Below are 72089 nucleotides of genomic sequence, written 5' to 3'. Positions count from 1 at the left end.
GAATATTTTCTCACCTTTGAGAGACTGTGCACACTCCATCAAATTCCTGAAGCTCACAGGATAACCACATTGGTTGCAAAATTGACTGGAAGAGCTCTGGACATATTCAACAAGATGCCTATTGATGAGGTTTCTGATTATAATAAATTCAAGGATTTGGTTTTAAAACAATTTCAAGTTACACCTGAAACTTACAGAGTAAAATTTAGAGCCCTTGAGAGAGGACCTGGACTAAGTAATGTGGCTTATGTAAACCAGATGACAGATCTGTTTGATAAATGGCTCAAAGGACGAGATGTAACTAGCTTTGGAGAAATGCGGGATTTGATGATACAGCAGCAATTCCTGAATAAGGCGAAGGATGATATAAAACAGTGTTTATGGGATAAGAAAATGGACTCAGCAGGAAGTCCTGCTTCTTATGTTGATCAGTACGAGCAGTCCCAGACCGCCAGAGAGGCAGGGCAAACCAAACAAAACAGTTGGAGGGAGGAGAGAGGAACAACCCTGGTCACAGTTTGAGTGGATACCAGAAGGGATACCCTCAGACCACATCCTACTACCGGGGGCAGCCCAAGGTCCCAACTACACCCCAAGGAACACTCCAGACACCTTATCATCCCACCACACTGTTCACCAGCAACCCACCTCACCCCAGTGACCAGTCAGCTGGATGATGTTTTAAATGTAACGAGATGGGGCATGTAAAGGCCAGCTGGCCCAAGAACCCCAACAGATTACAGTTCAGTACACCGGGGTCCCACCAAAGCTCCTCAGGCCCAGATGCGTCCCAGATACCCTCAGAGCGGAGGGAAACTGTGAGTGTGGGTGGGAAGAAGGTCACAGCATGGAGGGACACCAGAGCACAAGTGTTGGCTATCCATGCTTCCTTAGTGGACCCCAATTTATTTGACTCAGAGGTCCAAGTGACGATTCAACCCTTCAAGTCAAACTCTTTTGACTTGCCTACTGCCAAGTTGCCGGTCCAGTACAAGGGCTGGTCAGGAACATGGACTTTTGCAGTCTATGATGATTATTCCATTCCCATGCTGTTGGGGGAAGACTTGGCAAGTCACGTGAAGCTAGCCAAGAGGGTAGGAATGGTCACCCGCAGCCAGGCTAAACAAGCTGTTACACCTAGCTCTGTTCCAGAAACTTCTACCAGGACCCAGTCAGAGGTGATGGAACCAGATCCCATGCCAACCTCTGCAACAGCAGGAGTGGATCCAGTCATAGAGATCCAGACAGAGCCAGTCCCAGAACTGGAACCGGCAGAAAAACCAGCACCATAACCACTGCCATCACTGAATCCAGTGCTTGCAACCGCAAACACCAGAGGGCCCCACCGAACCTGCACTGGCAGCAGTAGATAACCCTACTCAAGAGGCTCAGCCGGAGCCTGAACCCCAACATAGTGCACCAGCGCAGAGTGGTTCACAGTTAACAGAAACAGCCCCATCACCTGCATCGCTTCCAGAGGGACCAAGCCCAGGTCCACAGTCCAGTGAGGAACTGATGTCTCCACCATCAAGGGAACAGTTCCAGGCCGAACAGGAAGCAGATGAAAGCCTCCAGAAAGCTTGGACAGTGGCATGGAGCAACCCTCCGCCTCTCAGCTCTTCTAATCAATCCAGGTTTGTTGTAGAAATAGGACTTTTATACAAGGAAACTCTTTCTGGAGGCCACCAGGAAGACTGGCATCCTTAGAGACAGTTGGTAGTTCCAACTAAGTACCGGGTAAAGCTCTGAAGCTTAGCCCACAATCATCCTGGTGGCCATGCTGTGGTGAACAGAACCAAAGACCATTTGGGCAAGTTGTTCCACTGGGAGGAAATGGGCAAGGATGTTTCTACCTATGTCCGGTCTTGTGAGGTGTGCCAAAAAGAGTGGGAAAACCCCAAGACCAAGCCCCTCTCCAGCCATGCCCCATCTTTGAGGTTCCATTTCAGCCAGTAGCTGTGGATATTCTGGGTCCTCTTCTGTAAAAGATACCCAGAGGAAAGCAGTACATACTGACTTTCATGGATTTTGCCACCCAATGACCGGAAGCAGTAGCTCTAAGCAACACCAGGGCTAAAAGTGTGTGCCAGGCACTAGCAGACATTTTTGCCAGGGTAGGTTGGCCCTCTTCCACCATCCCAGAGTTAACAGGATAAGAAGAAGTGATGAGATTTCATAGATTCATGGAGTCCAAGGCCAGAAGGGACTGACCCTCTGTATAACACAGGCCAGAGAACTTCCCCAAAATATTCCCTAGAGCATATCTTTCAAAAAAACCCATCCAATCTTGATTGAAAAATTGTCAGTGATGAAGAATTCATCTTGCCCCTTAGTAAATTGTTCCAGTGGTTAATTATTCTCACTGTTAAAAATTAACACCTCATTTCTAGTCTGAATTTGTCTGGTTTCAATTTCCAGCCATTGAATCATGTTGTACCATTCTCAGCTAGATTGAAAAGTATTTGTTCCCCAGGTAGTTACTTAGAGACTGTAATCAAGTCTTAATCTTCTCTTTGTTAAGCTAAATAAATTGAGCTCCATGAGTCCATCACAATAAAGCAGGCTGTCTAATCTAATCATTCTAGTGGCTCTTCTCTGAATCCACTCCAATTTATCAATATCCTTCTTGAATTGTGGGCACCAGAACTGGACACATATTCCATTAATGGTTGCACCAGTGCCAAATACTGAGGCAAAATAACCTCTCTACTCCTACTTGAGATTCCCCTATTTATGCATCTTGTGATTGCATTAGCTCTTTTGGCCACAATGTCACACTGGAAGTTCATGTTCAGCTAATTATCCACCAAACCCCCCAAATCTTTTTCAGAGTCACTGCTTCCCAGGATAGAGTCTCCCATTCTATAAGCATAGCCTACATATTTTTGTTTCAAAGATTGTCTTGTTGAGTCTATCCTCTTTATTGAGACCTCAAGTAACAATATTTTAAAACTAACAAATGCTATATTCGTGCTCTCCTTTATGAGTCCAAGCACATTGGCCTAAGGGAAAAGTAAAACAATATTAAGCAATTAAGCTTTTGACAGTTTAAACTTGTTCCATTCATACCAAACTATTCAAATAATAGGGACCCCACTCTTAGGAGTGCTTTTGATGATTAACATTGTTCCTTGGTATAACTGCTCATCCTCAACCCTAATCAATGAGAATTGCTTGTGAGACCGTATTAAGGTATTCAGAACTTACGTAGAACACTGGTAGTATCTTCTTTTGATTGATGAACTGTTGATGGTTATTGATGTGTGAGACAGGGTCAGGCCAAATGGCTACAGGAGAGTGATCCTATTGGGATCCAGGAAGTGGGCGGGTGAAGCCTGCCCACTGCTAAAGGATCCCCTCCCAGTCTAAGAGGGGGGATCCACAGGACCTGGAAACCAGAAGAGTACGGGGGACAACTAATGAAATAACAGGGACAGGAGTGAGGTCAAAGGGTCAAACGAAGGGAACCAGATGGGGACACCGAGCAGAGAACCCCAGACAGTGCCCACTGCTCCTCAAAGGCATCAAGGGAGTCAGTTGACGCCACCTAGAGGAACTCTGCTTGGATACGTGAATGGACGGAGGATCGGAAATAGGTCCCACAGTCACAGGAGACTCCATCGGCCAACCTCCTCACCCTGGTTTTATAGATGGCCACTTTAGCCAGGGCTAGGAGGAGGTTGACCAGGAGGTCCCGTGACTTTGTGGGGCCATGGATAGGGAGTGCATAAATAAGACGGTGAGGGAAAAAGTGTAATCAAAAGCGTAACAAAATATTGGTGAGGAGCCAGAATAGGGGCTGCAGCCTGGCACACTCCAAGTATGTGTGCACCAGGGTCTCCCTCACCCCACAAAAGGGACGGGTGTCTGGGATAGGGATGAACTGCGCCAAGTACACGCCCATGCTCACAGCCCCATGAAGGAGCTGCTAACTGATATCCCCGGTGGGCCTCAGGACCAAGGTGGAGTATAGGCTGGCCCACCGGGACTCCTCAGCCTCCAGAGGTGGCAGGAGGACCTGCCATTTTGTATTGGGGAGGGACGTGAGGGTGAGGACATGAAGGGTGTGGAGCACGAGCGTGTATAGATGTTTCCTTGGTGTGGTCTGGAAGGAGACTGGCTGCAGCTCATGCAGCCGCTTCACGGTGAAGGGGTGGGGGTGAGGGTTGGTTGGGTCCATGGGGGAGGGGCCCAATGAAAAGGTCTGGCGGGCCTGGGGTGGAGGGTGGGTGGGGCGTGCCCCTGTGCAGGACCCGGTCGAGGTAAACCTGAGCAGTGGGCGGCAAAGCGGCCCTCACCTCCTGAAGTACGCGCCGGGGAGTACGAGGTCTGGAGAGCCCCATGCGCTGAGCGAGCGTCAGGGGATCCAGCCAGTCTCCCTGGTTGTAGTCCAGGAGGTCTCCAACTCTTATGACTTCTGCCAGGACCAACCTCTGGTGCACTGACGGGGACTCTGCCACCTGCATGCGAAGCTGGGAGTTCTGTAGCAGGGGTTCCGCGAGGAGATCTGCCCCTTTGGTGTCCGCCACGGACCTGGTTGTTGAAAGCAGTTTCCAGGTCTGGAGGAAGTCCTGGTAGAAGACTGGCAGCCCGGAGAGATCTCGCGGAAGACCTCTCGGATGGAGATAAAGGAGCTGCCAGTCGTATCGGAGCCCTCAGAAGCGGTGCAGGAAGGTGTGTGCCAGTATGTCCCACGCTGGACTACCTGCACCATAAAGGAGCCTCTGCAGGGCCTGAAGGCAGAAGACATGGACCTGAGTGTGCAGACATTTCAGGCCCTGCTGTCCCTCCTCCAGGGATAGATGGAGAACCCCTGCAGGGACCCAGTGCAGTCCTGACCAAAAAAACTCCAGAATCAATGTCTGGAGGTTGGCCAGGAAACCTGGGGCTGGGACCAGGGTGTTGAGCTGGTACCAGAGCATGGACAGGACTAGTTAATTAAGCATCAGCGCTCTCCCTCGAAGGGAGAGGCACCGGAGTAGTCCTGTCCATTTCCAGAGCTGCTCTATCACACACCCTCTAAATTTTGCCAGTTCTCCGGCAGAGAGGGATGTGTGGCAGAAAGGTAAATGCCGAGATAGAGCAGCGGACCCGTGCTCCACCGGATGGCCTGAAGCGCGTGTGGGAGGGAGCTCGCTTGCCAGCTGTCCCCGACCACCAGGCCAGAGCTCTTGACCCACTTGACTTTGGCCGAAGAGGCTGCCAAGTAGATGCCCGGCAAGCCTCCACCCGTGCCAAGTCGCCCGGGTCCTGGACCACAAGGAGCATGTCGTTGGCGTACACAGAAAGGACCAGCTGCAGCTCCAGCTCCCACAGCACCAACCCCGTCAACCTCCTGCAGAGGAGACAGAGGAAGGGCTCAATCGCCAGAGTGTACAGCTGGCCCGAGATGGGGGACCCCTGCCGTACTCCTCACCCAAAGCTGACCGGTTCGGTCAGGGTCCAGTTGAGCCTTACCAGACACTCTGCGGAGGTGTACAGCACCTGGATAAAACCCACAAACTGGGGTCCAAAGACAAAAGCTCGCAGAGTGCCCAGGAGATACCTGTGGTCCACCCTCTCGAACGCCTTTTCCTTATCCAAGGACAGGAGGGCGAACGACAGACTGTCCCTACACCTGAGTTCCAACCAGAAACAGGTTGTCAAAGATGCTGTGGACAGGGACGGTGTAGGTCTGATCTGGGTGGACCATGTCTGCCAGCACGGACCCTAGCCGCAGCGAGATGGCTTTTGCTATGACCTTGTAGTCCATGCTGAGGAGCGAGACGGGACATCAATTTCTTAAATTGCGGTGGTCCCTCTTCTTCGGGAATAAGGTGAGCACGCCTCGCCTGCACCAAAGAGGGAGGACCCCGCTCTGCAAAGACTCAGTCCAGACGGTGACTAGGTCTGGGCTGAGGACGTCCCAGAACACACGGTAGAACTCCACGGTCATCCCGTCCATGCCCGGAGATTTATTGGTGGGCATGCGGCAGAGGGCTTCCGAGAACTTGGCCAGAGTGAGAAGCAGCTCTAGTCGGTCTCGGTCACCCGTGCTGACCATCAGGAGTTTGTCCCAGAGCACTCTGCAAGCATTAGGATTGGTTGGATCCGGGGAGAAAAGGCTTGCGTAGAAGGCTTTCGCACTCCCGCACATCGCCGCTGGATCTGTGAGGGGGGTGCCCTCCTCTGTTAGAAGGCAGGTGACGTGCTTCTTGGCCCCCCTCTTTTTCTCCAGGGCGTCGAAGAAGCAGGAGCCATGATCCATTTCCTGAAGGAGGCGGATGCGGGATTGAACAAAGGCACCCCAGGCCCGATGGTCCTCGCGGGCCCAGAGCTCCTCCTGCTTCTCCTGGCACGCTCCTCAGAAGGATGGATCCTCAGGGCTGGTGGCCAAACACCTCTCCAGCTCTAAGACCTCCCATTCCAACTGCTCTATCACCACATCCCTCTGTTGGCTGGCGCCCCGGGTGTAATCACGGCAGAAGAGCCGGGCGCGCACCTTCCCCAGGTCCCAGCACCACCACGCCGAGGGAAAGGCATGCCGCTGCCCTCGCCAGGCCAGCCAGAACTCCTGGAAGGACGTCACGAAGCCCACATCCTCCAACAGGCTGTTGTTAAAATGCCAATAGGCCGGCCCTGGCCTCTCTGCGCAGAGGGAGGCCGTCACGGTGGCAAAATGATGGTCAGAAAATGGGGCCAGCCAGATGCTGGAGGAGTGGGCTTGTGAAAGATGGAAGCGTGATAAATAAATTCGGTCCAACCGGGAGTGGCGCAACTGATGGGCCTCCACCCGGACAAAGGTGAACGTGGAAATGTCATCTGGGTGGTGGTCGCGCCAGACGTCCACCAGGGAGTAGTTTTGGACTATCTCCCAGAGGACGTCCGCTGCGGCTGGACACTGCTCGGTCCCTGAGCGGTCTCGCTCCTCATGAGTGGTGTTAAAGTCCCCACCCAGGACCAGGCACTCATGAGGATCCAAGGTGCGGAGGAAGGCGGACGCCTGTTGATAGAATTGCAGCTGCTCCGGGCCCGATGTCGGGGCATAGACATTAACAAGGTTCACCACGAGCCCCTCCATTTGGATCCAGAGGTGCAGCAGGCGGCCCGGCACAGCCTCGGCGACCCCCAGCACTTCAGGCCGTAGGTCGGGGGAGAACAGGGTCGCCACTCCAGCCATACGAACTGTGAGATGGCTAAAGTAGACCCTGTCCCCCCAATCCAGCTGCCAGCTGTCTTCGGCGGTCAGATCCGTATGGGTCTCCTGCAGGAAAACTACAGAGTACCCCCCTCCCGAAGGAAGGAGAGCACCTGGGACCTGCGGAGACCCATCCTATAGCCCCGGGTGTTCAATGTTGCGATGGTGAGAGGTGCCATGAGAAGGGCTGGGGGGGATCCTCGCTGGCAGGGATGCTTGCGGCTCCCGACGGGCCGCGCAACAGTCCGTGACCTACCCCGTAGGTGAGTAATGAGTCACAGAAGATGCGGACCCGCCGGTAGGCCGCAGTGCCTTGCTTCCCGGTCCTTTTACCCTCCCCCATGAGGGCCCTCATGGCCTGGAGGTTTTGATGAAAGTCCCCCCATCGCTGGAGAGCAAGCTGTACCTTGTTGCGGGAGCCATGGACATCTTCTAAAAACTCCCGCAACTCCTCTTGCAGCGCATGGGGTGGTGGGGTTATGGTCTCCTGGTTGTTCTGTTTCTATTTAGAAAAGCTGGATGTGCACAAGTCCATGGGGCCGGACGAGTTGCATCCGAGAGTGCTGAAGGAATTGGCGGCTGTGATTGCAGAGCCATTGGCCGTTATCTTTGAAAACTCGTGGCGAACGGGGGAAGTCCCGGATGACTGGAAAAAGGCTAATGTAGTGCCAATCTTTAAAAAAGGGAAGAAGGAGGATCCTGGGAACTACAGGCCAGTCAGCCTCACCTCAGTCCCTGGAAAAATCATGGAGCAGGTCCTCAAAGAATCAATCCTGAAGCACTTGCATGAGAGGAAAGTGATCAGGAACAGCCAGCATGGATTCACCAAGGGAAGGTCATGCCTGACTAATCTAATTGCCTTTTATGATGAGATTACTGGTTCTGTGGATGAAGGGAAAGCAGTGGATGTATTGTTTCTTGACTTTAGCAAAGCTTTTGACACGGTCTCCCACAGTATTCTTGTCAGCAAGTAAAGGAAGTATGGGCTGGATGAATGCACTATAAGGTGGGTAGAAAGCTGGCTAGATTGTCGGGCTCAACGGGTAGTGATCAATGGCTCCATGTCTAGTTGGCAGCTGGTATCAAGTGGAGTGCTCCAAGGGTCGGTCCTGGGGCCGGTTTTGTTCAATATCTTCATAAATGATCTGGAGGATGGTGTGGATTGCACTCTCAGCAAATTTGCAGATGATACTAAACTGGGAGGAGTGGTAGATACGCTGGAGGGGAGGGATAGGATACAGAAGGACCTAGACAAATTGGAGGATTGGGCCAAAAGAAATCTGATGAGGTTCAATAAGGATAAGTGCAGGGTCCTGCACTTAGGATGGAAGAATCCAATGCACAGCTACAGACTAGGGACCGAATGGCTAGGCAGCAGTTCTGCGGAAAAGGACCTAGGGGTTACGGTGGACGAGAAGCTGGATATGAGTCAGCAGTGTGCCCTTGTTGCCAAGAAGGCCAATGGCATTTTGGGATGTATAAGTAGGGGCATAGCGAGCAGATCGAGGGACGTGATCGTTCCCCTCTATTCGACATTGGTGAGGCCTCATCTGGAGTACTGTGTCCAGTTTTGGGCCCCACACTACAAGAAGGATGTGGATAAATTGGAGAGAGTCCAGCGAAGGGCAACAAAAATGATTAGGGGTCTAGAACACATGACTTATGAGGAGAGGCTGAGGGAGCTGGGATTGTTTAGCCTGCAGAAGAGAAGAATGAGGGGGGATTTGATAGCTGCTTTCAACTACCTGAAAGGGGGTTCCAAAAAGGATGGCTCTAGACTGTTCTCAATGGTAGCAGATGACAGAACGAGGAGTAATGGTCTCAAGTTGCAGTGGGGGAGGTTTAGATTGGATATTAGGAAAAACTTTTTCACTAAGAGGGTGGTGAAACACTGGAATGCGTTACCTAGGGAGGTGGTAGAATCTCCTTCCTTAGAGGTTTTTAAGGTCAGGCTTGACAAAGCCCTGGCTGGGATGATTTAACTGGGAATTGGTCCTGCTTCGAGCAGGGGGTTGGACTAGATGACCTTCAGGGGTCCCTTCCAACCCTGAGATTCTATGATTCCCCAACGGGGCCCTTGGTACAGACCCGTGGCCCACTGAGACGGGCAGACAGGGTGCGGACCCCCGATGGGGTGCCTGATGGGCTGGCACCACTAGGCCTGCCTCGAACCCTGGGGCAATAGGGGGCGGCGGAGGGAGGATAGCAGCCCCTAGCGGGTCAGGACAGGGAAACACAAAGGCCGCTCCCTGGGGGTCATCAATTGGAAAAGGGAAGGAGACAGTCCCAGGGGTGGCAATAATATCACGGGAGGTGAACGGGATAGGGACAGGGTCAGGGGCAGAGGCGAGGTTCTGGGCTTCAAAAGCAAAGGAGCTGGATGGTAGCGCCTCCTGATCAGGCTCAAGGGTTGAGGGGGTGGGGAGGGGAGGGGGCTCTCAGCGATGCCGGGCGCAGGCTTTATGGTGGGTTTGGCAGCCACGGGATCAGGAGGTGGACTATCGTCTGTCAGGCCCCTGCCCGGGAAGGAAGTCGATTGCTCCACACCAATGAGGGGTGCCCCTGGTGACTCGGGTCCCGGCTGCGTGGCACTGGCCTTCACCTCAACAGGCTCGGTGGCCATCAGCGGGGTGCCTTCTGGGCCGGGTTGTGGAGGAGTTCAGGGGCTCCTCAGAGGTGGGAGTGGAAGCACCGGTTAGGAGAAGGGAGCATGGGAAAAGGGGGGCTGGAGTGAGGTCGCCCAGATCGAGGCCTGCTGGCATAGGGTCATCCTCCCCCTGAGTGGCCGGGGTCAGACCCAGGGCCTCGATCTCCTTGTATATGGAGGGGAGTTCGCTGTCTGCCACCCCAGGGTTCTCCCCGCTGGCACCCGACGCGACAGTCGCCTCGGGGCTCATAGAGGCTTCAGATGGTACCAGGGCAGAAGAGGCTCCCTCGGGGGTCTCAGAGGGGAGGGACTCCTTTGGAGGGGAGATACTGCCTTCCAGTGCTGCCACATCTTCCCCAGCTGGCACCGGTGGATGGAATACACCTGTGGGCAAAGCAGAAGGCTCAGCATCGGTGCCCCCCTTCCTGGTCTTCCGGGGGGCCTCCGCATCGGATGGGAGGAGAGGAGCTCGAGCCTTCCACTTGCGCTGCTTCCCCTGGACTAGGGCCCAGCCCTCCATGGCATCATCCGGGGGCTGGCTAGCAGGGGTCATGTCAGGGGGCAGAGGCAACGGCTCAGGGACTCGGGGGGGTAACGGTGGGGCAGCATGAGGGAGGGAGGATTCCCCTTGGGGCCGGCCCTCTCCCATGCCTGGCAGTGTCCCTGCTGCACTCTCCTCCACAGGCCCTGCCAGATTGCAAGCAGCGGGGGCGGGGCTCTCCTGCTCGTCTGGGCATAGTGGAAGAGGTGCCCCTTGGGCCCGAGCGGAAGCAGTGGTGGACTGGGAAGGAAGAGGGGTGGCTTCGGGGGCCGGGCAGCTAGGGGCGCAGGCGATGATGGGGCCGGTGCCCTGCCAGGGCTCGGGGATCCCGGATGCCCCTCCTTGCTGGGCCAAGGGGCAGTCCCTCCGGACGTGCCCCATCGCCCGGCAGAGGTAGCACTGGGCCTCCCCCATAGAGTAATGCACCCGGTAATGGGCCCCGTGGTACGGAACCATGAAGGACCGCTCGAGCGCCTCTCCATCATGCGCCGCCGCCGGCGGTAGAAGCTGCACTTGCCGGAGGAATGAGAGGACGTGACCAAGGGTGGGGCCTTTGCAGCCCAACGGGAGAGGGATGACCATGGAGATGGGTTTCCCCAGGGTGGAGAGGGCGGGTAACAAGGCGGCATTGGGAAGAAAGGGAGGGATGGAGGTCAGGACCAGGTGGACACCCAGGTCCTCTAGCGGTTCCAGGGGGACGAACACGCCCTCCACCGCCAGGCTCTTCTCCACCGCCTCCTGGGCGGTGGCCTCCAATGCTAAGAAGACGACCTTGCCATACATTTTGGAGGCCACCAGAATGGCCATGGGCCCCCCTCCGCAACGCCCGCACGTAGGTCTCCACGTGGGGCGAGGCGGGCACCAGGAGGCAACGGACGCCGTGCTTCCTGGTCATGGTGGGAAAGGGGCCCCGGCCGCTATAGATGGTAGCGGAGGCGGTGGGCGGGAGAGATGACTTAGCGGCAGGCGGGGGGAGGGGGGCTGCCACCACCTGGGCGTACGCCCTGGGGGCCGGGGGAGGGGCACCTGCAGAGCTTATGGAGGGAACAGCGGGAAGGGTCGCCGCGGCTGGTGCTGGGGCTGCGGCAGGGGGGGCAGCCCCTGCCATGGACGGCCTGGTCTTTTTAGTGGGGCCCTTCCCCTTTTTCTTCCCCTGACCTTTCCTGCCAGCTTGGGGGTCTCCCCCCGAATCTGAGGGGGGGAGGGATGTGGCAGCAGCGGATGTCACCCTGTTGCCCGCCATTGCTGGTGCCCCAGTGGGGGCAATGGCAGGTGGTTTGGTGGCGGCAGCATAGGTAGAGGGTTGGGGGGGTGATGGAGGGACAGGCGGGGGAGGGGTAGCTGGGGCTTATGGAGGGGCCCCACCCGTCTTGTCCCCTGCCATCGTGAGCAGGGAGGGAAGGGAAGACACCAGAAGGAGGAGGGGAAAGGGGAAGCAGGTTGACCACTCCTTCCCGCTAGGCTGCAGGCAGGGGAGGAGGGCGCCAAAAGGGGTGGGCTGGTCAGGAGGACAAAACAGGGGTTAGGGGTCAGTCACCGACACGGGGTGGAATTCCGGCTCCTCTAGCTGCACTAGGGGAGGGGGGGATACAACAGCATTGGGGGTGCAGTGAAGAGGGTTGAAACTAAAAAGGGGAGTCACACAAGCGTGTGGGAGGGGGCATGGGCGCACGGAGCAAGGGGCTGAGCGGGCTGGAGTTAGGGCAGGGAAACCAAGGGGCTAGCTTCAAAGGCTGTAGAGGGAAAACGGGCAGGGCAGGCAAACAAACTGAAGCTAGTAAGGGGGGCTGGGGCAAAAGGGGGGCAAAAGCTGCAAGGGGCAAATGGGGCAGGTGGCAAGGGGAAAAGCTGTGAGGTGGGCAGTCTGGATGGGGTGGAGTGGAGGGGCACGTGCGCCCACGTGCGCTTGCACAAAGTCAATTTGGCTGGCTGCTGCTTCTGGCCCAAATGGTGGAATCAGGGTGTGGCAAGCCAAGCAAGCAGCTGAGTCCAGAGGCAGGAGCTGAGGCAGATGGTAAACAGCCAGTGGGGGGTGTGTGAGGAGGGGGCAGCGATGGTGGTGGTTGTGGGGGACACAGATGGATCGGGGGGCAGCTCTCCCCCACACCCCCTGTGTCCCTGCAAACACAGTCAAGACCCCCACCACAAGAGCACAGTTTGAAAGTTACTCAGTCTTAAGACTCCCTCCACGGTGGTCTGCAAAGTCTCTCGGTGCTCCCGCACTGGTAGATTGTCCTCTTCTTCTGCTCCTCAGGGCTTTAGCAGCTCCAGGCAGCAGACTCTGCAGCAGCAGCTCCAGGAACTCCAGGTGGTGGTTTAGGCAGGCAGAAAGGACCCCTCTCAGGTGGTGGTGGTCGTGTTGTTGGTGGTGTCCACAGCAGCAAAGGCTGGGGTCCCTCACCCCCCCCTCAGGGAAGAGGCTAGCAGGCTCCCCACCGCAAGAAGCTGCAGTAGCAGCACCCAAAGGTGGGGGGTCCAGCAGCCGGCCAGTAACTAGGTAGCAGCAGAGAAGGGGGGGTGTCTGACCCAGCCAGGGAAGCAGCTGGAGGAAGAACGGCAGCAGGAAGAGCCCAGGGCCTAGGAGCAGCAGCCCTCTCCCTCCTTCTCCCTCCAGGCCAGAGGGCTACAGGAGAGTGATTTTATTTTTTTTTTTTTTTGAAGCAAAAAAGAATTTTATTTGTGTAACACTTACAAAGAATCACCAAACAGGATAAAGCAAAACTATGCAACAAAACAAAAGCAAACAGAAGGTATGACACAGCAGCCTTAAGGAAGGAGAAGTGTTCAGGCTAGCCTGGGCCCAGAGCGGGGGGGCTTCCTCGACACTCGTGGTCTTCCACCCCCTCGAGTTACCTACTGCCACGCCCAGTGTCACCGATTATTCCTCTCCTGAGAGTGCCTGACAAGATAGGCACGGCTGCGGGGTGGGCAGTTTGGGGTGGGGGGGATTACACCCACGTGTTATAGGACCCCTCCTAGGTGACAATGATGATGGTATCCACAGTGGCAACGGCTGGGGCTGGGGTCTCTTGCTCTTCCCTTCAATCAAAGGGTCAGACAGAGGGAACCGGACGGGGTCACTGAGCAGAGAACCCCGGACAGAGCCCACCGCTCCTCGAAGGTGTTAAGGGAGTCGGTGGACGCCGCCCAGAGGAACTCTGCCCGGATACATGAATATACTGAGGATGGGAAAACGGCCCTACAATCGCAGGACACTTCATTAGCCAACCTCCACTCTCTGGTTTTATAAATGGCTGTTTTAGCTAGGGCTAGGAGGAGGTTAACCAGGAGATCGCGTGATTTTGTGGGGCCACAGATGGGGAGTGTGTAGATAAAAAGGTGAGAGGAAAAGTGGAGCCAAAAGCGTAATAAAATATTCATGAGGAACCGGAAAAGGGGTTGCAATCTGGCACACTCTAAATATACTTCCGTCAGGGTTTCCCTCACGTTGCAAAAAGGGCAATTATCTGGGATGGGGGTGAACCGTGTCAAAAACACGCCCATGCTCACAGCTCCGTGAAGGAGCCGCAAACTAATGTCCCCGACGGGCTTCGGGACCAAGGTGGAATACAGGCTGGCCCACCGAGGTTGCTCATCCTCCAAAGGTGGAAGGAGGTCCTGCCACTTTGTATCAGGGCGGGACACCAGGGTGTGGGCGTGAAGGGTGTGAAGCGTGAATGTATATAAATATTTCCTTGGCACGATTTGGAAGCTGACCGGCTGCAGTTCATGCAGCCGGCTTGCAGTGAAAGGGTAAGGGGTCTGTTGGGATCTATGGGGTAGGGGACCAATTGAAAGGTCCGGCGGGCCTGGGGTAGAGGGTGGGTGGGGTGCGCCCTCGTGCAGGGCTCGGTTGAGATAAGCCCGAGCAGCGGGCATCAAGGCGGCCTTCACCTCCTGAAGTACGCGCCGGGGCGTACGAGGTCTGGAGAGCCCCATGCGCCTGGCGAGCGTCAGGGGATCCAGCCAGTCTCCCCGGTCGTAGTCCAGGAGGTCTCCGACTCTCGTGACTTCCGCCAGGACCAAACTCTGGCGCACCGAGTGGGACTCCGCCACCTGCACACGGAGCTGGGGGTTGTGTAGCAGGGGCTCCGTGAGGAGATCTGCTCCCACGGTGACCGCCACGGACCTGGTCATTGAGAACAGTTTCCAGGTCCGGAGGAGGTCCTGGTACAAGACCGGCAGCCCGGAGAGGTCTCGTGGAAAACCTCTAGGACAAAGATAAAAGAGCTGTCGGTCGTATCGGAGCCCTTGGAAGCGGCGCAGGAAGGCATGCGCCAATATGCTCCATGTCGAACTATCTGCACTATAAAGGAGCCTCTGCAGGGCCTGGAGGCGTAAGACACGGACCTGAGTGTGCAGACACTTCAGGCCCTGCCCTCCTTCCTTCAGGGGTAGATGAAGAACCCCAACAGGGGCCAGTGCATTCCTGACCAAAAGAACTCTAGAATCGATGTCCAGAGGTTGCTCAGGAAACCCGGGGCCGGGACCAGGGTGTTGAGCCGGTACCAGAGCATGGACAGGACTAGTTGGTTAAGCACCAGTGCTCTCCCTCGGAGGGAGAGACATCGGAGTAGCCTCGTCCATTTCCGGAGCCGCTCTATCACCCCGCCCTCTAAATTTTGCCAGTTCTCTGGTGGGGAAGGGTGCGTGACAGAAAGGTAAACGCCTAGGTAGAGCAGTGGACCTGCACTCCACCGGATGGTCTGAAGCGCGGGTGGGAGGGAGCTCACCTGCCACCAGTCCCCCACTGCCAAGCCAGAGCTCTTGACCCAGTTGACTCGGGTGGAGGAGGCTGCCGAGTAGATGGCCTGGCAAGCCTCCACCCACGCCAAGTCGCCCGGGTCCTGGACCACAAGGAGCACGTCATCGGCATATGCCGACAGGACCAGCCGCAGCTCCGGCTCCTGCAGCACCAACCCTGTCATCCTCCTGCGGAGGAGACAGAGGAAAGGCTCGATCGCCAGAGCGTACAGCTGGCCTGAGAGGGGGCACCCCTGCCGCACTCTTCGCCCGAAGCTGACCGGCTCGGTCAGGGTCCAGTTGAGCCTAACCAAACACTCCGCGGAGGTGTACAGCACCTGGAGAAAGCTCACAAACTGAGGTCCGAATCCAAACGCCTGCAGAGTGCTCAGGAGGTACTCATGGTCTACTCTATCGAACTCCTTCTCCTGATCGAGAGACAGGAGGGCGAACGACAGACCATCTCTCCGCCCGAGTTCCAAAAGGTCTCGGACTAGAAATAGGTTGTCAAAAATGCTGCGACCCGGGACACTATAGGTCTGGTCTGGGTGGATCACGTCCGCCATCACGGACCCTAGCCGCAGCGAGATTGCTTTCGCTACAATTTTGTAGTCCGTGCTAAGGAGTGAGACGGGACGCCAGTTTCGTAAATCGCGGAGGTCCCCCTTCTTCGGCAACAAGGCGAGCACTGCTCGCCTGCACGAAAGAGGGAGGACCCCACCCTGCAAAGACTCAGCCCAGACAGTGGCTAGGTCTGGGCCAAGGAAGTCCCAGAACGCGCGGTAGAACTCCACGGTCAGCCCGTCCATGCCCGGAGATTTATTGGTGGGCATGCGACGGAGGGCTTCCGAGAACTCGGCCAGGGTGAGAGGCAGCTCTAGCTGGTTTCGGTCGCCCACGCTGACTGTGGGGAGTTCCTCCCAGAGCATCCTGCAAGCGCCAGGATCGGTCGGATCCGGGGAGAAAAGGCTTGTGTAGAAGTCCTGGGACCTCCCACACATCTCCTCCAGATCCGTGAGGGGGGTGCTGTCTTCCGCTAGAAGGCAGGTGACGTGTTTCTTGGCCCCCCTCATTTTCTCCAGGGAATAGAAGAAGCGGGAGCCGCGGTCCATCTCCTGAAGGAGGCGGATGCGGGACTGAACGAAGGCACCTCGGGCCCGGTGGTCCTCAAGGGCCCGGAGCTCCTCCCGCTTCTCCTGGCACGCTCCGCAGAGGGACGGGTCCTCGGGGTTGGTGGCCAGGCACCTCTCCATCTCTAAGACCTCCCATTCCAACTGCTCTATTGCCGCCTTTCTCCGTCGGCTGGTGCCCCGAGTGTAGTCACGGCAGAAGAGCTTGGCGCGCACCTTCCCTAGATCCCACCATCGCCGCACCGAGGGAAAGGCACGCCACTGCTCTCGCCAGGCCAGCCAAAACTCCCGGAAGGATGTCACGAAGCTCTCGTCCTCCAACAGGCTGTTGTTAAAGTGCCAATAGGCCATCCCCGGTCTCTCTGCACGGAGGGAGACCGTTATGGTGGCTAAATGATGGTCGGAGAATGGGGCCGGCCGAATGGTGAAGGAGTGGGCCTGTGAAAGATGGAAATGGGACAAGTAAATACGGTCCAACCGAGAGTGGTGTGACCGATGGGCCTCCACCCGGACAAAAGTGAACATGGAAGTGTCATCTGGGTGATGGTCACGCCAGACGTCCACTAGGGAGTGATGTTCGACTATTCCTCGGAGAATGTTTGCGGCGGCTGGGCTCGGCTTGGCCCCTGAGTGGTCCCGTTCCTCGAGGGTGGTGTTAAAGTCCCCTCCCAGGGCCAGGCACTCGTGCGAATCTAGGGTGCCGAGAAAGTCGGACACCCGCTGATAGAATTGTGGCCGCTCTGGGCTCGTTTGCGGGGCATAGATGTTAACAAGGTTGACCACGAACCCCTCCATATGGACTCGAAGGTGCAGCAGGTGGCCTGGCATGGCTTCAGTGACCCCTAGCACCTCGGGCCATAGGGTGGGGGAGAACAGGGTCGCCACTCCAACTTGCCAAGTCATGAAGTGGCTAAAGTATACCCCATCCCCCCACTCCAGCCACCACCTGGCCTCCACGGTCGGGTCCGTATGGGTCTCCTGCAGGAAAGCTACAGAGTACCCCCCTTCCCGAAGGTAAGAGAGCACCTGGGACCCGCGGAGAGCCATCCTACAGCCCCTGGTGTTCAAGGTTGCAATAATGAGAGGCGTCATGCGGAGGGCTGGGGGGGTGGGGGGTTCTTATTGGTGGGGGTGTTCGTGGCCCCCGGCGGGTTGCGCAGCAACCCGTGACCCATCCTGTGGATGAGTAAATCTTTTCGGAAGCCACGGGCCCGCTTGTAGGCCGCAGCACCGCGCTTTCCTTGCCCCCTGCCCTCCTTTATAAGGGCCCTTGTGGCCTGAAGAATTTGATCAAAGTCCCCCCATAGCTGAAGCGCCAGCTGTACCCTATTGCGGGCACCACGGGTGTGTTCTAGGAACTTCCGTAGTGCATGCCACAGCTCATGGGGGGGTGGGGTTACGATTTCCGGGGTATTCCCTGGTGGGACTCTTAATGCAGCCTCGTGGTCCGCTAAGGCGGGTAGGCAGGTTGTGGACCACCGACGGGGCATCTGACGAGAAAGTGCAAAGACTGCTCCCTGGGGGGAATCTGCGAAAGGCGGGAAAAGAATAACCCCAGGGGCGGCAATAGCATTGCAGGAGGAGGTGAATTGGGCAGGGACAGGGGTGGGGGCAGGGGCAGAGGTAAGGCTCTGGGCTTCAGGAGGCGAGCAGCTACAAGAAGGTGCCTCCTGAGCAGAGTCGAGGGTTAAGGGGTAAGGGAGGGGGCTCCCAGTGATGCTAGGCGCTGGCTCCGTGGTGGTCTTGGTGGCCACGGCATCAGGTGGTGGACCACCTTCTGTAGGGTGCCCACCCGGGAAGGCAGTTAGGGGGAAGGAGCATGGGGAAAGGGGGACTGGGGTGAGGTTGCCCAGATCAAGGCCAGCCGGCAGTAGATCATCCTCTCCCTGGGTGACCGGGGTCAAACCTAGGGCCTCAATCTCCTCATACATGGAGGAGAGGTTGTCTTCTGCTACCCCGGGGGCCTCTCCTCTGGGGCCTGCCTCGACGGTAGCTTCGGGGTTCGCAGGGGGTTCGGGTGGTATCCGGGTAGAAGGGGCTTCCTCAGGGGTCTCGGAGGGGAGGGTCTCCCGTGGAGGGGAGACTCTACCTTCCAGTGCCATTCTATCTTCTCCTCCCGACACCGGCGGATGGATCTGACTTGTGGGCATAGCGGAAGGCTCAGTATCAGTGCCTCCCTTCCTGGTCTTCCGGGGGGCCTCCGCATCGGATGGGTGCAGCGGAGCTTGAGCCTTCCGCTTGCCTCGCTTCCCCTGGACTAGGGTCCAGCCCTCCATAGCGTCGTCTGGGGGTTGATTAGCAGGGGTCGTGTCGGGGGGCAGAGGTGATGGTTCAGGGGTTCGGGGGGGGTAACGGTGAGACAGCATGGGGGGCGGGGGGTTCTCCTTGGGGCAGGCCCTCTCCTATACCCAGTGATATCTTTGCCACACCCTCCTCCATAGGCTCTACCAGATTGGTAATAGCAAGGGTGGGACTCCCTTGCTCGCCTGGGCGTTGTAGGGAAGGTGTTTCTTGGGCCCGGACGGGAGCAGCGGTGGATCGAGTAGGAGGAGGGTTGGTTTCTGGTGCCAAGCGGCCAGGGGCGTCGGCAACGACGGGGCCGATGTCCTGCCGGGTCTCGGGGGTCTCGGGTGCCCCTCCCCCCTGGGCCAAAGGGCAGTCTCTGCGGACATGCCCCACTGAGCGGCAGAGGTAGCACCGGGCCTCTCCAGTGGAGTAAAAGACCCGATAGCGGGCTTCTTGGTAGGGGACTAGGAAGGACCCCTCGAGCGCCTCTCCGTCACGCGCCGCCGGCGGCAGTAGAAGCTGCACTTGCCGGCGGAACGAAAGGACGTGACGGAGGGTGGGGTCCTTGCAGCCCAACGGGAGAGGGCTGATGACAGAGACAAGTTTCCCCAGGGTGGAGAGAGCTGGTAACAGGGCAGCATTGGGTAAAAAGGGAGGAACGGAGGTGAGGACGAGGCGAACGCCCAGGTCTTCTAGCGGATCTAGGGGGACAAACACCCCCCCCACCGCCAGGCCCTTCTCCACCACCTCCTGGGTGGCAGCCTCCGAAGCTAAGAAAAAAACGACCTTCCCATACATTTTGGAGGCCGCCACAATAGCCGTGGGTCCTACCACCTTCGCCAACGCCTGCACGTATGTCTCCACGTGGGGCGAGGCGGGCACCAGGAGGCAATGGACACCGTGCCTCCTGGTCAAGGTGGGGAAGGGGCCCCGGACACTGGTGATGGTAGCGGAGGCAGTGGGTGGGCAAGATGACGAGGCGGCAGGCAGGGGGGAGCCTGCCACCACCTGGGCAAATGTCCTGGGGGCCGGGGGAGGGACGTTCGCAGAGCTGTTGGAGGGAACAGCAGGGGGGGACGCCATGGTCGATGACGAGGCCACAGCGGTGGGGGCAGCCCCTGCCATGGAGGGCCTAGTGGTTTTAGCAGGGCCCTTTCCTTTCTTTCCACCCTGGCCTTTCCGGCCAGCTGGGGGGGGGGGTTCCTAGAATCTGAGGGGGCGGTGAACGTAGCAGCGGCAGTAATCGCCCTGGTGCCTCCTGCTGCCGGTGCTCCAGCGATGGCGATGGCAGGTGTTTTGACAGTGGGGGGGGGGACTTGGGGGTTGGGCGGGGGGGTAGGTGGGGGAGGAACAACTGATATTGGTAGAGGGGTCTTGCCCCTCTCATTCCCCACCATTGTGAGCAGGGAGAGATGGGGAGACACCAGGAGGAGGAGGGGAGAGGGGGAAGCAGATTAACCGCTCCTCCCTGCTGGGCTGCAGGCGGGGGGGGGGTACCAAATGGGTTGGACTGGAAGGGGGGGAAAAAACAGGAATCGGGGTCCGGTGATAGGGGCAAGCTGTGGGATAAACAGTCCAGGGGGGTGGGGTGGGTGGACCCACGCACGTTTGTCCAAAGAGTCTCGTTTGGTTGGCTGTTATGTCCGGTCCGAAAGGCAAAGTTCAAAGCAAACAGCTGGGTCCGAGGCAGATGGCAGGTTGCCAGCAGGGACAGACGGCGGGGGGGGGGGGCGTGACAGTTGTAATAATGTTGGGGGGGGCACCGATGGATCGGGGGGCAGCTCCGTGCCACACCCCCTGTGCCGCCACAAAAGCAATTAAGCCACAGTCAAACTCCCTCCCACGAGAGTATAATTCAAAAAATTACTCAGTCTTACGGCCCCCTCCACGATGATTTGTAGCTTCCCTGGGTAATTTCTTCTGTTTTCTATCTTATTCTTCTCCAGCTCTGTTGGCTTTGTACCAAGGCTTCCGGCATGCCAAGAATGTTGCAGAGATAAGAAGTAAATTCCGAGCTGCCAGCAAAACGTCTGGGTCTGGGGGCTTCCACTCCCCGCTATCCGGAGGGGGTCGGCAATCTTCCCCCCCTCCTCCGGGGGTTTCAGCTGAGGCAAATAGCTGTGCCCGGGAGCAGGCGTGGGGGGAGGTGCTGGGGGCAAGTTGGCAGCCAACCAGCACTCAAAGGCAGCAGAGAAAAACGGCAAAAAACCAAACCAAAACAAAAAAGCATCTGGCCCCACCTCTTTTTCCTGGGTAGGTGGTCTATTGTAGACCCCCTACCATGACATCACCCTTGTTTTTTACCCATTTTCTTTACCCAGAAGTTTCCAGCAGATCTTCCTCTGTCTCAACCTCAGTGCAAGTGTATACACCTTTGATATATAAGGCAGCACATCCTCCCTTTTTTCCTTGCCTGTCCTTCCTGAACAAGCTGTATCCTTCTATACCAATATTCCAGGCATGTGAAGTATCCCACGAAGTCTCTGTAATGCCAATTATGTTGTAACTGTGATTCATTAGTATTACTAGCTCTTCCTGTTTATTCCCCATAATTCTTGCATTAATATACAAACAGCTAAGATGTTCCTTAGATTTCCCCTCTATATTCCCACTTGTCTCTCCATTTGTCTCTGCTATGATTGCCCTTGTTTCCCCAGATTTTGATCCTTCCCCTAGGTCTCCATATTTTGGACTTACCTATGGGCTTCTGTCTCCTCCCTCCATCAAACCTTGTTGAAAGCCATCCTCACTAGGTTAGCCAGTCTTTATACAAAGATACTGTTCCCTTTCCTTGATAGGTAGACCCCATCTCTGCTCAACAGTCTTTCTTCTCAGAACAATATCCCATGGTTAAGGAAGCTGAAGCCCTCCAGGAGACACCAGCCATGCAGTCACCTCCAGGATGTGTCCATCTCTGCCTGGGCCTCTACCCTTGACCAGAAGGATTCATGAGAACACCACCTGTGCCCCATCAACCTCACCCTTAGTCCCAGAGACCTGTAGTCACTTCTGATTTGCTCAAGGCCATACCTTTCATATACATATTGTCTATAGATGCTTGTGCTAAGTCATGCAATCTACTTAACACTGATTGACCAGCCTCCAGCCTTCTGCAAAAGTTAAAATTTTGAACTCGTAGTCCCATTTCAGTAATGAAAGCACATTTCTTCTATGCATTGTTTTCAAAAGGAATCTGCCAATACCCTTTTACCCAATGAATTGTGCTTTACTCAAAGTGTCTGGGCATAGGGACTGTGACAGCATTAAATTTTCTGAAATCAGCACAAAACCTTAGTCTTATCTTAGGGACAAATACACCAGAGAGGCCCTGGAGCTGTCATACTCTACAATTATTCCCTTATCTAGGATTTGTTCTTGCCCTTTGCCAATGGTTCTGTATGCCTTACTAGGGGCAGTCTGGGGTCCCCTGTGTCAGTCCTATTGAACATTGTTATGAGTCATCCCTAACATGCTGGAGAACACTTGCTTATGGCTTTGCAAAACAGCCAAGATCTCTGCCTTCTGAGTAGGTGTTAGGTCTGTGCATACCTCTGTGCTTCCAAATCATGAATCACTCTGGCATTCAGGCACCTGATCAGTGAGGGCTGATGCCTCAGACCCCTTTCCTCATAACACACCATAGTCATAAGTGCTTGTCTGTTGTGATAGGCCATAAGCCTATTAATATGTACTGTATGTGGGACAATATTATCAGGGTTTTTTCACAGCATGTGACTTCATTCTTTTTTTTCTATAACTCCATAAAGTCCTTCCCATGAGTTTTGCATTTTATGTCATTTTACAGGGAGTAGCACTAATACTAAATCCCCCACCTCAGAAGAGCATTCAGAAGCATTTTTATCAGAAAGCCAGACCACACAAGGCAATCAATGAGGTCAGTTTGAACCATTTCTATCATGTCTTTCAACTCCTTTCTGAACCTTTGTACCTATTCAGCCACAGGTTCACCTCCTGACATAGTGTCTCCTTTCCAGGAGTCCCTGGTGAGATGTAGGGGTTGTTAGGATATAGATATTCAGGCCTGTCTGTAAAGGCCTGTACTTTAAGAATTTAGGTGTATTCTTATCACTTGGCTAGTTAGAGGTATAAAAGAGAGAATCAAAATCACTGTCTGCCAGTGTAAGGTCCTTCTCTTACTGTGACAGTCTGAGGCCCTGTTCTTAGGCTAAGGCCTTTGGCTAAGCGACAGAGGCAGCCATAAGCTGGGAAGTGACCGGTCACATCCTCACATTCCAAAGTAGTCACGTTGAAAGAAGGTGCTATTGGGCGGTTAGGAATAGAACCCTGTCCTGATAGTGCCTATCACCTCCAGAGAAAGGGAAGTGCCTAGAAGATGTAAAAGGAAATTGAGGTTGATAGTTTTCTGTCTGGTAAGAACTCACTTATCAATAGACACAGCTGGGAAACTCTTATGTCTTTATAGATGTAGTTGTGAAATCCTCACTTCTGTATTGCTTTGTCATTATAGTTCCCACTTTGCTATTGTTTATTGGCATGGTCTCTGTCTGGTTCTGTGATTGTTTCTGTCTGCTATATAATTAATTTTGCTGGGTGCAATCTAATTATTGTGGTGGGATATAATTGGTTAGCTAATAATGTTAGGATTGGTTAGTTAAATTTCAGTAGAATGATTGGTTAAGGTATAGCTAAGAATATTACCATATAAATTAGGGGCAAACAGGAAGTAAATTGGGATTCGAAAATAAGGAAAAGAACTTTTATTTAAGCTTGCTGGAAGTTCACCCCAATAAACATTGAATTGTTTGCACCTTCGGACTTCGGGTATTGTTGCTCTCTGTTCATCCGAGAAGGACCAGGGAAGTGGGAGAGTGAAGGAATAAGCTCTCTAACAGGGGTCCCCTCACCTCATGCCCTATGGAATCTTGGGGCATCTCCCTATAATAAAATAACACATAGAATCATAGAATATCAGGGTTGGAAGAGACCTTAGGAGGTCATCTAGTCCAACTCCCTGCTCAAAGCAGGACCAATCCCCAACTAAATCATCCCAGCCAGGGCTTTGTCAAGCCTGACCTTAAAAACTTCTAAGGAGATTCCACCACCTCCCTATGTAACCCATTTCAGTACTTCACCACCCTCCTATTGGAAAGTTTTTTTTCCCTAATATCCAACCTAAACCTCCCCCACTGCAACTTGAGACCATTACTCCTTGTTCTATCATCTGGTACCACTGAGAACAGTCTAGAGCCATCATCTTTGGAACCCCCTTTCAGGTAGTTGAAAGCAACTATCAAATCCCCCCTCATTCTCCTCTTCTGCAGACTAAATAATCCCAGTTCCCTCAGCCTCTCCTCATAAATTGTGTTCCAGCCCCCTAATAATTTTTGTTGCCCTCCGCTGGACTCTCTCCAATTTTCCCACAGCCTTTTTGGAGTGTGGGGCCCAAAACTGGACACAGTCCTCCAGATGAGGCCTCACCAATGCTGAATAGAGGGGAATGATCACGTCCCTCGATCTGCTGGCAATGCTCCTACTTATACAGCCCAGAATGCCATTGGCCTTCTTGGCAACAAGGGCACACTGCTGACTCATATCCAGCTTCTTGTCCACTGTAACCCCTAGGTCCTTTTCTGCAGAACTGCTGCCTAGCCACTCGGTCCCAAGTCTTTAGCAGTGCATGGGATTCTTTTGTACTAAGTGCAGGACTCTGCATTTGTCCTCATCAGATTTCTTTTGGCCCAATCCTCTAATTTGTCTAGGTCCCTCTGGATCCTATCCCTACCCTCCAGCAGTGTTATCTGCAGACTTGCTGAGGGTGCAGTCCATGCCATCCTCCAGATCATTAATGAAGATATTGAACAAAACCGGCCCCAGGACCAACCCTGGGGGCACTCTGCTTGATACTGGCGACATAGGGTAACATTTCATCTCAGTTCTGGGCCTTTTTGTTTGCATACATTCCCAGCATAAATTTCAGTGTCCCATTGAACCTCTCCACCAAACCACTTATCTGTGGGTGATATGGAGGAGCCTTCAGCTGTTTTACTCCACACACCCTTCACCATTCACTGAATAAATGGGACATGAAATGTGACCCATGATTTGATAGAATCTCCTTAGGAAAACACATTCTATCGAAAATAGTGAAAAGATGTTTTGCCCCTTTATCAGCTTTTATGTTAGCTAGCGCAACTGCTTCTGGATATCTAGTGTCACAATCCACCACCACTAAAATATCTCATTCCCCTCTAGATTGGACAGGGTTTAGAGCCCACAATATCTATTGTCAGCCTAAGAAATGCCTTCTTGATTACAGGTAATTATCATACAGTAGGAGAGCTTTGTGAGACCCTACTGGCCTCTTCCAAGACTGAGAGAAGTCACAAGACCTGCAATGGTCTCTCACCTCATTCCAAATATCTGGCCAATAAAAAATCCTTTTTCACCTTCTATATGTCCTGAGTCCCCATGTCACTATATGACAAAAGGACAGTCATGGGCGAACAATATTAGCTCCCTACAATGCCTAATAGCACAACCACCTGCTTGTAAGGTTTTCCAGGAGTCTTATTCTTCCCCAGAGGGGCCTCCCTGTACATCCTTCCCTCTTCTTCAAAACCCTTTCTACATTCCCCTAACCAGGGTCTCCCTGAAAATGCATTTCCTTATGCTATCTAGGGATGGGTCTGCTCTCTGTTCTGCTGCAAATGCCTGCTGGCTGTCAGTATTGAACACAGCCTTCCCCACGGGGAGTGACTCCATGTCCCCCGCCTCACTGTTCCAGGACACACACTGTCTCCCTCAACTGGTTCTCTGTCCTCATGATTCCTTCCTGGGACTACAAAGCAATATTCCTTATGACTGCAAATTACAATATTAACAGCTTTAGACACAGTTAACACCTCACTTCTGCAGTAATGCAATCCAACTTATTATGACATTACCCAGAGTGCAATATGGACCAGCAGGAGAGTGAGTTTGTGTGGGGGGGGGGCGGAGGGTGAGAACCTGGATTTGTGCTGGAAATGGCCCAACTTGATGATCACTTTAGATAAGCTATTACCAGCAGGACAGTGGGGTGGGAGGAGGTATTGTTTCATGATCTCTGTGTGTATATAATATCTTCTGCAGTTTCCACGGTATGCATCCGATGAAATGAGCTATAGCTCACAAAAGCTCACGCTCAAATAAATTGGTTAGTCTCTAAGGTGCCACAAGTACTCCTTTTCTTTTTGTGTCCCCTCAGCTCTCCAACCTGGAGTGCCTTTTACACTGCTTTGCTATGTGAGCAGACCAAGAGTGGTTGCTCTCATATAGCCTCCATCATATAAGTTTCTCTCAGCTACACTGTATGAGTGCTATGGCTAGCCATTCTTGAATTACGCTGCAGAGTAACACCAGCAAATTCCCAGCCCCAGATTTGCCCCCATAAATGTGTGTCTTGTACTACCCAGCCCTCTTCTGGAAAACACAAGCTCATATAAAGTCTGTCATTTCATTAATAGAAAATGATATGCACAAATCCTGTAATCTCAAATGGAGTTTCCCAAATACTTAAATCCAAACACATTGGTTTAGATAAAACAAGTTTATTAACTGCAGAAAGATAGATTTTTAAGTGATTAGAAGTAATGAGGCATAAAAGTCAGAATTGGTTACAAGTAGAATGCAACTAATTTAACAAGCTAAGTGGTTTCAAAGCAAAGGTCTCTGTCATCATGTCTTAGCAGTCTTGCTGGCAGAATTTTTCAGTCAGGATCCTTCCCTCAGTCCAAAGCTATTTCTTTGTTCTTCAGGTGTTGTGGCTGCTGTAGATAGAGAGGAGAGAGAGAAAGATAATCGGAGGCGTTTGCTCTCCTTTCTTGTAGCATTTTTCTTCTTTGAGAATAATCTCCAGCTGAGTTTCAGGAGGCAGAACATCTATGTGGATGGGAACCTCAAGCTGTTTCTTTGTGAAAATGTAGATTTTTTCACTCTTTCCTGCCAAAGAACGGCTGCTTCAACAGGTGATAGTCCATTTGATTTTTGTTGTCATTTGCCTGAGGCATCTTTTGCCTCTGAAGAACTGGTTTGTGGTTGCTCTTAGTGATATCATCATACAGCTGAATCTTATACATTTACATAAAATGTTGCCACACATTTTACCAGGACAATAATGATAGGCAATTTATGAGTTTTCAAATGACACTTTGCAAGACATATTTTGTACAAAATTTATCATAGTCTTGTGAAAGGGGTGAACATAGGGGTACAGACTTTTAAAAAATGCCTTCTGCACCTTCCCACTCCAAGTGGCACAACGCTATTGAACCTTCCCGGTGCCAGGAGTTCTACTCTTTTTCCTGCAGCATGTCAGTCTTTCTGACCATGCTTTCAGTACCAGAGAGATCGGAGTGTCAGTGTCCCTCCACTATGGGCATTCTCTGCTGTGCACTTTAGCAACTTCAATAAAATCAGCAGCAACTTCCAATGGGTCAGGCTTTACAAAATTCATCAGGAATTCCTCAGGTGCCTCTGCTTACAAAAGCTGCATTGACTTAGGCTGGGGCTGGACAAGGTATGGGCTTAGATTCCCTTTGTTTACAACACTTGCCCCTGAAGTGCTCAGTGGATTTACAGGTGAAACAGCTTCTGGCACCATTCTCCTATACTAGGGGTCTGTGAGTGTGATTACCAGGAGGGAGTCAATTCTGAGCTCCCAAACACTCTCTCTCCTTTTTCCCAGGAGTAAAACAGGGTCTCCCTCTTTACATTTGACTTCTGCCCCTCTTTCTGTGTCTTGTGCTTATTAGACAGACTGGCTTGGATATAGGAAGCAGCCAGACCTGCAACTTTCTATACAGAACCCAAAGATTTATTCCAAATGGCCAGGGAAATTGTGGGACCCTTAATAAATGGGGGAAGACAACCTAGTGACAGACGTGGAAAAAGCTGAAGTACTCAATGCGTGTGGTTTTTTTTTTTTTTTTTTTTTGCCTTAGTCTTCACAGACAAGGTCAGCTCCCACACTGCTGTCCTGGGCAACACAGTATGGAGAGGAGGTGAGCGGCCGTCAGTGGTGAAAGAACAGGTTAAGGATTATTTAGAAAAGCTGGACATGCACAAGTCCATGGGGCCGGATGCAATGCATCCAAGGGTGCTGAGGGAATTGGATGATGTGATTGCAGAGCCATTGGCCATTATCTTTGAAAAGTCATGGCAATCAGGGGAGGTCCTGGATGATTGGAAAAAGGAAAATATAGTGCCCATCTTTAAAAAAGGAGAACCTGGGAAACTACAGAACTCACCTCAGATTATGGAAAAATCATGGAGCAGGTCCTCAAGGAAACCATTCTGAAGCACTTGGAGGAGAGGAAGGTGTTCAGGAACAGTCAGCATGGATTCACCAAGGGCAAGTCATGCCTGACCAACCTCATTGCCTTCTTTGAGAACTGTTCTGTGAATATGGGGAAAGCAGTGGATGTGATATATCTTGACTTTAGCAAAGCTTTTGATATGGTCTCCCATAGTATTCTTGCCAGCAAGTTCAAAAAGTATGGATTGGATGAATAGACTATAAGGTGGATAGAAAGCTGATTAGATTGTTGGGCTCACCAGGTAGTGATCAATAGCTTGATGTCTAGTTGGCAGCCAGTATCAAATGGAATGCCCCACAGGTTGGTCCTGGGGCTGGTTTTGTTCAATGTCTTTATTCATGATCTGGATGATGGGATGGATTGCACCCTCAGCAAGTTCGCAGATGACACTAAGCTGGGGGGAGAGGTAGATACGCTGGAGGGTAGGGATAGGGTCCAGAGTGACCTAGACAAATTGGAGGATTGGGCCAAAAGAAATCTGAGGTTCAACAAGGACAAGTGCAGAGTCCTGCACTTAGGATGGAAGAATCCCATGCACCACTACAGACTAGGGACCGAATGGCTAGGCAGCAGTTCTGCAGAAAAGGACCTAAGGGTTACAGTGGATGAGAAGCTGGATATGAGTCAGTGTGCCCTTGTTGCCAAGAAGGCTAACAGCATATTGGGCTGTATTAGTAGGAGCATTGCCAGCAGATTGAGGGAAGTGATTATTCCCCTCTATTTGGCACTGGTGAGCCACATCTTGAGTATTCAGCATACAGTTTTGCGTCTTGAGTGTCCAGTTTTGGGCCTCCCACTACAGAAAGATGTGGACAAATTGGAGTGAGTCCTACGGAGGGCAATGAAAATGATCAGGGGGCTGGGGCACATGATTTATGAGGAGAGGCTGACGGAACTGGACTTGTTTAGTCTGCAGAAGAGAAGACTGAGGGGGGATTTGAGAGCAGCCTTCAACGACCTGAAGGGGGGCTCCAAAGCAGAGGGAGCTACACTGTTCTCAGTGGTGGCAGATGACAGAACAAGAAGCAATAGTCTCAAGTTGCCATGGGGGGATCTAGGTTGGATATTAGAAAACACTATTTCACTAGAATGGTGGTGAAGTACTGGAATGGGTTACCTGGAGAGATGGTAGAATCTCCATCCTTAGAAGTTTTTAAGGCCTGGCTTGACAAAGCTCTGTTTGGTTTGTGCTCACTTTGTAACCAATTGGTTGGTATGTTGTTCTCCAGTCTCCCCAGGAAAGTGGGTGAAGGGGTTTGGGGGAATATTTTGGGGAAACGGACTCCAAGTGGACCTTTTTCCTGGATTTTTGTCTAAATCACTTGGTGGAGGCAGCAATACCATCCAAGGACAAGGAAAGAATTTGTTCCTTGGGGAAGTTTTAACCTAAGCTGGTAGAAATAAGCATAGGGGGTCTTTCATGTGTGTCCCCACATCTATACCCCAGAGTGTGGAGGGAACCCTGACAGTCCTAGACTCTAGGCAAACTGGGCTTAGGCACTGCCTGCCAAACACATTTTGGGGATGTCTACACTGCAATGTACACCTGGGCTCAGACTCAGGCTTTAGCCCCAACACCCCTTCCATCTATACACAAATCTCTCAGACTCGGGCTTGGAACTAGGGTCCTAGTACCTGTGGGGGTGGAGAGTCTGAGTCCATGCTAATCTTTGACCCAGGATTTGAACCCTATTGGTGTGCAGTGTAGATGCAGTCTCACTTGTCTTGGGTCCTGGGAGGTCCACAAAAAGTATCCCAAAATCTCATGGGCCAATTTCATTTTTCCTCTCCGTCCCAAGAATCTCCAGTGGACTCAGGTGAAAACAGAAGCCATCCCCCTTCACATACAGCAGCAGCTTGGTGAGTCAGTGTTAACCCTTTCATGGTCTTCTGACCATTGACCACTCTGCATCAGAGAGCAGAGCCTTCTGTGTGCAATAGAATCTGACCAGAACAAGCCTTTTTGCCAGGCACACTGCTTCTTGGTCACAGGAGCACAGCCAGATTTTGGGGACTCTGGTGTGATGTCAGCAAAACTGTGGACTTTAGTAAAAGTACCAGGAATAACCATGCATACCAGCAGATAGCGAAGAAGCTGGTAGCACTGAAAATTTACTGGACAGTGCAGGGAGCGGGTTAAGCCACTCAAAAGCGAGTACCTGAAGACCGGGGACCAGAACCACACCTGGGCCAACTCGCTGACATTGTGCCCATTTTATGAGAAGTTTGACTGGGAGCTAGGCACTGCACCCAGCACAGAGCCAACCATGGTGCATGGTGGCCTGGTCAGCTGTGCTGGTGCCCTGCTGGCCCCAGAACCAGCATGGGGACTGATGGGAGAAAAGCAGCAGGCACTGAGTGAGGACCATGAAGTCACTCTGTTGCTGAAACCAGTCCCAAAGCACATTCTGGAACAGGATCAGCGGCAAATGATAGGTCCATTTTTTTGAGGAGCTGTTTGATACCCTCCTGGAGGAATATCCTGCTGCTGAGCCTGCAGCAGACACATATGTGACAGAAGCTACCTCTCAGTCTGATATGCTTATGTCTACAACTTAAAGTTTATTGCTACAGTAATAGAAGGGATTTCTGCTATAAGAATCAATGCAAAAGTTATGAGAAGCCCTGGCTAGCGGCATGTATCCACTAATGGCAGATTGTATCCCAACACCGTGGCATCTCCCCTCATCACACAGAGTTCAAAATGGTGACTGGGAAACGGAAACAGTAAAGTACACCTTTTAAAGAGTATTTTTACTCGAAAGGCTAGAGCCTTTGATTTTTGCTAAAGCCATAACTGTTTCTTAAAAATAATAACATTGCTGTGATTTTAAGTTTGCTACTCGGTAATCACTCAAGTCTATGTTGCCACTTGGAAACTCATAAACTTAGACTCTGACTTTAAGATCAGAAGGGATTGTTAGGGGGCTTATTCCTTCACCCACTTACTTCCCTGGTCCTTCTCGCATGAACAGAGAGCAACAATACCCAAAGTCCAAAGGTGCAAACAATCCAATGTTTATTGGGGTGAACTTCCAGCAAGCATTATTCTAGTTTCCTTCCTTAGGGTCCCCCTTCCCAGCTCTGACACCAGAGCCTTACCTGTGTCCCTGTTCCCATTCCCCTCCTTAGCAAAACATGATTCCAATTCCCCACCCCTGTTCCCAATTCCCCCTTACTTCCTGATTGACTGCAGACTATATAGTAAAACTTGAGTTCTGCTTAGCTATACCGTAACCTATCGTTTTACTGAAATTTACCTAACCAATCCTAACATATTGTAACATGATTATTTATTTAACCAATTATATCTCACCATCTTAATTAGTTTACACCCAGCAAAATTAATTATATAGCAGACAGAAACAATCACAGAACCAGAGACCATGCAAATAAACAATAGCAAAGTGGGAACTATAATGACTAAACAATACAGAAGTGAGGATTTCACAACTACATCTATAAAGACATAAGGGTTTCCCAGCTTTGTCTATTGATAAGTGAGTTCTTGCCAGACAGGATGCTATCAAACTAAGTTTCCTTTTACTTAGCCTTGTAGGCACTTCCCTTTCTCTGGAGTTGATAGGCATTATCAGGACAGGATTGTATTCCTAACAACCCAATAGCGCCTTATTTCAATGTGACTAGGCTGAAATGTGAGGATGTGACCATTCGCTTCCCAGCTTATGGCTGCCTCTGCTGCTTAGCCAAAGGCCTTAGCCTAAGAACAGGGCCTCAGACTGTCACAGTGAGAAAAGGCCTTACACAGTCAGACAGTGATTTTGATTCTCTCTTTTGTACCTCTTTAATTAGCTAAGTGATAAGAATACACCTAAATTCTTAGAGTGTAGGCCTTTACAGACAGGCCTGAATATCTATATCCTAACAGGGATCATCATGGGTGGTGGGTTCACAAAAAGCCAGGCATGGCTCTGCCCCCAGTTCTGCTTCGTGTGCAGCTCCAGTCCCCCTGTATGGTGGCCTTGGCTCGGGCTGGGGCCACACCACCTGCCCTCCAGGTGCTCTGGGACTGTGGGGGCTGAGGCTGTGTGCTCCCAGCACTACTGGGGTGGTGGGGTGTAGCCTGGGGTGGGGCCTCAGGCAGAAGGGGCAGAGCTGGGGGCTAGCCTCCCCCAGTTGGTGGTTCATGTGCTGCCCATGATGATCATCTAGTCCAGTGATACTCAGAGTGCAGCTCACGAGCTTCAAGTGCCTTTTTAATGTGTCTCCTGTGGCTCTTTACAGCAGATGATATTGAAACACTGTGATTTAATTATTAATCAATCTGGATGCTTTTACTATGTTATTACCCAATTAAGTTATCAACTTGCACTAAGTTTAAATCTGGTATGCCCCTGTCTTTTGTGTGGTAAAAACCTTATACTGTACAGATTTAATGGGGGAGACTAGTGTTTCTCAAATGAGGGGTCTTGACCCAAAAGGGAGTTGCAGGGGGGTTGCAAAGTTATTTTAGGAGGGTGGTCGCAGTACTACCACCCTTACTTCTGCTGCCTTGAGAGCTGGGTGCCTGGAAAGTAGCAGCTGCTGCCTGAGGGCCCAGCAGCGCAGAAGTAAGGGTGGCAATACCATACCATGACATCCTTACCTCTGTGCTGCTGCTGGCGGTGGCTCTGCCTTCAGAGCTGGGCTCCCAGCCAACAGCCACCACTTTCCAGCTCTGAAGGCAGTGCTGCTGCCAACAGCTGCACAGAAGTAAGAGTAGCCGTACCGCATCCTGCCCAACAATAACCTTGCGACCCCCCTCCCTCCCCCACACAACTCCTTTTTGGGTAAGGACCCTTACAATTACAACCCTGTGAAATTTCAGATTTAAATAGATGAAATCATGAAATTGACCAAAATGGACCATGAATTTGGTAGGGGCCTGTATACATTGTGACAGACCCAGACCAGTGGGATCCAGGAGTCTGATAGAAGGCAAATATATTGGCCACTGGATGAACAGTTTTCTGTTCCCTGAGTGACTAGAGCAGGGGCTGCCCTCGAGCAATCAGGAACCTGCCAGAACCAATTAACACAGGCAAGCTAATCAAGCCACCTGGAGCCAATTAAGAACTTTCGAGATGCAATTATGGCAGGCAGGCTAATCAGGACACCTGGTTTAAAAAGGACCTCCCATCAGTTAGTAGGGGGGTGTGCCAGGAGCAGGTAGTGAGAAGGTGTGCTGCTAGAGGAGTGAAGAGTTCAAGCGTGATCAGGGTTCAGGAGGAAGATCCTGCAGTGAGGATATAGAAGGTGCTGAGGGGAAGGCAATGGGGAAGTAGCCCAGGGAGTTGTGGCTGTCACCCAGCTGATACAGGGAACATTGTGGACAGCTGTTATCCACAGGGCCCTAGGCTGGAACCCAGTGTAGCAGGTGGGCCTCGGTTCCCCCAACTCCTGATTGGACACAGGAGGAGTTGACCTGGTCTGTGAGGAAACACCAGAAGGGAAGACCTAAATTGGAAAGGGATCTGCCCTGTCCGTGTCCCACCTAGTGGGTCAGGGAGACTGGGGATTGTTCTCTGTTTCCCCCATGCTGGCCAGTGATGAGGTTAGCTGAGTGGATGGCAGGTTTGAGTCACTAGCAAGAATGGCCAAACTGAGGGCTGCCATGAATCTTTGAGGCAAACAGATCCACCAATAAGTGCAGGACCTACCGAGGCAGAGGAGGAACTTTGTCACAACATATATAAACTAAATATTTCCCCTTTCATACTGATTAAATATGAATAGTACTATAGTTAAGATTTTGTCACTGTTTTTAATAAGTCACAGACAAAAATTCATGGAAGCCTGTGACTTGTCTGTAACTTTTATTAAAAATAACAGGGGGCTGACTACTGGGGGAGACTGACAACTGCAGTACGCACTGCCTGTGTCAGCTGACAGCTCCGGGACCCAGTTGTCTGTGTTGGCTCAGAGATCCAGGGCCAGCAACTTGAAGCTCTAGGGCCCCTGCCACTTACCCACAGTGCTTGACAGTTCCAGGGCCCCTGTCACCCTGCAGCATAGGGCTGAAGCAGAAAATGTCAGAGGTCTCAGACCCTGGGAACTACAGGCCAGTCAGCCTCACCTCAGTCCCTGGAAAAACCATGGAGCAGGTCCTCAAGGAAACCATTTTGAAGCACTTGGAGGAGAGGAAGGTGTTCAGAATCAGTCAGCATGGATTCACCAAGGGCAAGTCATGCCTGACTAATCTAATTGCCTTCTATGATGAGAACTGGCTCTGTGGATGAGGGGAAAGCAGTAGACATGTTGTTCCTTGACTTTAGCAAAGCTTTTGACATGGTCTCCCACAGTATGCTTGCCAGCAAGATAAAGTATGGGCTGGATGAATGGACTATAAGGTGGATAGAAAGCTGGCTAGATTGTCGGGCTCAACGGGTAGTGATCAATGGCTCCATGTCTAGTTGGCAGCTGGCATCAAGGGGAGTGGCCCAAGGGTTGGTCCTGGGGCCGGTTTTGTTCAATATCTTCACTAATGATCTGGAGGATGGCATGGATTGCACCTTCAAGTTTTCAGATGACACTAAACTGGGAGGAGAGGTAGATATGGTTGTGTTTTGTTATTTCCCATGGTGGTATGAAGCCACTGTAGTGCAGCATGGTCAGTTTGCAGGTGGAAATGCCGTCCCCAAACATATGGGCGTAGCTTTTCCAGGGTGTAACATTCTTTTTCGCTGACTGACCAGTTGCTTTCCCTCTCAGTTTTTTGCTGAGAAACACTACAGGGTGGAATTCTTGATCAGGTCCTTTCTGCATTAAAACTGCTCCCACACCACACTCTGACGCATCTGTGGTTACTAGGAACGGTTTGTCAGTCTGGGGCCCTTAGTACAGAGTCAGACATGAGTGTCAGTTTAAGCTTGTTAAAGGCCTTCTGACACTTTTCGGTCCACTGAACGGCATTTGGCTGTTTCTTTTTGGTTAGGTCTGTCAGTGGGGCGGCGATTTGGCTGTATTGTGGTACAAATCGCCTGTAATAACCGGCCAAGCCTAAGAACGATTGAACCTGTTTCTTTGACTTTGGGACAGGCCACTTTTGGATAGCATCCACTTTAGCCTGTAGGGGGCTGATAGTTCCTTGACCCACCTGGTGTCCAAGGTAAGCCACTCTGTTTAGGCCTATTTGACACTTCTTAGCCTTAACAGTTAGTCCTGCCTCCCTTATGCGCTCAAGGGCTTTGTGTAGATGTTCCGGGTGTTCTGCCAAGGAATCCGAAAATATGGCCACATCGTCAAGGTAGGCGACTGCATATTCTCCTAATCCCGCTAGGAGACCATCTACAAGTCTTTGGAAGGTGGCGGGTGCATTTCTCAGCCCGAAAGGGAGTACCTTAAATTCATACAGCCCGAGATGTGTGGTGAAGGCTGACCTTTCCTTGGCGGATTCATGTAGCGGTACCTGCCAGTACCCCTTGGTTAAGTCCAAAGTAGAGATGAACTGGGCCCGTCCCAGTTTCTCTAATAGTTCATCTGTGCATGGCATTGGATAGTTGTCTGGGCGAGTTACAGCATTTAGCTTACGGTAGTCCGCGCAAAAACTTATTTCCCCATCTGGTTTGGGAACTAGAACCACTGGAGATGCCCATGCACTTCCAGAAGGGCGGATTACACCCATCTGTAACATATCCTGGATCTCCCGGTCTATAGCAGTTTTAGCTTGAGGAGACACCCGGTAGGGGTGGACTTTAATTGGGCGAGCATTACCTGTGTCAATGGAGTGGTATGCCCGTTCAGTCAGTCCTGGGGTGGCTGAGAACGTTGGCGCATAGCTAGTGCACAGCTCCTTGATCTGCTGTCGCTGCATACGCCCAAGGGTCATGGAGAGGTTCACCTCTTCCACACCACCAGCATTTTTCCCTTCAGGCCACTCAGCGTCCTCTCCTCCCTGGGCTGTAAACTGACAAACCTTTAATTCTCTGGAATAAAAGGGCTTTAGAGAATTAATATGGTACACCTTAGGCTTTCGGTTGGAGGCGGGGAATGCTATGAGATAATTAACAGCTCCCAGGCGCTCCTGGACCGTGAATGGCCCTTCCCACGATGCTTCCATTTTATGGGCGTGGAGCGCCTTTAAGACCATGACCTGGTCCCCTACTTTGAAGGAACGCTGTCTGGCATGTTTATCATACCAGGCTTTTTGCTCTTTTTGAGCATCCTGTAAGCTTCCTTTAGCAAGGGCTAAAGAGGTTCGGAGGGTGTTTTGTAGGTTGGTTACAAAGTCCAGAATGTTAGTTCCTGGAGAAGGTGTAAATCCCTCCCATTGCTGCTTCAACTATAATGGCCCCTTAACCTCACGGCCATATACAAGTTCAAACGGGGAAAACCCTAAACTGGGGTGTGGTACAGCTCTGTAGGCAAAGAGCAACTGCCGCAACACTAGGTCCCAATCATTGGAGTGCTCATTTACAAATTTACGTATCATGGCCCCCAAAGTTCCATTAAACTTCTCCACCATGCCATTTGTTTGATGGTGGTAAGGAGTGGCAACCAAGTGATTTACCCCATGAGCTTCCCAAAGGTTTTCCATAGTTTCTGCCAGGAAATTAGTCCCTGCATCTGTGAGGATGTCGGAGGGCCAACCTACCCTGGCAAAAATGTCTGCTAGTGCCTGGCACACACTTTTAGCCCTGGTGTTGCTTAGAGCTACTGCTTCCAGCCATTGGGTGGCCAAATCCATGAAAGTCCGTATATACTGCTTTCCTCTGGGTGTCTTTTTCAGAAAAGGACCCAGAATATCTACAGCTACTCACTGAAATGGAACTTCAATGATGGGGAGTGGCTGGAGAGGGGCTTTGACCCCTGGTCTTGGGGTTCTCCCACTCTTTGGCATACTTCACAAGACCAGACATAGGTAGAAACATCCGTGCCCATTCCCTCCCAGTGGAATGACCCCCCCCAAGCTGTCTTTGCTCCTGTTCACCCCAGCATGGCCACTAAGGTGATCGTGGGCTGAGCTCAAGAGCTTGGCCTGGTATTTAGTTGGAACTACCAACTGTCTCTGAGGATGCCAGTCTTCCTGGTGTCCACCAGAAAGAGTTTCCTTGAATAAAAGTCCTCTTTCTACAACAAACCTGGATCGATTAGAAGAGCTGAGAGGCAGTGGGTTGCTCCGTGCCGCCGTCCAAGCTCCCTGGAGGCTTTCATCTGCTTCCTGTTCGGTCTGGAATTGTTCCCTTGATGCTGGAGACATCAGTTCCTGATTGGATTGGGGACCTATGCTTGGTCCCTCTGGAAGTGATGTAGGGGATGGGGCTGTTTCCATTGACTGTGAACCACTCTCCACTGGGACACTATGTTGGGGGTTCAGGCTCTGGCTGAGCCTCTTGTGTAGGGTTATGGGCTGCTGCCGGTTCAGGTTCAGTGGGGCCCTCTGGTGTTGAGGTTGCAAGTACTGGATTCAGTGCTGGCAATGGGTTTGGTGTTGGTTGTTCCGCTGGTTCCAGTACTGGGACTGGATCCACTACTACTGTTGCAGACACTGGCCTGGGGTCCGGGTCCATCACCTCTGACCAGGTCCTGATAGAAGTTTCCAGAACAGAGCTAGGCCTCACTGCTTGTTTAGCCTGGCTGCGGGTGACCATTCCCACCCTCTTGGCCCGCTTCACATGGTTGGCCAAGTCTTCCCCCAACAGCATGGGGATGGGATAATCATCAGACTGCAAAAGTCCACATTCCTGACCAGCCCTGGTACTGGACAGGCAACTTGGCTGTAGGCAAATTGAAAGAGTTGGACTTGAAGGGTTGAATTGTCACTTCGATCTCTGGGTTGATTAAATTGGGGTCCACTAAGGAAGCATGGCTAGCTGACACGTGTCCGGCGTCCCTCCACACGGTGATCTTCTTCCCGCCCACACTCAGTTTCCCTCCGCTCCAAGGGTATCTGGGCGGTATCTGGGCCTGCAGACCTCTGGTGTGATTAGAATCATAAAATATCAGGGTTGGAAGGGACCTCAGGTCATCTAGTCCAACCCCCTGCTCAAAGCAGGACCAATCCCCAATTAAATCATCCCAGCCAGGGCTTTGTCAAGCCTGACCTTAAACTTCTAAGGAAGGAGATTCTACTACCTCCCTAAGTAACACATTCCAGTGTTTCACCACCCTCCTAGTGAAAAAGTTTTTCCTAATATCCAACCTAAACCTCCCCCACTGCAACTTGAGACCATTACTCCTTGTCCTGTCCTCTTCTACCACTGAGAATAGTCTAGAACCATCCTCTTTGGAACCGCCTTTCAGGTAGTTAAAAGCAGCTATCAAATCCCCCCTCATTCTTCTCTTCTGCAGACTAAACAATCCCAGTTCCCTCAGCCTCTCCTCATAACTTATGTGGTCCAGACCCCTAATCATTTTTGTTGCCCTTCGCTGGACTCTCTCCAATTTATCCACATCCTTCTTGTAGTGTGGGGTCCAAAACTGGACACAATACTCCAGATGAGGCCTCACCAATGTCGAATAGAGGGGGACAATCACGTCCCTCGATCTGCTCACTATGCCCCTACTTATACATCCCAAAATGCCATTGGCCTTCTTGGCAACAAGGGCACACTGCTGACTCATATCCAGCTTCTCGTCCACTGTCACCCCAAGGTCCTTTTCCGCAGAACTGCTGCCTAGCCATTCGGTCCCTAGTCTGCAGTGGTGCATTGGATTCTTCCGTCCTAAGTGCAGGACTCTGCACTTGTCCTTGTTGAACCTCGTCAGATTTCTTTTGGCCCAATCCTCCAATTTGTCTAGGGCCCTCTGTATCCTATCCCTGCCCTCCAGCGTATCTACCACTCCTCCCAGTTAATATCGTCCACAAATTTGCTGAGAGCGCAAACCACACCATCCTCCAGATCATTTATGAAGATATTGAACAAAACCAGCCCCAGGACCGACCCCTGGGGCACTCCACTTGACACTGGCTGCCAACAAGACATGGAGCCATTGATCACTACCCGTTGAGCCCGACAATCTAGCCAACTTTCTACCCACCTTATAGTGCATTCATCCAGCCCATACTTCTTTAACTTGCTGACAAGAATACTGTGGGAGACAGTGTCAAAAGCTTTGCTAAAGTCAAGAAACAATGTATCCACTGCTTTCCCTTCATCCACAGAACCAGTAATCTCATCACAGAAGGCGATTAGTCAGGCATGACCTTCCCTTGGTGAATCCATACTGACTGTTCCTGATCACTTTCCTCTCATGTAAGTGCTTCAGGATTGAGTCTGAGGACCTGCTCCATGATTTTTCCGGGGACTGAGGTGAGGCTGACTGGCCTGTAGTTCCCAGGATCCTCCTTCTTCCCTTTTTTAAAGATGGGCACTACATTAGCCTTTTTCCAGTCATCCTGGGACTTGCCCCGTTCGCCACGAGTTTTCAAAGATAATGGCCAATGGCTCTACAATCACAGCAGCCAATTCCTTTAGCACTCTTGGATGCAACTCATCTGGCCCCATGGACTTGTGCATGTCCAGCTTTTCTAAATAGATTCCAGTGCAATGAACTGTACTCTGTTGGGGTTCTTGGGGCAGTTGGCCTTTACATGCCCCAGCTCGTTACATTTAAAACATTGTCCAGCTGACAGGTCACTGGGGCAAGGTGGGTTGCTGGAGAAGGGGTGGTGGGATGATAAGGGGTCTGGAGGGTTCTTTGGGAGGTAGGTGGGGCTTTGGGCGGCCCCCGGTAATAGGGTGTGGTCTGGGGTTGTCCCTTCTGGTCTCCGCTCCAACTGCGGCCAGTTTTCTTCTTCTCTGCCACCTCCACCCATCTGGCTCCAATCTCTCCTGCCTCGATTACAGTTTTGGGCTTCCCATCTAGGAGGTATCTTTCTATTTCCTCAGGAACACCCTCTAAGAATTGTTCCATTTGCATTAGGAAGGGCAAATTTACTGGAGATTCAACACTTGCTCCTGATATCCAGGCATCCCAATGTTTCACAATGTAGTAGGCATGTCAGGTAAATGACACGTCTGGTTTCCACCTTAGGGCTCTGAACCTCCGATGAGACTGCTCGGGTTTTATGCCCATTCTGACTCTCGCCTTGTATTTAAACAGTTCATACTTGTTCATGTGTTCTTTAAGCATTTCAGCCGCCACCTCAGCTAAGGGTCCACTGAGCTGCGGCCTCAGCTCTACCATGTATTGGTCGGTAGACATGCTGTACATAAGGCAGGCCCTTTCAAAGTTTTCTAAGAAGGCCTCAGTATCATCGCCTGCCTTGTAGGTGGGGAACTTTCTGGGATGGGGAGTGGTACCTGGCGAAGGATTGCTAGGGTTTGTTGGTATATTCTGCTGAGCCTTTACCTTCTCCATCTCCAGTGCATGCTTCCTCTTTTTCCTTCTCCTCCTCCACATGCTTCCTTGCCTCCATTTCCCTCCTGTGGGCAGCCTCCTGTACCTCCTTCTCCAGCCGCATGAGTTCTGTCTTTCATGTTCCTTTTGTTTTTCCTCAGCCTGAAATCTGGCTAATTCCATCTTTTGTTGTGCCGTGGATTCTGTTATCCTAACCTCTGTTTTTAATTAACTTTACACCCGAGGTTTAGAAATAAACAAACAAAACTTGGCTGTAAAATTTTGCTGTGCTGGAATAGGATACCTATTCTCTGATAGTGATTGTTAGCCTACAGAAAAGACAATTCCCTTTGTCTCTGCTCTGGCCCCAAATCAAGCAAAAAACCTCCAACTACTTGGAAATCTGCTTACCAGCAGCCCAAAGGAAAAACATTCCTTTTCAAACCTGTGCTCCTTGTAAAACAAATCAAAATCCCCCCCCCCCCCCCCCAAAAAAAACCCACTCTTGCCACTTTTGTCTCCAGGCAAATGGGTAGAACACCCCCCCCCCCATTTACTTTTAGGGGAAAAAAAAACTCTGGTTTGGAAGACTGAATTTCCCTGCAGGAGTTAATTACTCCGCCTCCAGGCAAAGAGAACCTGCAATTCACAAAGATAATCCCCTTTTGTCTCTGCTCTGGCCCCAAAGCAGAGAAAAAACTAGCTGCTTTCAGTTGGACCTCCTTTCCAGCAGCTGCAAAGGAAGAAAAATTTTTTTTCCTTTTTAAAATCTGTTTTTTCTGGTTCAAAACTCATTCATCTCAAAATGATTTCAGGTTAATCCTACCAGTCTGCCACCATGGCAAGGTTCCTCCCCCACTCTGAACTCTAGGGTACAGATGTGAGGATCTGCATGAAAGCCTCCTAAGTTTACTTTCACCAGCTTAGGTTAAAACTTCCCCAAGGTACAAATTAATTTTATCCTTTGTCCCTGGATCTCCACTGCCACCACCAAACTCTAACTGGGTTTACTGGGAAACGTAGTTTGGACACATCTTTCCCCCCCAAATCCTCCCAACCCTTGCACCCCACTTCCTGGGGAAAGTTTGGTAAAAATCCTCACCAATTTGCATAGGTGACCACAGACCCAAACCCTTGGATCTGAGAACAATGAAAAAGCATTCAGTTTTCTTACAAGAAGACTTTTAATAGAAGTAAAGAAATCACCTCTGTAAAATCAGGATGGTAGATACCTTACAGGGTAATTAGATTCAAAACATAGAGAATCCCTCTAGGCAAGGGATTAAGTTACAAAAAAGACACACAGACAGGAATAATCATTCTATTCAGCACAGTTCTTTTCTCAGCCATTTAAAGGAATCATAATCTAACACGTACCTACCTAGATTACTTACTAAAAGTTCTAAGACTCCATTCCTGTTCTGTCCCTGGCAAAAGCAGCACACAGACAGACCCTTTGTTTCTCTCCCTCCTCCCAGCTTTTGAAAGTATCTTGTCTCCTCATTGGTCATTTTGGTCAGGTGCCAGCAAGGTTACCTTTAGCTTCTTAACCCTTTACAGGTGAGAGGATTTTTCCTCTGGCCAGGAGGGATTTTAAAGGGGTTTACCCTTCCCTTTATATTTATGACATGTGTCCTCTGCCAGTTGGCATTAAGGGCTTCCTGCATCACAGGGTCACATTAGCCATTTTGGCCATGGTATTACATTGGGCGCTCATGTTCAGCTGATTATCCACTATGTCCCTCAATTCTTTTTCAGAGTCACTGCTTCTCAAGATAGAATGCTCCATCCTGTAAGTATGGTTTACATTCTTTGTTCCTAAATGTAAACATTTATATTTAGCCAGGTTAAAACACACATTGTTTGCTTGCTTGTGCCCAGTTTTTCAAGCGATCTAGATCACTTTGAATCAGAGACCTGTCCTGGTCATGATATATGACTCCCTCAATTTGTGTCATCTGAAAACTTTATCAGTGATGATTTTATGGTTTTTTACAGAGTATTGATAAATATATTTATAAAGTAGGGCCAGGAACCAAACCCTGAGGGACCCCACTGGAAGCTGACCCAAACAATGATGTTTCCCCATTTAAAGTAGCATTTTGAGACCTATTAGTTAGCCAGCTTTTAATCCATTTAATGGTTGTGTATGTTAATTTTATCATTCTAGTTTTTTAATCACAGTGTTGTAATGGTCCAGCAAGCTCCACAAACAGCTTTTTTTAAATTCTTGTATGTGCGTTATCTGAACCTGCTGATTTTAAAATGTTTAACTTTAGTAGTAGTTTAACATCCTCCAGAGATAGTAGGGGAATGGAAAGAGTGTTATCACCATAGGATGAGACTTCATTTCTCTTTTCCCCAAATACAGAAAAGAATTTATTCAACACTTCTGTCTTTTCTGCAGTATTATTGATAAGTCTACCATTTCCACATAGCAATGGACCAATACCATTGTCAGGAGTCTTTTTGTTCCTAATATATTTTTAAAAACTCCTTCCTACTGTCCTTAACTCTGCTGGCCATAAATTTCTCCTTCTGTCCCTTGGTTTCCCTTATCAATTTTCTACAATTCTTAACTTATGATTTATATAAATCACTATCAAGTTACCTTTTCTTCAATTTGTTTTATATATATAAAATTTTTTACAGCTGTTTTAACTTCTCCTCTAAATCAGATTGTTTTTTAATTGGCACAGTCTTATTCCTCAATTGTGGCTTTTGGGACATTAAGTGAAGTGTTCTTAATTATTCCCAGTTATGTACATTTTTCTGATAAAATTCATTCTCCCAGCTGATCTGGCTCCTAATTGTTTTCAGCTTTGTGAAATTGGCCCAATTAAAGCCCCAAATATGTGCATTATGGGTCTGGACATTATTCTCTATTTCCCTCAATTTCAAGTTAAACCTCAGGAAAGGGGCCTGATAAAGCTGGACTATCATTTTGGTTAACCCCTTTCTCACCTCCCTCCCAAGACCTTCTCTTCTTCAATAGCCATTTGCTGTCTCACAGAGGATCCCAAGAGGTGGGATGTCAATGTCACAAAAGGGATCTCTCATTTCATATACATGGGGGAAGGGCTCACAAAGTTGCTCAGTCTGATTTATTGAATTTTTCAGGCACTTTCCAGACCTGGCTCAAGAAACCTGACAGCATCAGCCTCCACAGGATTCAGCTTTACACTGCTCAGAGACATATTAGATATGAAAAGGAATCATTCAGTGCTAAGGAATATAAGTGTCCTGGTCAGGGCCAACCACTTGATCAGGAGAAGCCCCAATATTTTCTTGTTGACATGTGTTGGAAGGCAAAAAGGCACAAGCCATGGATCCCATCTTCTTTACTGCACTCCTTCAGTGACCATTTAAAGTCAAGTCCCACTGGAAATTACCTCTCTGAGGAGTCTCAAATCTGTCTCAATACAGCGCATTCAGCCACTAGAAAGTCTTTGTGAAGTGTATATTTATTGTCATTCTTTAACACCTACTTCCTCTCATTGCTTTCTTCTGGCATTGGTCTTCTAGATGTTTCAAAGGCAAGACTACAGAAGGCTGTTAAAAATTCATCACAAATTAATGTCAGGGCAAGGTTTGTGATGTAATAAAGACCATTGAAATCAGCATGCACACATGAATGCTCAAAGCACTGACATTCATAGAGAGAACTACACTGCTAAACTAAGCCCAAGAGACTTGATTAACAGGAAATGTTCAGAATGTCAATTAGGGACAAGTTTACTGAACAAATTGTTTGCACTTGTACCCTAGAACCATCATGAATTTTAATTCTGCATTGATTTGAGGCTGAAACAATAATTAAAGTTGTATGAATGTTACCCATTCAGAAGGCTCTTACTGCTGTGCTGTAACACAGGAGAAGACGTCTGGGGGAGGAGGTGGATAGGTCAGGATGAGGATTTGGTCAGGATTAATTTATCAAAGTTGCTGTAGTATTTCCAGTCTGCTGCACCGGAGTGCTCTGAAACTAACCCCCCCCCTCCCCCCGCACCATGGCACTGTAGTCTGGGTAGCTATCTATTCCAGGTCTAAACTACAGACTTCTGCTAGCTACTTGTCAGTCAGGGGTATGAGGAGGTGTGCACTACAAGGTGGGTAGAAAGCTGGCTAGATTGTCGGGCTCAATGGGTAGTGATCAATGGCTCCATGTCTAGTTGGCAGCCGGTATCAAGTGGAGTGCCCCAAGGGTCGGTCCTGGGGCCGGTTTTGTTCAATATCTTCATAAATGATCTGGAGGATGGTGTGGATTGCAATCTCAGCAAATTTGCAGATAATACTAAACTGGGAGGAGTGGTAGATACGCTGGAGGGGAGGGATAGGATACAGAAGGACCTAGACAAATTGGAGGATTGGGCCAAAAGAAATCTGATGAGGTTCAATAAGGATAAGTGCAGGGTCCTGCACTTAGGACGGAAGAACCCAATGCACAGCTACAGACTAGGGACCGAATGGCTAGGCAGCAGTTCTGCGGAAAAGGACCTAGGGGTGACAGTGGACGAGAAGCTGGATATGAGTCAGCAGTGTGCCCTTGTTGCCAAGAAGGCCAATGGCATTTTGGGATGTATAAGTAGGGGCATAGCGAGCAGATCGAGGGACGTGATCGTTCCCCTCTATTTGACATTGGTGAGGCCTCATCTGGAGTACTGTGTCCAGTTTTGGGCCCCACACTTCAAGAAGGATGTGGATAAATTGGAGAGAGTCCAGCAAAGGGCAACAAAAATGATTAGGGGTCTGGAACACATGACTTATGAGGAGAGGCTGAGGGAGCTGGGATTGTTTAGCCTGCAGAAGAGAAGAATGAGGGGGGATTTGATAGCTGCTTTCAACTACCTGAAAGGGGGTTCCAAAGAGGATGGCTCTAGACTGTTCTCAATGGTATCAGATGACAGAACGAGGAGTAATGGTCTCAAGCTGCAGTGGGGGAGGTTTAGATTGGATATTAGGAAAAACTTTTTCACTAAGAGGGTGGTGAAACACTGGAATGCGTTACCTAGGGAGGTGGTAGAATCTCCTTCCTTAGAGGTTTTTAAGGTCAGGCTTGACAAAGCCCTGGCTGGGATGATTTAACTGGGAATTGGTCCTGCTTCGAGCAGGGGGTTGGACTAGATGACCTTCTGGGGTCCCTTCCAACCCTTATATTCTATGATTCTATGATCTCTGATGGGCATAGTTGTATTGGCAGAAGCCCCTATAGTGTAGATACAGCTATGCCAGAAAAGTTGTATTTTTACCAGTATAACTTGTTTCATTCATGGGTGGTGGTTTTGCTATATTGCTACAAAGTGCAGCTTTGCCAGTATACCACATCCACACTAGGAGCTCTTTGCCAGTATAGTATACTGATACTCTTTTATACCAGCAAAGCACTCCTAGTATTGACATGGCCTCCTTTAATTTTAATAATGTATATGAATCTCTGTGACATTGGTCTTGCTGGCTGAAAGGTAACTGGGGCTCTGTATATACTAGAAAGGGCTTGCCAGTACAGCCATATCACTATAGTCATTCTGGGGAGATACAAAGGCTAAATTGGGCCTATCTAACAGCATGAAGCAAATACGAAATTTAGATTAGACCATATGCTTTTGTTGTTTTAACTTTCTCTCTGCTTGTTATATTCCTGTGGATATATAAATAATACTTTGTTTTGAACAAGCTGTTTTCTGTCACTGCAATTGTCAATCTGGTCACTGTCCTGGAGATAAGTCTATAGCACGGGCAAAGGTAATAGGGGTGGGAAACAGAATGCTGTAGCCTGATGGTCCAATTTAAAGATGCAGGGAATTGTGGGATTCACTCTGAGAGAAGTGCAAATTTAGGCCTGTCACTTGAAAGAGATACCCATGGAGAGACTGAAAGAGAGGTCACATGTACAGCTAACCCTGAACTGTAACAACAGGACCTTGTGAATACTAAATAATTATATCAGATGGTTTTGTCAAGAATCCATAGGCCAAAAGTTATCCAGCCAAATGGTTCAGGAATAGCTATAAATGTGTACATTGTACAAAGCAGTATCAGTTTGCAAATAAGTTATTAACCTAAAAAGAGGCTCAATTCCTGAGCAATATTCTTCATTCTAAATAGCTTGGCCAGATATCCAAAAAAATTCATTTAGGAAAAAAGATATTTCATATAAAAATGAAACTTTCCTTTTGAAAATCTGTTTGTATATTGCTTTTATTATTTTACATTATTTCAAGACATGTGAGTGGCAGTAGGATATATGCCATATCATGTGCTAGTACCAGTTACATGTCAAATATGAGAGAATTTTTTCTGAAACTAAATTTTCAAAACAAATATTTCAGGGGAAATTTTAAAAATATTTATTTTCATGCCAATTCAGAGAGAACAAATTTTGAAACGTCAATTTCCCACAAAATGGAAATTCTGAGTTTTGACCAGCACCAGGTCTGAACAAACTGGCTTTGGTTTGACTGAGTGCTTAGTAACCCCAGTGATCGCATCTTAAAAACACGTGAGGGATATCTGATACCGATCACTATAACTAATGGCATAGTATTAGGACAGTTGAACAGGGGCACACAGATCATGTACTGTACTTTTTTTTTCTAAACTGATATGCTTCTAAGCTGATATGCTCACTGCCTGGGAATAGGGTACCTGAAGCAGAGCAGTGCTGGGGAAGGGCAAGAGGAGGTCCAGTCTGGCAACTCCCCAGGCTAAGGCCTTGTGCAAGGCCTAAAGAGGTACTGGGGCTACAGAGGTGTAGCCCAGGGATAGGCAGAGGCAGCTGGTCTAACCCCCTTGCTGATGAGTGACCATTACCAACTGCAGTTTGCCTCAGTGAGAGGGGACTAGATGACGACTGGCAGTGGCCACTGAGGCAAGGTGGGCCTAGAGGGCTGGGGGTTCCCCTGGGAGGGGAGACCCAGAATGTGGGGGTACTGCTGGGGCAGAACCCAAAGGTAAAGGGCACTGGGGTCCAGGAGGGACACTGGGGCCTGAGGCAGGGAAGACACTGGCCACTAGGAGGCGCTCTGAGTGCTGGACAAGCTAATTCCCAAACTACCAGCAGGAGGCACTGCACCAGTAAGTCATAGCTCTGCTACATGAAGACCTCCAAGGCTGAGGATGCTATCCAGCTACAGAGGACTGCTGTTACACCACGGGGGGAAGAGGATATGGCTCTGTCACAGGGAGGACACTGGCTGCTGGTTACTTCTGGCTGCTGGCAGTGCTCCACCCCTACTCCCAACCACCCACCATGACCTAACTTCATTCCATACAACCTGCCTCAGAAAAATCCTCTATCTTTTGGCCCAGAATAATCTCAAACCAAGATTTATTGACACAGTGCAGCCAGAGGATCTGAGCACCATCATTGCCAGGAGGCGTTGGATATGGATTGGTCATGTGCTTCGCATGGAAACTGATTCCATCACCAAAGTAGCAATAAAATGGACACCTGAAGGCAAGCGAAAATGAGGCTGCCCGAAAACGTGTCAAAGAGCTGTGGAAGCCTAGCTGAAAATTTTGGGGCACAGCTGGGGAACCACTGAAAGACTTGCCAGAAACTGACAAGAGTGGAGGAGCTTCATCACTGCCCTAAACGCCAGAGGCATAATAAGAACAGGATGACGACAAGGAAAAGGGAGAAAAATTGTTGTTCTTAACCTCTGAGGATAGGATGAGAGGCAATGGGCTTAAACTGCAACAAGGGAGGTTTAGGTTGGACATTAGGAAAAACTTCCTAACTGTTAGGTAAAAAGGAAAGGAGTACTTGTGGCACCTTAGACTAACAAATTTATTTGGGCATCCGATGAAGTGAGCTGTAGCTCACAAAAGCTTATGCTCAGATAAATTTGTTAGTCTCTAAGGTGCCACAAGTACTCCTTTTCTTTTTGCGAATACAGACTAACACGGCTGCTACTCTGAAACCTAACTGTTAGGGTGATTAAGCACTGAAATAAATTGCCTAGGGAGGTTGTGGCATCTCCATCATTGGAGATTTTTAAGAGCAGGTTAGACAAACACTTATGAGGGATGGTCTAGATAATACTTAGTCCTGCCATGAGTGCAAGGGAGTGGACTAGATGACCTCCAAGTCCCTTCCTGTCCTATGATTCTTCAAGACAAGAGACTATGGCTAGAAACAGATGGTAGAGTACAAGGAAGCAGTGAGGCAATACTGGTCATCTCAATAGACAGTGGTCTCAGCAGCCTGTTTCCAAGTTTTTTCTAGCTGTCACAGTAAGTTTTAAAGGACAGATTTGAAGGAGTACAGTAGGTGGCTTTGCAGCTATTTACAGGGAGTTCCTCCCATTTGTGAGGGTGACATGTGAGAAAGCACAAAAATGCTTGTTTGGAAGTTAAAGTGAGTGATGAAGGCTGGCATCACTGGCTGACAGCAGGCATTAACTTCATGATAGTCTATGAGAGATGATAGGGTGCAGATTGACTGTGAAGGACCTTGAAAATAAAGACAAGTTTGACAGAGTGCAAGAGGAGGGATGTAAAGAGGGTCAAAAAGATGAAGTAGGAAAATGATCTTGGCAGCAGCTTTCTGAATGGATCTGTGTGTGGTAAGACTGCACTGTCAAGACCAAAGAAGCAAATGGAATTTTCTTGCTGTACTGGCTGGAGAGGAACCCAAACCACAAGATACAGCGTGACAGGACAAAGGAACCTCTAGTGGAAGTCATGCTGTCTGCAATTCTGGGAAATCAACTCCAAGCTATCAGAGAGAAGGATCAAAACTCAGTGGCAACATATCTAGATCCCTGATTCAAAAGCAGCATGGCTTCCTTCCTCTCAGGGAACAGAGAGGCGCAGGTGGACATACCCCTCTTGAAAACCAGTCTGAGTGACATGGTGGCTGAAGTTATTGCATGGACACTCCAAGACATCGTCAGCAGTGTCCTTATCACCAGGAGGCAATGCTGCAGCAGATGCTGCAGCAGGAGGGGAGTACCGCATGGGTGCTGAGGGAGAGAGCAATAGGTCCTTCTGGAAGACTCCAGAGGATTTTGAAAAGGGCAGTATTGCCTCTTCTACTAGGGTGACCAAGTGTTCAGTTTTCCACCAGGACACCCGCTTGAAATGGGACTCTGGCGGCTCCAGTCAGCACTGCTGACTGGGCAGTTAAAAGTTTGGTTGGCAGTGCTGCAGTACTAAGGCAGGCTAGTCCTTACCTGCCCTGGCACTGCGCTGCATCCCGGAAGCAGCCAGCAGATCTGGCTCCTAGGTGGGGAACCACGGGGCTCTGCGCGCTGCCCCCACCCCAAGCACTGACTGTTCACTGGGTGCTGACTGGAGCCGCCAGGTTCCCTTTTTCGACTGGGTGTTCCGGTCGAAAACCAGACACCTGGTCACCCTAGTCCCTGCTGCTACTCCACAGCTCTGAACCATGCTTCATCTGCCCCGAGAGATCCCTTTGCTGCTCCACCAAGCAAATCACGTCAGTAGCTCTGTCTCTTGCAGAGCCCAGGGGCAGCCTTGCCTGGCCCCAATCCTCAGAGAGGGACCAAGTAAGGTCTTTGGGGCAGCACCTAAAGAATGGGGGGCTAAGTGGCTGGGGAGTCAATCTAATGTTGCAGCAGGTGGTGGGATGGTTTCCTTGCTGCACCCCAGCACCCACCATTCCTTCTGTAGGCTTCCTGCTTCCATTATCCTCGGTCTCTCACACCTTCAGGAAGGTAGACACAGCCAGGAGTAAGTTCAGAAGAGCATTTCCTCACTCTGATTCCCAGGCAGGTGCAGCTCCTCTCCCTGACTCTGGAGAGCTACCTACCATGTACCACCCCTGTATTAAAAACTAGGAAATTAAAATCATCATTAGATGACGATCTGGGATGCATCAGGGCACACCCACCCAAAATCTTACCAGTACATCACTGGACATAGGCAATACCAGGAGAGATGAGCTGGAGTGCTGATGAGAAGTGAAATGGGAAAGTAACCGAAATACTTCTTGGGTGGATTAATCTTCTAAGGAGCAACCCATCCTAAATCATAGAATCATAGAATATCAGGGTTGGAAGGGACCCCTGAAGGTCATCTAGTCCAACCCCCTGCTCAAAGCAGGACCAATTCCCAGTTAAATCATCCCAGCCAGGGCTTTGTCAAGCCTGACCTTAAAAACCTCTAAGGAAGGAGATTCTACCACCTCCCTAGGTAACGCATTCCAGTGTTTCACCACCCTCTTAGTGAAAAAGTTTTTCCTAATATCCAATCTAAACCTCCCCCACTGCAACTTGAGACCATTGCTCCTCGTTCTGTCATCTGATACCATTGAGAACAGTCTAGAGCCATCCTCTTTGGAACCCCCTTTCAGGTAGTCGAAAGCAGCTATCAAATCCCCCCTCATTCTTCTCTTCTGCAGGCTAAACAATCCCAGCTCCCTCAGCCTCTCCTCATAACTCATGTGTTCCAGTCCCCTAATCATTTTTGTTGCCCTTCGCTGGACTCTCTCCAATTTATCCACATCCTTCTTGAAGTGTGGGGCCCAAAACTGGACACAGTACTCCAGATGAGGCCTCACCAATGTCGAATAGAGGGGAACGATCACGTCCCTCGATCTGCTCGCTATGCCCCTACTTATACATCCCAAAATGCCATTGGCCTTGGCAACAAGGGCACACTGCTGACTCATATCCAGCTTCTCGTCCACTGTCACCCCTAGGTCCTTTTCCGCAGAACTGCTGCTTAGCCATTCGGTCCCTAGTCTGTAGCTGTGCATTGGGTTCTTCCGTCCTAAGTGCAGGACCCTGCACTTATCCTTATTGAACCTCATCAGATTTCTTTTGGCCCAATCCTCCAATTTGTCTAGGTCCTTCTGTATCCTATCCCTCCCACACCGTTGACTCATATCCAGCTTCTCGTCATGGTTAAAGCTATGTGAGTAGATGCAACCCTTAAGAGTTTAAGGTAAAAGGAGAAGGGGAGGGTGCCAGGAAAACATTTTTAATGACTTGCTTTAATTTTCTGTTTACCAAGACAAATCCAGCTTTCCTGTACCTTGTATCCTCCTCCACCTGAACTGAATCTCTCCCTTAGAGAGCCTGGGCTTCCCAATGCTCAATTACTGAAGGAAAATCTACACTCATTCATCATACACATCTGATGAAGTGAGCTGTAGCTCACGAAAGCTCATGCTCAAATAAATTGGTTAGTCTCTAAGGTGCTACAAGTACTCCTTTTCTTTTTACTCATTCCTATATTTGCTTTCTACAACCAACCCTCTGTATAACTTTTCATGAGTGATGTACCCAAGTATTTGGATTCTAATATCTAAACTGTATAGTTAAATTTATCTAAATTTGGGTTATTGCAGATTATGTACTGTATGTATCTTATACATTTTTAAACAAACTTTGTATTTGTGGATAATCTAAGCACCATACTCAGATGTACAGACCCTTGTTTATCAACCTGTGTATCATAAATTTTTAAAATTAGCTTTTAATAAAACTTTTAAATTGAATGTGGGGGTAATGAAATGTTATCCTTTTTGTATCAGTAAAAGGTAGAATCATAGAATATCAGGGTTGGAAGGGACCTCAGGAGGTCATCTAGTCCAACCCCCTGCTCAAAGCAGGGCCAATCCCCAATTAAATCATCCCAGCCAGGGCTTTGTCAAGCCTGACCTTAGAAGGACTGTATTTAGCTTGTCCTGATTGAGGGGGGTCACCCTCAGTGCTTAATTTTTGTCAAGTGTGAGCCCCAGCACATCTAAGCTTGGTAGTTCATAGCCCCGGGACCTCTGGGCTCGCCACATCAGCTGTGAAAGTAAAAAACTTGTGTGAGCCCCGGCACCTCTTTCATTACAAATTAAGCACTGAACTGCACTCACTTAGCAAGGGGTTTGGATGGCAGAGCTCACTGGGGGGGGAGGGGGGAGAGAGAGAGAAGGCAGGGAGACAGGTGTTTTGCTTGGTAATGTGGGCTCTGCCAAAGTCACAGGCACTATTTATTTGACCTGCTCCTCCCCCCTGTTTAAAGATAGAGCTGATTAGGCTTCACTGAGCATTTTTTGTTTTGTTAAGTGACCACTAGAGGGGAAATCCCTGATAATCACATCTAGGTGCTTAGACCTGCTGTAGGACAGTGTTTCTGTGGAAGAACCTGCCCAGCCTGCACTAGGAGTGAGGCTCCCTCAGTGAGAGCTGAAATCACGGACAGCTCAGTGGAACCTCAAGAGACTGACTCACAGAGGTCACAGTGGCAAGTGGCAGCAGCAGGTGACAGTACAGGGCCATCAGGTGGAGTGAACAGTGGCATTGCAAACAGTGAACAGAGTAAGCGGCTAGAGCGAGTGGCAAGCAGCTGGAGGAATGAGCAAGGTGCCTTCTCCCTCCCCCATCTCCTCCAGGTTGGGAATGAACTTATGCAAAAGTACCTCTGAACTCTGGGTCTCCATTGATCAAGGAGAACTATGAGTGGGGTGCGGTGGAGGGAGAAGGAAGGGGTATGTTAAAGCAACATTTGTTTGTTGGACTATGTTTTATAGTGACTTTGCTCCAGAATGCCAGATTTGTGACTGGAAAACTTATATAAATATACATTTCCTAGTAGGCTAAAATTTTTAAATGCATTCTTTGCCAACATTGTTCTCTCACATTATCACTATCTCAGGAAGTGGTTATTTTGGGGAGTATAAAGTGGCTACCTGGGGCTCAACCCTCTCCGGGGCGGTAGGGAGCCATACCAGCGTATGACACGCAGATAACATTTGGGGGAATTAGTCTGGGAGTCTCCCTCAGTGGCCCTTGCAGCAACTGAAACAAGCACCGTAAGCTCGGGCCTTAGGGCAGGGCAGGGCAACAGTAAGTCAGGTGCTCAGGCCCTCTGGCAGGGGCTGAGCAGCAGCAAACAGTATATAGAAATAGGCCTAGGCCCAGGCCCTGGGTCAGGGAGAGGCAACCAAGTCAATAGCTCCAGCCCTCAGGCAGGGGCTGAGCAAACAGTTCAATAGTAGCAGGCCCAGGCCTCTAAAGGACCTGGAAGAGTGGGAGACTGCCACCCACGGTTGGGTGGCAGGGTGGATGCAGGCCCTCCCACTCCACTGTGTCCCAGTCTGGGGCCCTAGCAGCAGCAGAAGACCCGCTGCTGTGTCAGTGGGGCCCCTGGCCGCGACACACTGACATAGGCTCTGGTAGTGCCTCAGCCAGACTACAGTGGGCTGCCCCCAGGCTACTTCCTGATTCCCCCCTCTTGGGGTACCTGGGTCCAGGTGGTGTCCTCCGGGGCATCCAGCACCATGGGTTCTTCAAGGTAGCGGGCAAGTGGCAGGCCCGGCAACTCCTCCAGGTAGCGGCTGCAGGGCAGGTCCGGCAACCCCTCAGGGTAGCGGCTGCAGGGCAGGTCCGGCAACCCCTCAGGGTAGCGGCTGCAGGGCAGGTCCGGCAACCCCTCAGGGTAGCGGCTGCAGGGCAGGTCCGGCAACCCCTCAGGGTAGCGGCTGCAGGGCAGGTCCGGCAACCCCTCAGGGTAGCGGCTGCAGGGCAGGTCCGGCAACCCCTCAGGGTAGCGGCTGCAGGGCAGGTCCGGCAACCCCTCAGGGTAGCGGCTGCAGGGCAGGTCCGGCAACTCCTCTGGGTAGCGGCTGCAGGGCAGGTCCGGCAACTCCTCTGGGTAGCGGCTGCAGGGCAGGTCCGGCAACTCCTCTGGGTAGCGGCTGCAGGGCAGGTCCGGCAACTCCTCTGGGTAGCGGCTGCAGGGCAGGTCCGGCAACTCCTCTGGGTAGCGGCTGCAGGGCAGGTCCGGCAACTCCTCTGGGTAGCGGCTGCAGGGCAGGTCCGGCAACTCCTCTGGGTAGCGGCTGCAGGGCAGGTCCGGCAACTCCTCAGGGTAGCGGCTGCAGGGCAGGTCCGGCAACTCCTCTGGGTAGCGGCTGCAGGGCAAGTCCGGCCAGTCCTGGTGTGCACCTTGGGCCACTGGGGCTTCCCAGTCGCAGGCCAAGCTGGAGGCATCTGGCCTTCCTGGCAGCTGGGCCCCCAGTCAGCTCTGAGGGTGAGCTTTTATACTTCCGGGTCGCCGCCTGATCCTCTGAGGGGTGGGCTCAGAGCTCCCTACCTCCACCCACTCCAGCACCCGGATGGGCTCGTCCCTCTCCGGGGTGGCGGGAAGCCACACCGCCTGACTACATGGAGTTTCTGTACTAAACATTTTTATCACCTTTTTACATAAGAACGGCCATACTGGGTCAGATCAATCGTCCATCTAGCCCAGTGTCCTGTCTTCTGTCAGTGGCTAATGCCAGATGCTTCAAAGGGAATGAACAGAACAGGGCAATTATTGAGTGATCCATCCCCTGTAATCCACTCCCAGCTTCTGGCAAACACTCAGAACATGGTGTTACATCCTAGCCCCTCCTGCTAATACCATTGATGGACCTATTTTCCACGAATTTATTTAGTTCTTTTTTTAAGCCTCTTATAATTTTGGCCTTCACAACATCCCCTGGTAAAAGTTCCACAGGTTGACTATGTGTTGTTAGGATATAGATATTCAGGCCTGTCTGCAAAGGCCTGTACTTTAAGAATTTAGGTGTATTCTTATCGCTTGGCTAGTTCTAGAGGTATAAAAGAAAGAAATCACTGTCTGCCGGTGTAAGGGCCTTCTCTTACTGTGACAGTTTGTGGCCCTGTGCTTAGGCTCAGGCCTTTGGCTAAGCAGCAGAGACAGCCATAAGCTGGGAAGCGAACGGTCACATCCTCACATTCCAAACTAGTCACATTGAAATAAGGTGCTATTGGGCTGTTAGGCACTATCAGGACAGGATTGTATTCCTATCACCTCCAGAGAAAGGGAAGTGCCTAGAAAATGTAAAAGGAAACTTAGTTTGATAGCATCCTGTCTGGCAAGAACTCACTTATCAATAGCTGGGATGTGAAATCCTCACTTCTGTATTGTTTTGTCATTATAGTTCCCACTTTGCTGTTGTTTGTCTGTATAATCTCTGTCTGGTTCTGTGATTGTTCCTGTCTGCTGTATAATTAATTTTGCTGGGTGTAAACTAATTGAGGTGGTGGGATATAATTGGTTACATAATCATGTTACAATATGTTAGGATTGGTTAGTTAAATTTCAGGAAAATGATTGGTTAAGATATAGCTAAGCAGAACTCAAGTTTTACTATATAATCTGTAGTCAATGAGGAAGTGACTGGGTGGGGGTGGGCATGTGGGTGTGTGAGATGGGAACAGGGAATGGGGGTAAGAAAATTGGAATCATGTTTTGCTAAAGGGGGAAATGGGAACAGGGAATGGGAGTAAGGAAGTTGGAATCATGTTTGGCTAAGGGCAGGAATGGGAACAGGGACACAGGTGTAAGGCTCTGTGGTGTCAGAGCTGGGAAGGAGGATACTAAGGAAGGAAACTGGAATCATGCTTGCTGGAAGTTCACCCCAATAAACATCGAATTGTTTGCACCTTTGGACTTCGGGTATTGTTGCTCTCTGTTCATGCGAGAAGGACCAGGGAAGTAAGTGGGTGAAGGAATAAGCCCCCTAACATCTGTTGTGTGAAGAAGTACTTCCTTTTGGTTGTTTTAAACCTGCTGTCTATTAATTTCATTGAGTGACCCCCTAGTTCTTGTGTTATGTGAAGGAGTAAATAACACTTCCTTTATGCACTTTTACCACATCAGTCAAGATTTTATAGACCTCTATCATAACCCCTCTTAGTTGTCTCTTTTCCAAGCTGAAAAGTCCCAGTCTTATTAATCTTTCCTCATATGGAAGCTGTTCCATACCCCTAATAATTTTAGTTGCCTTTTTCAGTACCTTTTCCAACTCCAATATATCTTTTTTGAGATGGGGTGACCAGAACTGCACCCAGTATTCAAGATGTGGGCATATTGTGGATTTATAAGTAAAGGTGGAGGAGCTTGGTTTGCCAGACCAATCAGCAAAGCCAGTGCTGATATGAAAAGGCTGGAAAACACCAAGCCTCTGGACTGCAACGACATGTAGAAAGTCTTATAAATCAGTCACTTTTAGAAGTGCTTAATGAGGCTGTTAAGAATTCTGGAGACACAACACAGTTTATGCGAACAAACATAGCTGTCACATCATACTTTCTATTTAAACAAGAGATACCACACACTACATAGAATCATAGAATATCAGGGTTGGAAGGGACCCCTGAAGGTCATCTAGTCCAACCCCCTGCTCGAAGCAGGACCAATTCCCAGTTAAATCATCCCAGCCAGGGCTTTGTCAAGCCTGACCTTAAAAACTTCTAAGGAAGGAGATTCTACCACCTCCCTAGGTAACGCATTCCAGTGTTTCACCACCCTCTTAGTGAAAAAGTTTTTCCTAATATCCAATCTAAACCTCCCCCACTGCAACTTGAGACCATTACTCCTCGTTCTGTCATCTGATACCATTGAGAACAGTCTAGAGCCATCCTCTTTGGAACCCCCTTTCAGGTAGTTGAAAGCAGCTATCAAATCCCCCCTCATTCTTCTCTTCTGCAGGCTAAACAATCCCAGCTCCCTCAGCCTCTCCTCATAACTCATGTGTTCCAGACCCCTAATCATTTTTGTTGCCCTTCGCTGGACTCTCTCCAATTTATCCACATCCTTCTTGAAGTGTGGGGCCCAAAACTGGACACAGTACTCCAGATGAGGCCTCACCAATGTCGAATAGAGGGGAACGATCACGTCCCTCGATCTGCTCGCTATGCCCCTACTTATACATCCCAAAATGCCATTGGCCTTCTTGGCAACAAGGGCACACTGCTGACTCATATCCAGCTTCTCATCCACTGTCACCCCTAGGTCCTTTTCCGCAGAACTGCTGCCTAGCCATTCGGTCCCTAGTCTGTAGCTGTGCATTGGGTTCTTCCGTCCTAAGTGCAGGACCCTGCACTTATCCTTATTGAACCTCATCAGATTTCTTTTGGCCCAATCCTCCAATTTGTCTAGGTCCTTCTGTATCCTATCCCTCCCCTCCAGCGTATCTACCACTCCTCCCAGTTTAGTATCATCCGCAAATTTGCTGAGAGTGCAATCCACACCATCCTCCAGGTCATTTATGAAGATATTGAACAAAACCGGCCCCAGGACCGACCCTTGGGGCACTCCACTTGATACCGGCTGCCAACTAGACATGGAGCCATTGATCACTACCTGTTGAGCCCGACAATCTAGCCAGCTTTCTACCCACCTTATAGTGCATTCATCCAGCCTATACTTCCTTAACTTGCTGACAAGAATACTGTGGGAGACCGTGTCAAAAGCTTTGCTAAAGTCAAGAAACAATACATCCACTGCTTTCCCTTCATCCACAGAACCAGTAATCTCATCATAAAAGGCAATTAGATTAGTCAGGCATGACCTTCCCTTGGTGAATCCATGCTGGCTGTTCCTGATCACTTTCCTCTCATGCAAGTGCTTCAGGATTGATTCTTTGAGGACCTGCTCCATGATTTTTCCAGGGACTGAGGTGAGGCTGACTGGCCTGTAGTTCCCAGGATCCTCCTTCTTCCCTTTTTTAAAGATTGGCACTACATTAGCCTTTTTCCAGTCATCCGGGACTTCCCCCGTTCGCCACGAGTTTTCAAAGATAACGGCCAATGGCTCTGCAATCACAGCCGCCAATTCCTTCAGCACTCTCGGATGCAACTCGTCCGGCCCCATGGACTTGTGCACGTCCAGCTTTTCTAAATAGTCCCTAACCACCTCTATCTCCACAGAGGGCTGGCCATCTCTTCCCCATTTTGCGATGCCCAGCGCAGCAGTCTGGGAGCTGACCTTGTTAGTGAAAACAGAGGCAAAAAAAGCATTGAGTACATTAGCTTTTTCCACATCCTCTGTCACTAGGTTGCCTCCCTCATTCAGTAAGGGGCCCACACTTTCCTTGGCTTTCTTCTTGTTGCCAACATACCTGAAGAAACCCTTCTTGTTACTCTTGACATCTCTGGCTAGCTGCAGCTCCAGGTGCGATTTGGCCCTCCTGATATTATTCCTACATGCCCGAGCAATATTTTTATACTCTTCCCTGGTCATATGTCCAACCTTCCACTTCTTGTAAGCTTCTTTTTTATGTTTAAGATCCGCTAGGATTTCACCATTAAGCCAAGCTGGTCGCCTGCCATATTTACTATTCTTTCGACTCATCGGGATGGTTTGTCCCTGTAACCTCAACAGGGATTCCTTGAAATACAGCCAGCTCTCCTGGACTCCTTTCCCCTTCAAGTTAGTCCCCCAGGGGATCCTGGCCATCCGTTCCCTGAGGGAGTCGAAGTCTGCTTTCCTGAAGTCCAGCGTTCGTATCCTGCTGCTTACCTTTCTTCCCTGCGTCAGGATCCTGAACTCAACCAACTCATGGTCACTGCCTCCCAGATTCCCATCCACTTTTGCTTCCCCCACTAATTCTACCCGGTTTGTGAGCAGCAGGTCAAGAAAAGCGCCCCCCCTAGTTGGCTCCTCTAGCACTTGCGCCAGGAAATTGTCCCCTACGCTTTCCAAAAACTTCCTGGATTGTCTATGCACCGCTGTATTGCTCTCCCAGCAGATATCAGGAAAATTAAAGTCACCCATGAGAATCAGGGCATGCGATCTAGTAGCTTCCGTGAGCTGCCGGAAGAAAGCCTCATCTACCTCATCCCCCTGGTCCGGTGGTCTATAGCAGACTCCCACCACTACATCACTCTTGTTGCACACACTTCTAAACTTAATCCAGAGACACTCAGGTTTTTCTGCAGTTTCGTACCGGAGCTCTGAGCAGTCATACTGCTCCCTTACGTACAGTGCTACTCCCCCACCTTTTCTGCCCTGCCTGTCCTTCCTGAACAGTTTATAACCATCCATGACAGTACTCCAGTCATGTGAGTTATCCCACCAAGTCTCTGTTATTCCAATCACGTCATAGTTCCTTGACATCACCAGGACCTCCAGTTCTCCCTGCTTGTTTCCAAGGGTTTGTGCATTTGTATATAAGCACTTGAGATAACCTGTTGATCGCCCCTCATTCCCAGTATGAGGCAGGAGCCCTCCCCTCACAGACATTCCTGCCTGTGCTTCCTCCCTCCCAAACTGGAAGCCAATCTTAAGTGCATTGTCACTTGTTAATCCTGAAGTTGGACACTGCTTCCAACCAAATGCTCACTATCTTTCTGCAAAACACTCAGGTGACTGGTTAGAAGCATGCAATGCAATAGTGAAAGACTCAGCAGTTGAAAAAGAGATGAACTCTCTCACCGCATTCAGAAAATGTGCATACATGACCGATCAATGCACCAATGCAAATGGGCATCAAGTATTAAATCATTGCGTACATTATTTTGATATCAGTGGTAGGCCAGTAGATGCCTTTCTAGATGTTCAGGTTAAAGAAGACACATTGGCTGCATCTGTGACAATCTACGTTTTAGAAGCTTTAAATGCTTGTAAATTGAACCCCAAACAGATGGCTACTTGTGTATTTGATGGAGTTGCAAACTTCTCTGGAAGACATAGTGGAGTACAAGCTTTGTCCAGAGAAAAGTGTAACGCTAATCTCTCCTATACTCACTGCAGAGGCCATCTACTCCAACTAGCACAAGTGTGAGCTGCAGAATCTTCAAAAGACATTTAAAAAACCATAAATTTAATGTCTTCATTATACTCTTTTTTTTTCAGCAAGCGTCCAAAAGGACTGAATGTCTTGGAAAAAAATAGAAGAGACACTGGGACTGAAGTTCAAATGAATCCAACCTGGGAAAACCCACTGGCTTTCTCATGAGTGATTCTTGGCTGTTGTCTTAAAATTACTGCAACTGTTAACATAGAATATCAGGGTTGGAAGGGACCTCAGGAGGTCATCTAGTCCAACCCCCTGCTCAAATCAGGACTAATCCCCCATAATTGCCTCAGATCCCTAAATGGCCCCCTCAAGGATTGAACTCACAACCCTGGATTTAGCAAGCCAATGCTCAAACCACTGAGCTATCCCTCCCCTCAACTGGCTATTACTGGCTTTGGAAAGTATCTACCAAGATGGGATGGATCTAAGTAATGAGGCTAGTGGACTACTTTTGCTACTACGTTCAGAGAAGATTAGTGCCATTCTCTCTTTTAAAAAAGAAAAGGAGTACTTGTGGCACCTTAGAGACTAACAAATTTATTTGAGCATAAGCTTTTGTGGATACAGACTAACACGGCTGCTACTCTGAAACCTATCATTCTCTCTCTTGTAAGTCTACTGTTGAAACCACTTGGGTCATTAAACAATGCCATCCAGGCATCTGCTACAATAGTAGTAGATCTTTGTCCTGCAATAGAAGCTACACTTGGATCAATCAGAGAGATATACATTGAAAACATACTAGAAGAAGCAGACTTCAGAATTTGACTAATTAAGTCACTTTTATCGACTCCTTAAGTGAAGAGGACAATAAGTGTTTGTTAAGTCAGCTGAAAAAGTACACAGACTTGAATCTAACAAATCTACAACATCGACTTCTGGATTCTACTCAACCTCTACATAGCTTTTACAGATGCTCGTCATATAAAACACCGGATAGTTGAGTGGAGTGAGGAACTACCAGCAATGCGGCTGCAAGTGATCAGGACAGAATTGAAAATTTGAACACAGAGTGGAATATCATATGATGAACGAATAAAGATTTGACTTAAACTTTTTCTTTATCATCACTAGTGGTTCGACCCAATTTTTTGTGCTATGTTTCCTGGGATGAAAGATGTAGGAATTCATCTCTTGCTACTCCCAGTCACAACAGCTATAGTTGAGCATTCTTTTCCCTCATTGAATAGAATTTTGTGTTCTGAAAGGAGTCACCTTCTGCCTGATCATTAGCATATAATGAAGGACTGGAAGTATGGACCCATGGGAAGCCACCAAAGATGAATGCACTGCATTTGAGAAGTTCATTGACAGAGTTGTGCAAAATTACAAGAAACCAAGAAGGATGTAGATGTAGTGCTTCATAATAGGCTTGAGAAGCCAACTTTAATTTGTGTGATGATTTTAAAACATGAGTTAAATCTAATAAAATGGTCATGAAACATTTTTCAGTTTTTACTATTGTGCCATACAGCCCACCTTTGCCCTCATGGTCTCACCCCATGTCAGCTGACACCCTTCCTGTATATTTGAACACCCCCCTAGTTTCAATTCCTGGTGAAAACACTACATCCAAAACTATCATCTGCCATTGCTTTAGCCCAAGTAGCTTGTGCTAAAACCCTGTCCCTTTTGGGATGATCAGCCAGGAACTGATTAGGAGGGAAGGGGGTTTCGTTTCTGGAAGGCTCTTGGACTATGGATGGAAGAGAGTTGGTTTACCCTGCTTTAGAATGCAGGTTTGCCCCTTTCAGAGCATGCCCCTGTTCTGCGGCATGGTGGGACTGGATCAGAGAAGAAAGTGCCCTGCCTACCCCTCTCTTCAGAACTGGAAGTCTGCAACTTAGAAACAGCAGAAAGCCTGAAGCCCTAAATACCTCCAAGCAGCTCCACTGCTGACATGTCCAGATGTCTGAATCCTCCATCCCAGCTCATGGCTGCTTTTCTCAGCTGGGCTCACTCAGGTCAAATGGGAACAGCTCATCCCTCCTGCCTGCCTCTCCAGGTGACAGGGAATTGGAGGCTGTGCTAAGGATCTGTACTTGTTCTGCCTCTGGCCTGGCAGAATGACAGAAAACAGTGATGGCAGCTGTCTGTGGCTCATTTTCACACCCAGGGGCCCAGCATTGCAACAGTTGGAGCCATATGGGAGCTACTGCTTTTGTTTTCCTAGAAACGGTTGTTTATTGTCCTGGTCTTTGAATCAGGAGCACAAACAGCCTGGGACTCCCCATCCCTTCGGTGCCCAGCCCTAATCTGTGCTGAGCCATCCTTTTACTAGGACTGAGAATTGTTCAGGCCCCAGTGATGCCATGCAGAAGAGAGTAGGTGTCCTTTGATAACGGCTGCCCTCTTTGAATTATACAATGGCCATCTGCATGGCAGCAGAGGCACAGATGGAGCTTTGTGGAAGGGATGCTAGCCAAGAACTACCTGACAAGGGAGCCTACCACATGGACAGAAAGCCAGAAGAATCTTTCCACCTCTGAGGTGTCCAGATGCTGGACACTTTTGCTTCCATCTACCCTCTACCTGAATGTGACTTTGTCTTTATTCCACACAAGAGGCGAGGGGGTCCTTAATCAAAGGCCTTGAAAAGGGGCACAGTGTAGCACACAGCTAAGAGCCAGGTTTAAAAGCCTCCCATGAGCTACCATGTCACCTTCTCAGGGTGCCCCTTTGCAGTGCCTGAGCAGCAGTGACACTGCAGGCCAAGTCAAGAGTAGCTGCTGCTGTTGCCCTCTCTCTGCCAAGCACATGGCAGTGACGGCTGAGTCACCGTGCTCCCCCTCTACTCTAGCTGTATGGAAGGAGCCAGGAGATGCCAGAGAAGCCTCTTTTATTCATGCCATAATTAATCCCTTTGGAATACAATTAATGAGCTCCCTGCTGCTGATATGAAGCCTTCATCAGTACAGCAAACGCCTGCGCCAGCCAGGCCAGCACTTTGAGAACGGAAAATAAATATTTCAGCTTTTCCAAGGGGAGCGCCATCCTTCCACACCATTTGTAATTCAGCTTTAAAAGATTACCTTGCTGGTGAGAATTAAATGGGTTTGTTAAGAATCAGAAACAATTGTTCTCTCCTGGCCTCACTTGTCAACCTGAGAGCAGTTGTGATTCTCTCTGTGCAGTCCGAGGGTGGGGGCACAGGAAGGCTTTGGGAAGCTGAGATGAAAATGAGAGATGGAAGGTTGGCTCCAACAATTGAGGAGCTGCCATAATATGGTTGTGCTGTGCCAGGGGTCTCTGACTTGTCTGAAAATGACTCCTGGTGATTTTGGGTTGTGCGCTGGGATTAGTTTTATTACTGTGAGATGTGTGTGGTATGTGGATGGTGTGTGTCCGTGTACCTGTGTGTTCCTATATGCTGTGATTGCATGGCTTTGTGCTGTGTTTTCTGGCGGTTTGTTGATCCATAGAGTCATACATTTTAAGACCAAAAGGGAACAGTGTGATCATCTAGTCTGACCCCCTGTATAAACAGGTCAGAGACTTCCCCCAAATCATTCCTGTTTGAACTAGACAGATCTTTTAGAAAAAATGTCCAATCATGATTTACCAATTTCCAGCGTGCCTTAGTGAGTATTTCTCCTAGGTGTATATTATTTTGGGAGGTGCAGTGTGAGTCTTGATGTGACCTTGTTTGGTGCACATGTTAGCATGTTTCTGTATGCGATAGGTAGAACCCTGCGCAGATACAAAATTTGTATCCGCATCTGATTAGTGATCCACAAAAATGGTTTAATAGAATCTCAGGGTTGGAAGGGACCTAAGGAGGTCATCTAGTCCAACCCTCTGCTCAAAGCAGGACCAATCCCCAATTTTTGCCCCAGATCCCTAAATGGCCCCCTCAAGGTTTGAACTCACAACCCTGGGTTTAAGTGTTGCTCAAACCACTGAGATATCTGCAGATGTGCATAGCCACAGCTATAAACCAGATATCCATAGATTTGCAGGGCTCTAGTGGTCGGGTGTCTGCTCTGAGGCATGCTGTGTAGTTTTGTCATTAGCACCTTAACGAGGATTTACTTAGTCCTTTCTAACTGCTCCAGTAAGTGTGAAGTGGAAGTGCAAGGGGTGGGGGAAAAGGGGGAGGCTAACAGGCAGCCAGCAGCTGAAGGTGAACACTGCTGGGTTGCTGCTTTCCAGGAGCGCAGCTCAAAGCAGGGTCAGTGCCTCTACAAACAGACAGCAGAACAGTTAGCAAACACAGACTGGGGAGGTGTTCAATAGTGGGACTGGCCAGGTGGCCAGGCTACAGAGTCCACGGCAAACTGTCAGCCAAGCTCCCCCATACACAGCTCTCACTTGTTGAAAAGTGCAAACAAAACAAAACTACAGGGTGGCAAATCTCCCCAGCCAGCAAGGTGCCCCAGAATGACCATTCCCCCAGCCAGCAACGTGTCCCCAAGGCCTCATCTCCCTCAGCCAGAAATATACCCCAGAAGGAACATTCTCCCACAGCCAGCACCAAGGCCTCCCCCCAGGTAGCAGTGAATCCCATCGACCCTAGCCAGCAATATACCCTGGAGGGAACATCCCCCCCCAGCCAGCAATAGTCCCATGAGGTCCCATCCCCTCATCCAGCAGCATACCTCCAGGTCCCATTAGGGTTGCCAACCCTCCAGGATTGTCCTGGAGTTTCCAGGAATTAAAGATTAATTTTTAATTAATGATTATGTCATGTGATGAAACCTCGAAGAATACGTCCAACCAAAATTGCCAACCCTAGGCCCCAGCTCCACCAGCCAGCAACATGTTCCCAAGGCCTCATTCCTCCACAGCCAGCACTGTGCCTGCAAGACCTCATCCCCCTCAGCCAGCAGTGTGCCCCTGAGGCCCCCCCCCCAGCCAGCACTGTGCCTCTGAGGCCCCATCCCTCTCAGCCAGCAGCATGTCCCTGAGGCTTCAACCCCCCAACGAGCAACATGCCTCAAAGGCCCCATTCCCAGCAGCGTGCCCCCGAGGGACAGTCCCTTGCAGATAGCAGCATGTCCCTGGAAGCCCAGGGCCCAGTCCCAAGCCCCCTGAGTGAAAATACAGTGGGGAGTTAACACAGTTGGGGTGCAGGCTCCCCTTGCTGGTAGGCAGTTGCAAACTCCCACCCCTGGCCTTGGTGTCCAGACATCTGCTACAGCTCCTGGGATTCACCCTGGGGCCACTGCAATGTTGCTATCAGCCACAAGCACTCAGCACTGTCAGCAAATGTGCACCCAGTGCCTGCCCCTCTTCCCCTGAGGGAGGGTGAAGCTGCTAAGGCTGCTGTCTCCTTGTGCCTCCCAGTGGGAGGGCTGGGTGCTTCATTTTGGCTGAATGACATGAAGAGGAACAAAGGGGTTAAGTTTTAAATGTTGCCCATGAAAGGCCTTATGAATGGCCACTGTACAACCCAGTACATTTCCACTGGCACTGCATCAGGCTGCTGCCAAATCCAGCTGACACTTCCAGGACATGCTTGCCCAATTGGGGGCTGACAATGGAACAAAGGCCATCAGGGTCATGGCCAACGCGCTATGGGACAGTGGGACAATTTTAAGAGCTGTGCTTGGCTAAGAGCTGGTGGCTAGGCCAGGTTTGCATTTCATCACTTAGTAGGTAAATGGAAATGGTATTGTTTGATTATTTCTGAGCTGTACGTCCCCCAGATGTGCTAGGTGTTGCCCATTTGTGCTGTACCCCAGCAGGTCAAGTCACCAATTACTTTGGATTTTACATTTCAATCTCAACCTTGCACTGAGGAAGTTTTTTGTACTTTACTAATTTTTTCAAGAAAAAGAGAGGTAGAAGGAGACAGCCTCAGATTGCTCAGAATGTGCTAAGCCCCATGTGGGCCTAGTGAGTGGGTCACTGATGTCTCTGTACAACTAGTATGTGTAGACTTCGAGGAATGTGACTGAGCAGAGGCCTTGATGCAGTAGAACTTGCAAGAACAGACCAGTGCCTATAGGAAACCAGCTGACAGCAGCTTTAGGACCTGCTCCTCAGCAAACTGTGCCCCAGCCAAAGAGAAGGGGCTAAGGCATGGTCTTCTTCCTCACAAAGAGCTGCAGCCCTTTGATTCTAGAAATCCAGCTGGGGGAGCAATTCTTAAAGTAGAATTCAAGTCTCCTCCTCCTCCCCAGCCCAGTAGCACACAGCTCCTTCTAATCAGTTGCTTGCATACCCAGTCATCTTTGTCAAATAGATCGCTGTTTAGGGCTTTGTACTGCAGAATGCATTTGGGTTGCTGGCGCCTAGGAGTCTGAACAAGAGGGAATGTTTGCTAAATCTGCCCAGCATCTCCCCAGGGCCCCTACAAGTGCTAACAATCTCCCCTGCCAGTAGCATGGCAGGTGCCTAGCAGGTATGATGAACTCTCTCCCGGACACTTTCACCATTTCTTTGGCATTTCCTAGGCTCTTCAGATCTGAATGCCTGCTGGCTGAGGTGGGGTATGTCAAGTGGCATCATGGATGGCTCCTGCAAATCTGTGAGCCGGGGGATCCAAAAGGCCAGAAGGGGGAGTCAGGCTCAGCCCCACCCAATAATATTTTCACCAGCCACGTATGTATGACCATGGTGTATTGGAACAATGCTGGCTTTGCTCCAGCCCTCCTCAGCCAATTCTTTTAATATTCTTGGATGCAAGTTATCTGGTCCTACACATTTTTTTAAAAAAATTAAATTTAGCAGTTGCTGTTTAACATCCTGTGTAGATACCTTTGGAATCAAAAGTATTTGATTATCACTATCAGCTGTAAATTTATCATCAAGTTTCTTCTCAAACACAGAAAAGAAATATTTCTTGAACATGTCTGCCTTTTCTGCATCATTATAGACAATTTTAGCATCCTTATCTAGACCTATACCATTACTAGGATTTCTTTTGTTCATGATATATTTTTAAAAAATCCTTCTTATTTTCCTTAGTCTACTGGTCATAGATTTTTCAACAATACCCTTAGCTTCCCTTATAAATTGCCTGCATTTCATAACTTCTAGTGTATAGTTATTGCTATCAACTGCCCCTTTTTATCATTTGTTATATATTATTTTTATTTTTTATTTGTATTTATTTATTTGCTGCTGCTGCTTTTACTTCCCTTTTGGTCAGGATATTTTTTTAAATAAAATGGCCTTTTAGTGATCATCATAAATGTGCATCAAAGAAGAATGCAAATGAAATAAGTTGGTGTTCTTGTGTGTTCTGAAAGGTGCCTCTCTGTAAATCAGCCCAGGCAACACAAAGCCAAACCTGTGGATTGTTTATGGTCCTTGCATTGGTGCTTATGCCAATGACTACTGGATGAATTATTATATTCGAGAAAGGATCATTCACTCTTGGTACAGAGGTAGCATGCTAATGCAGCAGTGCCCCTAGCCAGCTTGAGCCATTCTACTCATAAGATGAAATCTTGGTCTTATTAAAATAAAGGGTGAAATTCCATTGACTTTAGTGGAACCAGGATTTCACCCATAATGATTTCCAGAACTCTGACTATGTATGAAGCAGAAAGGCAGAGTTACAGCAAAGGCAGGATTCAAGAAGAGAGAACTGTCGCAACATATTGCCAGAACTTGCTGTATTTACTAATTTATAAGACTAATTATCTGCTCTCCCACCTGCGCCAAGGAGACTTGAATTGCACAGTGGACTGGCCAGTAAAACAAGTACCTCCCTACCTGGCGCACACTCCTCAACACAGCACCGTGGTCTGTTGTGTACAGAGTCTGTTGTGTAAGGAATGGGCATGCAGTTGAGAGCTGTTGGTTGTAATATATTATTTCATCCTGCACATTTGTTCCTACATTATGTGAGTTGGTGTGCCTGGATGAGCCACACTGAGAATGCCACACAGAGGAGACTGGAAGAAATAGGGCAGACAATCCCCCAAACTGGCCATTTATTCTATAATTAGATTCACCAAGCCAGTAACAAAAGAGCCTCTGTAGCACCACACTGGTCAAAAAGAAGCCAAACAGTTGCTTGTAGACAGTCCAGCCCTTGGCTTCCATCTAGGCAAACAGGTCTAATATAGGTTATTGAAAACCCTGTTCACCATACTTAAAGTTCTACCAATGCCAAAAGGATCAGACACTTACCCTCAGGTCAATATATAATTCAGATTTTACCCAAATATCATGCTGTCAGCTCATCCTTAGTAAACTAACTAAAAATTTATTAATAAACGAAAAGAAGAGAGTTGTTGAATGGTTGAGGAATCATATACATATAACTGATTTTCAGTGTTCATATATCAGGATCATAGCAGTGATGTTATATGTGCTGGCTTCTAAAACTGTCTCTGGAATTATCCCAAAAGGTTAGAATTCCATTGCAGCTTAGATATAAAGTCTGATAGAGCCTTTCCATGTATTTTCCAGGGTATTCCAAATAACTATTTGGAAGATCTCAGTTCCACAGATTAAAATTTCTCTGTTGAAAATTCAGGAGTCTAGAGATGAAAGGATTAGGGCCAAGGTTTCACTTTTATAGCTCTCTAGCAGGCTGACAAACCTCCTCACAGAAATTGTCACAGCAGGGCTTTCCTCCAAGGAAGAATAGGCAATGCAGATAGTATGTGGATCTTTGCATTGAAGTTAATCTTCTATTTCCTATACATACACAGGTAATCTAGTTACACTATAAAATAACAGCAAGTCATTCATTATAACAGAGATAGTTAAGATGAAGACAATGTAGATAATTACTCCTGGTGGAATTCTGTGCCACTGTGCAATGCAGAATTTGCACAGAATTAATGTTCTATGCAGAACTTCCTTTTTCCCTGCAGAATTGGTGCTGCAGAGCTGTGGGCCACTATTAGGGGCTGCTGGACCTGGCAGAGCCTAGCTCGCAAATACAGGACACTGCCAGGAAGAGGGTGAGGGGTGTGGTTAGATGTTTGGCTGAGTGTATGTTCTTTCAGCTTGCTGTCCCAGCTTTGCACAGACAGCTGGCACAGGAGATGGATACAAAAAAGTTATGTATTGCCCCCCTGATGTATCTGAGTGCCACCCTGTGACATATCTGGGGGCCGCCCATTACCTTGTACATGTTGGTTCGATCAAAACATCTCTATCCATCATGCTGTCTTCCTGATCTTATCTTTAAGATGGGTCAGTGTGTTCCTGTTATCTTTGGGGAATATGCTGGTACCAGGGTGTCCTGGTACCATTCTTCTGGAATGTGTTTGCGTGTGTGTTCTTGTGCCTAGCAGTGCTTAGGAATGTGTGTTTCTGCAATATCAGCCCTGTTCTTGCCAGATTCTGTGAGCAGGCCCTGCCTTTTGCTCACAACTTAACTTTCCTTTATAGCAGCAAAGCTTTGACCACTACTTTAGTTTAGGCATCAGGCCTTATATCAGGCCTCTAATCCAAGGGTTTATGTTTAAGGCTGTCTTCCTACTACAAGGGTGAGAGGGTGCTAGGCAGCTGCTTTTCCCGTCATGCCCTGAAGGAAGGAAGCTGTGTGCGGGAAATTCCGTACCAACCCAGGACCCCTCAGGCTGTTTCTCTCTCTAGATCCTTGGGCTTTGGGGGAGAGGGGTGTAGGTGTCTGTGCTGGGGTGGGCAGCATGGTTGGGCTCTGGAGGGAGAGGATGTGGGTGTCTGGCCCTGCGGGTGGGCTTTGGCAGGGGGTGGGTTGTCTGGGTTAGGGTGCCACCCCATGGGTGGGCTCTGGTGGGGAGGGGCAGAGAAACAGGATCTTCCAGGCAGGCAGATACTTTTAAGTTACCCTGTTTAAGGAAGAGTCCTCAAATCATGGCTGCAGTGAAACACAGTTGAAAATTGTACAGAAAGTCTGCTCAATAATCACTTTCCCTACAGATTTCAGCATACTTCAGATATGTGCAGGGTGAATACTGCTGTAGCTATTCTCGTGGACACAAAAGATACTCTATGAAGGGGTGAGCTGAAGCAGACAAGAGATGTACTAGACCAGCAATCATTAACCCATTCATTTGTAATAATAGAAGTCAAGACTAGATGCTCAGTGTATGTATCTGTGTTTACCTATATCCTGTTAGAAGTTTAACAACATAAACAGATTAGCTTGTAGATGCTAATTCCCTTTCATATCTTAATTGCCTTTTATTATGTATGCAACGGTAGTCAGTTAACCTTAACATCAAAGATGTGAGACACTGCAGGAAACTAATAATATTTACTCCTGGGGGAATTCTGCACCAAAAAACTAAAAATTCAGTGCACAATATGTTAACATTCTGTGTATCTTATTTGTCAAAACACAATATATAATCACACCAGTTTCAATTATTTTGGTAATTTATTTCAAGTACATGTTAACAACTATGTCTATAACAATATAGACAATAACTCTCTACTCCTGGGGAAATCTCTATTAAAGAAACCCCTATGATAACCCAGTACAGGCATGTGAGCTATCTGAGCACAAGGAAGCATCTGAAAACTAGGTTTGAAGCAAAAGAAATAGCCTTTCTTTTTGCTTCTCAGATACCGAGAAATTGGCTTACTGGATTTTCTTCAAATTAACAGCAAAAATACTTCTGGGCTGAGAACAGGCTTAAAAAATTTCAGTCCTAACGGTATTTCTTTAAAATAAAATTATTGTCTGACAACAAGGTTTTAGAATGGAGTGTCATTAACATAACAGGGTCATAAATCTGCAGATCCAGGTGGAATCCACCTGCAAGTTTGAAAAGACCAAGCAGAGGAAATAGAACTTCAGGAAATAATCAGTAACATATCCTGGGCTGCCACGAGGGCTCCTGATTGACTAGGAAATGGCAAACTAGGTAGCCATCTTTCAGCAGGAAAAAACAGGAAACTACCACCCAATTAGTCTGGCATCCATTCTAGGCAAAATATATGGGCATATAATAAAGCAGTGAATATGGGTATGTTTGGGAGAACAGTGCATAACATCTGACATCATGGGTGTTTTAAAAATAACTGAGCCAGAAGGTATCATCAGTCTGAATCATAGAATATCAGAGTTGGAAGGGACGTCTGGAGATCATCTAGTCCAACCCCCTGCCCAGAGCAGGACCAATCCCCAACTAAATCATCCCAGCTAGGGCTTTGTCAAGCCTGACCTTAAAAACTTCTAAGGAAGGGGATTCCACCACCTCCCTAGGCAACGCATTCCAGTGTTTCACCACGCTCTTAGTGAAAAAGTTTTTCCTAATATCCAACCAAAGTCTCCCCCACTGCAACTTGAGACCATTACTCCTTGTCCTGTCATCTGCTATCACCGAGAATAGTCTAGATCCATCCTCTTTGGATCCACCTTTCAGGTAGTTAGAAGCATCTATCAAATCCCCCCTCATTCTTCTCTTCCGTAGACTAAACAATCACAGTTCCCTCAGCCTCTCCTCATAAGTCATGTGTTCCAGACCCCTAATAATTTTTGTTGCCCTTCGCTGGACGTTTTCCAATTTTTCCACATCCTTCTTGTAGTGTGGGGCCCAAAACTGGACACAGTACTCCAGACGAGGCCTCACCAATGTCGAATAGAGGGGAATGATCATGTCCCTCGATCTGCTGGCCATGCCCCTACTTATACATCCCAAAATGCCATTGGCCTTCTTGGCAACAAGGGCACACTGTTGACTCATATCCAGCTTCTCGTCCACTGTCACCCCTAGGTCCTTCTTTGCAGAACTGCTGCCTAGCCATTCGGTCCCTAGTCTGTAGCGGTGCATTGGATTCTTCTGTCCTAAGTGCAGGACTCTGCACTTGTCCTTGTTGAACCTCATCAGATTTCTTTTGGCCCAATCCTCCAATTTGTCTAGGTCCCTCTGTATCCTATCCCTACCCTCCAGCGTATCTACCTCTCCTCCCAGTTTAGTGTCATCTGAAAACTTGCTGAGGGTGCAATCCACACCATCCCCCAGATCATTAATGAAGATATTGAACAAAACCGGCCCCAGGACCGACCCTTGGGGCACTCCGCTAGATACCAGCTGCCAACTAGACATGGAGCTATTGATCACTTCCTGTTGAGCCTGACAATCTAGCCAACTTTCTACCCACCTTGTAGTGCATCCATCCAGCCCATGAGATATAGGTATCTGCTTATTGAGATATAGGTAGCAGGTCTCAGGGATTCAGTGGGAAGAGTATCTGCAAAATTACCAGCACCAAGAGCTCTAAAACCATTGGAAACCCCCACCCCCACAAAAAAAGCACAAGATTGGCTTTAAAATTATGAGATTTTAACTGACAAACTATCAAAAACTGTCCATGTTTTTGATCAGTCCCTGCTATTTGCATTGCTAGGAGGACACCACGCTGGGGTTTTATCACAAGTCACACTCTTGGGGTGTTTTCCTTGAAGGCCAGCTGCTGGAATCATGGGATTATATGAGAAAAAAATCCACACACATATAGCTAAACATCTAACCACAAGAATCTTTCCTC

This window comes from Caretta caretta, chromosome 8 (genome assembly GCF_965140235.1).
Source record: "Caretta caretta isolate rCarCar2 chromosome 8, rCarCar1.hap1, whole genome shotgun sequence".
NCBI lineage: Eukaryota > Metazoa > Chordata > Testudines > Cheloniidae > Caretta > Caretta caretta.
This window is presented reverse-complemented; position numbering follows the sequence as displayed.